Genomic DNA, 72,089 nt, shown 5'->3' on the forward strand with positions numbered 1-72,089 from the left:
GCATTCAAACCCAATTGTAAAACTGCCTAATTTAATATGTCATACATGTCATTAAAACTTTATTTTTCCCACTTCTCTTTTTTTTCCCCCCTCTCTCTACCCATCCCCCCCCCAAGTAAAATGTCAACAGATCTGGCTGGTAACGTGCAGCAGGGAGAGCCCGAGGTGGCTGCGCTGCTCCGGGGGCGAGCCCGGTGCTATGATGAAGAGGGTTTGCTTTCTTCCCATCTAGGTAATCGGAAGCATTTCTATCATATTAGAAGTATAGGGGGGAAAATAATAATAAAAATAGAGGGGGGTGGGAGGCAAGGGAGAGAGGAAAATGAAATCCTTCTCCTTCCTTCAGAATTGCCATCGCTCAATGAAGTTCTTTGAAAGAAACTTGTCTTATGATTAGCTAAGCAAACACATCTGCTTTCCTAGTTTGGGCTTAGCTAATTATCAAAACAAAGGGGCCGTTTCTTCTTCTACCTTGCTGGAAAGAAGATGTTATTTCAGGAGTCCTGTCCCTCCTCCCCCCCTCATCCACACACACACGCAGCCCCCGTCCCAGCCCTTCCCAGCGAAGCACCACGCTCCTTTTATTGGGATTACCGATGGGGAAATGAGTTTGCGCACTCCTCTTCCTAATGTTAAGCTTTATCATTACCTTCCTTGGAACAATATTTTTCCAACCAAATGTCCCTGCGGCAGGGCGGAGGGTGGAGGTGGGAAGGGGAAGGGAGGAGGGGGAAGATGGTTTTGAATTGCGGACCAACTTCGCAGCTATTTGAATCAAGGCTGCACTCGGTTGATTTTAGTTGACAGAGCGTGTGTTGAAGCTGAACTCTATAATTTGCACTTCTGTTCTTTTATTAGACTTGGACAACGAACTAATGAGCTTTCCCCCACCACAGTGTCACTTGTATTTATTTTCTTTCGGAAACTTTTAGATAGAAGGAGTGTTCTCGCAAAAGGGCAGAGGTGGAGGGAAGGTTTCGCGTGGTGGCTATTTATTTATTTATTTTCCTGGAGGTGCAGGGATCAACTCTGTGCTTGTGCGGATGTGTCTGTGTGTGTGTGTGTCCCTGTCCCCGGTGAAAGGCGACCCACGGGGTGTTAGAGGAGGAGAAGCTCTGAGCCACATGTGTTATCCGGGCGATGCTGCCCTTGGAGTGACTCGGATGATGGGAAGGTAACGCGGAGGCGATCCTTACAAGACACCCAAAAAAAAAAAAAAAATATATATATATATGTATACAAGTCATTGGTCCTGAGGCAGAGGCTCCGCTGTGCGGGCGCGCTGTGGAGCCGAGGGGAGTGGAGGGCAGTGAGCGGCGTGAACCCGAATTTGATCAGATCTCTGCAGGAGCGGGTTAACTTTATAAAAGCGAGTGGTGGCTTTAAACGTGTACCTGAGAGACGGTGGAAGGAAGGGTTTTTTAAGAAAATAGAAAGGTTTAAAATATATGTGTATATATATAAGAAAGGGAGAAAAAGCCCAAAGGAAGGGTTTCCATACACACAAAAAGGAGGGTGAAATGTTTGTCACTACATGCCCACCAACGCATAAAGCCGTATCCATCGCTCGGAGCCTGCTCCATCCGTGCGAGTCGTGAGATATTTTGAATTTTGATTCCAGCGTGTTTTCTTTGAACTGGGCCTTTCGGTTTATTAAGGCAGGAAGAGGAACTCAGCAATCCTCTTTGAAACACGCTTGGTTTAACTATTTTACACAAGTTTGCCCAGGTCCCTGGAGATTCTCCAGTTGAAGAAGATTGAAATTAGAGTTAAAAGCTGGCGGGGGGAGGGGTGGGGGGTGTAAGAGGGGTAAGGGGGTGGAGGGCGAGTGTGGAAGAGGGTGATGAATCTATTGTGAATGCTCTCCTGTATTCCTGTGTGTTGGGGAATGGAACAGAAATCTGCGTCGCCTTGTTTGATCCATACGCGTGCATCTGCGTGTGCGAGTGCCTGGCTCATACTCTGTATGTAGACATGCACACACATCTATAGGCCACGATTAATATTCCCAGAAATGCAGGAGAAAAAGCTGGTATTTAGCGGCCATACGGAGAGGCGCACGATGCCTGGTTCCCAGCAGCTTCACTCCCAAACTTTGCCTTTTCTTTTGTTTTCTTTTCTTTATTCCTTTTTTCCCTCCTTCTTGTAAATTGCTGTTAACGTGTGTCTTTATGTTCTGTCTATAACTAGGATGTAATCAGGCGCCCCATGTCTCTCTCTGAAAGCATTTAATAAATGTCTATTAAAGCGCTACAAATGTAAGATAAATTTAGTGGCGCTGCTGTCTCCCTGTATCCAAACGGTAATGATGGATTTATCAACAGGGATTCGCCTTCAGCGCGGTGAGAGAGATTTACTCAACAAATAAGTCGGAAAAGCACCCACCCAAATACAATCATTTATACGGAAACTGATTTCTTTACAGCACCACAGATTCGAGTGAACATACAGCTTATTGTTTTTTTTTTTTCCTTCGCTTTTTCTCTTTTTTTTCACCTGTCCTTCTTTTATTTCCCTCCTTTTTAACATAATCACTGGAGCTGGGAGCGTGTGTCTGTCTCTGTTTTGGGAGTGTTTGCCTGCTTATTGCTAGTGGAAGCTCCCAGACTCGATCAAACCCGGATCAATGCCTAATTTCTCGGCATCACCCTCTCCCTTCTCCCCCTTACTTTCACATATTTCTTTTCCTTTAGCCCCAAAATATCGACGATATGTGTATTCGGTATCAAAAGCCGTCGAGTTTCGAAGTCCAAGATGAATAATAAAAGGGGGGGAAATTGTCCCTGAATTATTTGCATGTCGCTCCCTAAATGCTTGCGAGCGGCTCTTAGGAGCCACACCACCTCGCAGAGATGCTGCCCACCTCTGCTGAAATTTCTCTCTCCTTTTTCTTAGCCTTTGCTTTGAACCCTACCCAATAGCCTGTACACGAATGAAAGGAATGAACTCAGAAAGAAGCACCATTCATTGTTGAATTCAAGCACTGTCAAAAAAAAAAAAAAAAACAAAAAAAAACCAAAAAAAACCCTGAAATGCAGCCACATAGCGCCCTTAAGATTATTTCCCTTTCCTAGAAAGTAGCTCCTAACCTCAGATTTCTCCCCCCTCCCCCTTCTTCCCGGGTTTTATTCCCCCCCACCCCCCCCCAAGCACACACACCCTTGACCACATCTTTCTCCGATTCGCCTTAGAAAAAAAAATTGCATGTGCTGATGTGATGGAGCCCTTTAAACAACGGGCATGCGAGAGCTGTATTCACTCTGAAACATTAACCCTATTTTCTGAATTTCCTTCCTTTCAAATAGCTGCTCGTATCTTACTATCCTGGATCCCTGATTTAAACATCCTCAGTTCTAGGAGCTTGTTAGATACATCTATATTTTAATTTAATTTAATTTCGGTATTGTACTTAAAGCAACAATAAATAAAGCCGAGAACTTGTGTTTTCCTTTGCAGAGAGTTTTTTATTCTTCTCTAGAAATTTCATTGAGATGTCTCTGTACTTTGTTTGTCAGTTATCTTTGTTCCTTTTAAATAAAGGGCTTTTAAATGGACTTATTGCTCCCAGCGTGGGTTCTTCTCTCTAAATGTTAGAAAATTGTGCCATCTACCCGCTATTCTAAGTACTGTCACACTCGGAGACCTCCAAGGACCTTCCAGCCCCAACTTCAATACAACTGTGTCAAAGGGTGCCTAGTAGCGAGAGGAGAAAGGTTTGCGTGGATTTTACAGATTTCCAGCCTGAATCGCTCTCTGAAGCGCCAAAATGATCTGCAAAGATGCAGTTGGCTGCCTTTGATGGCTGGCGCTCCGGCCCCAGCTCCAACCCAAGCCTTTGCAGGAACTAATGAAGCCTCCCTGCCTTTAGCTACATCGCACTTTCTCTCTAGTGCATAGTTTTCCTGCTAATTTTAGACACGAAAAGTGTGGGTGTGCAGGGAAAGGGGGGAGGGGGCAGTCAGTCTTCTGTCGTAATTTTTTTTTTTTAAGAGAAATAGTCAGATATTTATAGCCATGGCCTCTAATGCTGAAAATATAGTGTTGCTAATTGAAAAAAAGTTCGCTTGCTGAGGTTGGTTCTGGCTGATTAGCTGGGGATGCTGCTGGCTGTGTTTCCAAGGGAGGGATGAGGAAAACAGAAATGTATATAAACTTTACAGGCCTTTTTATCTCCACCCCAATACTTTGCACAGTAACCCAGTTCTACCTCATTAGTCCAACTGGAACATTAGTGCTCAGGTTTAAAATTAGATTTCAAAACCTTTCTTGTTTGTGGATAAGTAGAAATAGTTGGGAAGGTGTCTTAATTTTATTTTTTTTTTCTTTTCCCACTAAGACTTAAAATCAGAAGTGCCTTCTAAATCAATTAAAATGGATTACCAATTTCCAAGATTATGTAATGGTGTAGTTACATGTCTTCGAAATTATTTTTGCACCTCTTCGGAGTATCAGGAGAGAATGGAGGGTGTTGGACGAGTATTTATGTGTGGGGGAAAAAAACACTGATGCACTTTAGGACTTTTATGACTTGTTTCACACTGTTCGAGAAATGGAATTTTAAGCAATGTAAGATGAAAACTATATCGCTCTTGGGACAAATTCCAAGAAACTTCAGAATCAATTAGTTTAGGTCCTTGAGTACTTGTTGCTAATATAAATATATATATATGATATCAAACAGCAATAACGACTTGCCAAGGACAGCTCTGCTCCACATGTAATTTTTAAGTCCCTGCTGTACAGACCAGAGAAGCTGCACAGGCTCGCTTCTCCGATTTCTCATTTTTCATTTATTCCTGTCGGAATATCCAGGCATCACAGAACCATTTTTCTCTCCCTTTTTTTCCAACCCCCCCCTGTCCATTCCCCCTTCCGTGCCCTTTTGAGCTTTCCGGGCAGTTTCGCAATTTGTTTTTCATTTTGTTTGTTTGTTTTTCCGTTTGATACTTCCCAGTGTCTTTTCAACCATTCCCGTGATTTTTTCTATTTGTCAGGTACTAGGGTTAAAACTTTATCCTTCGCTACCCACAAACTACCGCCCCGCAGGCGAAGCCACATTCAGCCACTCTAAATTCCCAGGTTTAAAGATAATCCTAATTTTGAAAGCGGCTTCACCAGCCGCTCTCTTCCCTTGATCACAAACTGTTTAGTCACCTTAAGTGCGATTTTCCATCCTTCCCCACTTTTTTTTCCCCTTGCCCCAGAGCCTTTTCCAGACTACATTTCTCATGGCTGAGGTTGGCGGTGAGAGCGGGGCTGCTCCCCAGCCCCTCAGGGTTCTGGCGTTGGGGCCGCAGCGGCTGGGGCTCAGCTCCGGGCAATCCCAAATCGTCCCAGCGCTCTCCGTTTCTTCCTTGGAGATCATTGTCTGTCCCTATTCTTTGCAACGTTTATTTTTCTGGACAAGAAAGTCGTCCCCCGCTGCAGATGTAATGGATTCCACTCGCAGGTTTTCCTTCCTGCAGAACCTAATCTCAGCTAACAAGTTTCTGCCTTAACTACTGCATCGTTATTAGTGAACGACCCCTGGAAATTAACTGTACAGTGACCTCAAATTTCATCCTCCAGGCAGACAGTTTCACTTAGCCTTAAAAAGAAGCTAAAAAAAAATTTAAGCTCACTAAAATAAATGATAACAATAATAATAATAATAATAATAGAAACAACACTGACAGAAGCATATGCAAAATATCTTGAGGGTAAAGCCTTAAATGAGACATTTGACATCCAGACTAGTTTTTGCATTGACACTGCACGAGGAGAAGGGAGAGGAAGGGCTGCCATCCAGCAAAGTTTGCTGGACTTTATTCAGATAAAACTCGATCTTTCCCTCGCTGAAGCCAATGGCGAACTTGTACAATAGGAGGCAGGTCCGAGCACATCACACTGCCCATACTGTCTTCTGAAACATGGGAAGAACCCTTCCACCTTCCTCAGCTGCCTTAAAAATATATATTTTTATTATGTTCCACGCCTGATAGACACCCCCTCCCCGCTCGCGTTTTGTATTTCCTAGTCCCTTTATAGGAGGATGATTCATTTCGCACTGTCACTATTATCAATTTTGTGGGTTTACTGATGTCTTACTTTAAAAAAAAAAAAAAAAAAAAAAAAAAAGAAGTACACTTTTTCTACCCCAAAGGTCTCGTTAGCCTCCGCTGGCTGCTTTTTAGACAGCAGCTCACTCTCTCTCCTCCAGCTGAATTTGTCCAACCCCTTCATCTTCTCATGTTTTATTTCGAGGTCTCGCTGAAAAAAACCCCTTTAAATCCCAAAAAGGCCAGCCTCTCCCCGCTCTAGTATCCCCGCAAGCCTCCCGCAGCCCCGAGGTTCCGTCCCTGCTCCCGCTCCGATCCCGTTCCGGGGATGTGGCAGCCCCCGGGAGCGGCGGGGCCGGGGCGCCGGGCGGGTCGGGCTGCGGGGTCCGCACCGTCCCCCGGGACAGCACCGGCCGCAGCCCCAGCAGCGCACCAGCGCTGCTCTGAGCACCTTCCGCTCTCCATCTCCTCGCACGCTCTAGCGAGAGCTTAATGTTGTTGATGACATTATTACTATTATTATTATTATTATTATTATTATTATTTCTACTGATATTCAAATGGGTGCCTGTTTGTCCCCGCCACCAGTGTGTTTCGGAGCGATTATCTCATATCTTTCCTGCAGCAGTAAGCTATCCCTCAGCCCCGGGTCAGGCATTGATCTCTCTGCAATGTAACAAACGGCCGGGTTAATTTTCCCTCATTACCATTTCCATAGCTCAGGCTCCACACACAGGACGGAGCCCTCCAGCCCGCAGCCGCTGTGTGCGGCTCAGGGCGCGCACACGGACACACACACGGACAGACGGACACGGGGACATGTGTGGTGACAGCACCCCAAACCCTCACAGCCCGCTCCGAGCACCCCCGGCAGCGTGGGGCGCGCTCGCTGCCTTTCTCTCCCGTGTCACCTTGCCTGACCCCCCCTCTTTGTACGGATTTGGGGTTTTCTTTGGTGTTGTATTATTTTTTAAACGTTGTTCTGCTCGCTATAAATTAGAAGGAATTTTTTTTTCTTTTGCTCACCCCGTTTACTTCTTAATCTTTTTTTTTTTCTTCGAGTCTTTTCATTCACTGGTCGCAAAAGAAAAGGGGGTTGGTCAACACCGAAATGGCAAAGTTCAGCTTGGAGGAAAAAAAAAAAAAACCCTCCAGCTACCTACAAAGGGGCTCAGGGCTTTGTAATGGCAGAAAGAAACAAAAATGAAAAGAAAATTGCAGTTGAGGCTAAAGTGTGAGAGTGTGTTTGTGTGTATGTATATCTGTGTGTATTTTTAAAGGTTTCTTTGAACTGCCTTTGTGCTGACTAGGCAAAGCTCCTTGCCAATGCTAGTCACGGTTTAAGGAACTTTGAGTTAACCTCTTATATCGAATGAATCTTTTCATTTGGAAACCAATAAATCTCAATCTCTAGCCACCTTTTGTAGAACAGGCTGGGGCTTACCAAGGCGAGGCTGAAGCTTATAATAAAGAAGAGATAAAGTTTGCCAAAGTTTGGTTTGCTTTTTTTTTTTTTTTTTTTTTTTATCCTTCCCCTCCTTCTTCCTCTTCTTCTCTTGTAAATAAAAGTTTTGGAGATGGCAGCATTTGGAAGCAATCCGGAGAAGGACTTGGATCTATGCATTGTTTCACAGTAAGCCTATTTACTTAAATAGAGTCTTCAGGGATTGAAACACGAAAATGATTTATAGTTTTCCAACAAGTCATTATTTTGGTCAGTTGTTGAAGGTGGGGTTGTGGAAAAGGAGGGGGGTCCATACAGTCTAATAATCAATGTGTGTCTATGGAAAGTGAAAAGGGAGGGGTGGGGAGGGGAGGGTTCTGTAGATAAGTAGGGTTAACACTATAAACATTGCAGACAATTGAGTTTTCCCATCTGAGCGGGAGTTGGGGAGAAAAGGGGTCTTCACATTTATCAGGCATTAAAGAGGGGGAGCGTGGGTGAACGAGAGAGAAGCGGGAAAATACATTTCTCAAATCACTCTGGACTCACTCCTTTGGTTTCTGACTTGCACTTTTGCATATTGGGGATCATTTCTTTGAAGTACTTTGAAACCCAGCGTTTCATCTCATCTTTGGATGGGCGACGTGACCACAAGAATCAATGTTTTGATTTATTTTTTCAGTATTTATCTCCTGTCCAGTCTCCCTCGCTCGCTGGCCTGATTATGCCATATTTATACTCGTGTATACATTATATACGTATTATATATATAATGCCCCTGTAGACATCTTTTAAAAAATCATTTGCAATTTCTCTTCCACGGAGATGTAGTTCATTCTCAACCCCTCTCTTTATCCTGTTTTATTTCAAGACGCTGTCTTCTTGCCGTCTCCAAATTGTTCCCATCCAGGAGTTATTAATTACTCTTACAAGGCGGGAGATTCTTAACTAATAACAAAGTTGTAAATTACCACCTTCCCTCAAATATTTCTCATTTGTCAACCCTGATTGATTTGATTAATATTCCACCGGCTGAGATCATTTCAAGTTGCACTATATAATCAGCAGCACCAGGCTGCTCAGCAGAGCTTCTGCTTGCAGAGAAGGTTTTTCTCCAACCCTTAAGCTGAAGTGTATTTTGCATTTGCTCCAGAGGAGGTATAAACGTGGACCTATCGCTTAAAGGACTTTAAGGCGCAGAGGCTGAATACGGTGTCGGGAAATAAAATTAACAAAGCGTATCTGTTTGGGAAAAAAAAAAAAAAGAAAGAAAAGAGAAAAAAAAAGAGGAAAAATCAATAAAGGAAAAGAAACGAGTGATAAACCCTCATGTAAGCCTGGAAGAAAAAGAAGACACGGTTTTCAGCCCTGCTTGTGGGGCTGGTTCAGTCCTCGCCTGAACTCTCCCACAGTCCCTCCTTGCCTTGCATCCAGACTGTCACATCGCCTGGAATAAACACCCAGCACCTCGGTTTATGCTTTGCTTGTGGCCTCAGACGCAGAGAAATAACAGTAATAGCGCTTAAATTAACCCCCATTCCTTGAAGTGATAGACAATAAACTTGGCTTCAGCCCCTCTCGCTCCACCGCGAGTGGGACTGGGATTCTGGTTCGAAACCATCATATTGACTTAATTACGTGGCTGTAAATAACGGCGCGGAGATCATCTTTCTCTGCTTTTAAGAGGGGAAAAAAGGAAAAAGGTCATCTGCGTGAGCTTTCTGCCCAGTGCCAGAGCGGAACCTACGCGCACCGCCGCGCATATGTGCAGCCCGCACCTAAAGACCAGGATATAGGAAATAAGGTGGAAATCACTTAATAGAAGTGACCCCTGCGTGCCTGAGCCGGGGCAGCAGATCCCGCTGCTGTCCTTGCGACCCAGCGACACCCACTCCCTCCGCCACCACTTCAGTTTTAACCTCAATTATATTAAGTGAAGTAGCGGGCTGGCCGTGGGGTTGAACGTGATGCATGACGGCTGCCTGGTAAATCATCGATCGTGACTATGGCCTTTCTATCGCCGTTCACGATACACCTTATCTGCGGCCGGGGAGGGGGCGCTGGGTGCTGGGCTTTTTGCTTTTTGCTTTATTTTTTTTCCCTTTTGTTGTTGTTGTTGTCGTTGTTGTTTTCGTGTGAGTGTAAATGTAAAAATGAGAGACACGAGTGAAATAACATTCCGCCCAGTCACCTGCAATTCAATATGCACACAAGAGACGCCGATGTATATGAGACGATTTTAATTATGATTAGAAGACACACTCTGAGCAAGAAAATAGATTTGGAGGGAGGGGAGGGGGGAAGGGGGGGGGGGCTGGAGGAGCATTAATGAAATCTTTCCCCGCGATACTAAAAGAAACAAGTGGTTGATACAACGGAGGTGATTTGTCACCCAACTGCAAAGGGGGGTGGGCGATGGGATCTGAGCATCATTCCTTTCCTCTCCCCCCATCTTTTGAAGCACATGATATGCCATGATGCCTCGCAGGCAGAGCTCGCACCACGCCTTTGCCGGGCTCTCCCACCCCGGCGCTGCCGGAGCCCCCCACCCCGCCGCCCCCCCCCGCCCCCCCGCTCACCGGCACGGAGCGGCCGCCAGCCCCGGCTCCGAGCAGCGCCGTGCTCAGGCCTGAAGGAGACTGTGTTTGTGCACATGAAACCTTTTGTCTCGGCCCGCGGATCGCCGGCCTTTTCACAGACAGCCGGGAACAGTTCAGGGTCACCGGCAATTTCCAGCCTCGGTGGCGGCGGGCTGGGGAGGGAGACACAGGCAGAAGGTGACCCTGGCCAGTCGTGTCCCGGACAGTTGTCGCCTTGGGAGCCGGAGAGCAGGCGGTGGAGGTGCGGGGCGGCCCGGGGAGTGGACAGGACCTCTTGTCCCCCCGGCTGTGCCCTCCCAGCCTCGCCGCCCCGGCGCGCCCCCCGCCGCAGCCCCCGCCCGCCCCGCGACGCTGCTGTGCAAGAGCCGGCTATTTTTCTCAGGATGTGACTTCCAAGTGGCATAATCTGTGGGAGTGTGAATCTGTTCTCGTTATGTTTGTCCCCTTCGGTATTTCTACAGGCTCTTTTATTTTTTCCTTTCTTTCCTTTTTTTTTTTTTTCCCCATCTCTCCCTCTCTTTTTTTTTTTTCGGTATAAATTAACTCCGACTGAAACCACCAGATTGTTCCGAGGAGACTACCTCCCTAATGACTTCATCTCCAAAAGTTGACTGACACTCTAGCGAACTGCCAACACCTGTTTCCCAGCACCCAGACTCCAGAACCCACCAGACCTCGTAAATTTAGCTTCTCCCTTCTCCCCCCCACCCTCCCTTAATAGATGACGTGAATATCTGAAGGGAAGGGGGAGGGGGAGATGGAAGTAGGTCACATTTGAAACTTTTTATTTTTCATCTCTTCTGAGCGAAATCCGGAGATAAAAGGGCAGGACAGCTCCTGCCGCTGCCCGTCCCAGCGGGGTGCCCGGGGCTGGTGGCAGCCGCGGGGTCGGGGTCGAGCTCCAGGGCTGGGAGCTGCCCGCGGGTCCTGCTTAGGCGGGATTTAGGGGCAAAGCTAATGCCTGCCCGGCAGATCTCAGGGGCTGTAACCATGACCCGAGCCCTTTCCTCGCCTCTGCCTTTTCCCGAAGATGCTACAGGTCTCGGGCTCTTTGGTCCCACCTGGCCCCGCAGGTCCCTCCCAGCGCCCGCCGGGCCTGATCGGGCCTCTCTGCAAGGTTGACGACAAGCTGGGCGGAGGGGACAGGGATGGGACCGGGCAACTCCGAGGAGAGTGACAGAGCCGGAGGGGCTGCCCCTGTGGGGAAGAGGAGTAGGACGGAGGCCAGCATCGCACCCGGAGCCTGCGGGAAGGATGGAGCTGGCTTCAGCCCATGGTGGCCGGGGCAGGAGAGGTGGCAGTGGTTCCCCCGCCTGGTTCCCGGGCTGTCTGGGCACTGCCCGGCTCCTCGGAACGCTCGTCGTTCCCTGAACGGGTTTCAGAGGTTCATTGTCAGGAGAGAAAGAAAAAAGAAAAAAAAAAAAAGACAGAGAGAGAAACAAAAAAGAAAACTATCTTGTCAAATAGGGAAAATCTTTTCCAGCTGCAGCCTTGGTGGAGAGGCTGCGGGGAGCAGGGACCATGAGGCTGGGAGCGGGCACCCCGAGCCCGGCGGTTCCGTAGCCCCTGCTCCGGGCGGCCGACCCCACTTCTCCCTGCTCACCGTGCAGGAGGACTCTGCGCCCTGCTTTGAGCACCCCCCTCCTCCCAAACCTCCCACCCTGCCCGGGAGAGCCTTTGCGACCGGGCCTAGAGCCCAGCGCAGGAGGAGGGCGAGGAAAGCCCTGCAGCGCCGGGTGGCGTCTCCGCGGGATGTTCCTTAATCCCGACATCTCTCCTTCCCACCTCCCTCTTCATCTCCCCAGGGACCCTGCACACTCTGAGAGGAGCCAGTCCGCGCCCGGAGCAGCCAGGACAGATGTTTTGCACATCCTGGGCAGAGGGGAGAGGTTTTGGGGGGCAGCGGTAGGGTAACTTTGAAGCGGTCTTCACCCCGAGCGGAAATCCCCAGCTCCTGGAGCATCCCGCCCCCCACACAGATACAAAGTTGGAAGTTGTCTTCTCTTGAAAAGAGCCTCCTGAAATTAATAGGCTGCAAACATAATTAATAGGTGGAATATGCAAAACGTTTGCGGTGTTTAAAAGGCTCATGGCATGTCCGCGTGTCTGTGCGAGATACTGAGATGTCGCAAGGGCTGGGTATTAATGGGCAGGTTTTACGTAGCTTAAGAAAAAAAAAAAAGAAAAAGAAAAAAGAAACCAGGTTTTCTTTTTCTCACTTCTCGCTCTCCCTCTCTCTAATCCAGGAATCATTAGCAACCCCCTCTGGCTACATGTTTTGCATCAGTGAAACATTATGACATAGTTGTAATACAAACTCCGCTGACTTGCTCTGCATCTTGTGGTAGGAAGTGCAATAGCAATAAAAGCATTTTTTAAAAAAGACTCCGGGCATTAAGTTGTCTACCTGAAACACTCTTTTCCTCTTTTCTTAACAAAAAAAAAAAAAAAAAAAAAAAAAAGGTGGTGGTAGGACGGGCAACTTCTCAGCCTGGGGGATCCGCTGTCCGCACCGGACGGGGGGAATTTCTTCCCAATCTTTTCACCTTCCTGTTTTGTTGGGGTTTTTTTGCCTTCTCCATAATTCTGAATGTTTTTCATAATTTCTGGCTGTTGCTGCACCCGCCGCATTGCCCCTTCGCATCCCCGGGCTCTTAACAAACCCCGACCGGGGACATTATCTCCCCGCAATATTAATTGTCAAAAGCAGCCTTTGCTCAATTATCTCTCTTCCACCTGTCGCAGCTGTTGGGTTATATTGTTCCCGGTTGAAATTCTCGCTGGAATTAAAAAATAGACCGATTTTTCTCTTCTCTTCTGCTTTCTTTGAAAGAATCCAATTGTGCTGGGGCCGGCCGGGGGCCCGCCGCCCCGCACCTCTCTATTTTCTCCATTACTCATTAACTAATATTCGCTACTTTCTGGTAAAGTCAAATGGTTCTTAATAGCTCTTTACATTCTCGGAATAACATGTGGATGCTCTTAATCAATACTTAATAGCACGTTTCATGCTAAACAACTGCCATGTGTGCTGGTGGGAAGGAATTCTCTGTAAACGGGAGGGCGAAGAGGATCCGGGAGATGTCTGCCCTCCGTTGTCACCCAAAGCCACCAAAAGCTTGGGAGATGGGGACTTTCCTTTCCTCCGTGCCTGTGCCGCTGCTTCCTCTTCAGTAGGACCGAAATTGATCCCCCCAAATCCCCCTCCCCGCGCACCACCTGCCTGCGACCCAGCCCGCGGAGAGATCCGCGGGGTGCTTTGAAATGCGCATGTGACACTGTCCCTATTGTGAGCCTGCAGGGGCCTTCCTTTTTTTTTTTTTTTTTTTTTTTTTTTCCTTTTTTTTTTTAGTAATTTCCCAAATCAGTCCTCCAAGTGCTGGAACTATTTCGAGACTTTACGTTTTCACCATCTTCTTTACATTGCATTATTCACTGCTTCCTATTCCATTATTATTATGATTATTCCCTTAAGCGATGTGGGAATTCCGGACTGTATCAGCTAATGCTGGTGTTTGGGGGGTTTACCATTTAATTTTTTTTTTCCTGCGGAAAACAAACAGATTAAAAATTTTAAATTATCTTGAGAAATAGCAGCTGTACGTGGTCCATAAGGAAATGGCTCTGGCTTCTAAGTTTCATTTTGATCCAAACAAAGTAGTTAATAGTACTTAAGGCCTTTTTTTTTTTTTTTTTTTTTGGTGCAGAAATTGCGGCAGGCTCTGCCTGAGCGCCCGGGCCACAGCAGGCAGAAAGGGCTCCTTCGATTTTGCCCTTTTAAACTGCATGTCCAATCCTGTCGCAGTAGTTTGTGCTCCGGGACACTTCTGAGCTCAATCTCCCTGCAAGGTCAGGCCACCTCCAGCGTGGAGGGGGAAGAAAAAAATCTTGCAAAGAAAGCGAGAAAGCCCTTTCTGTTCTTTTTACGGCTGGCCCGAGGCCTGGCGGCGGGAGTTACGCGTGGGGCTGTGCCCTCGGCGCTGTGCCCCCGCTCCGCCTCCCCACGCGCGGCCCCGCAGGTGCGTGGGCTCTGCGCGGCTGCGCGGCTGCAGTAGCGCCCAGCGCAGCGAGGTGGCGCTCGGGAGCGCGGCGGGAGGCGGCGTGGGGGGACGCGGGCGCCCCGCGGGCGCGCAGCGGGGTGACCCCACCAAAACCCACCATCCTAGCCGATAACACATATTTTTGTTAGAACCCAGCCCGCCCGGTGGCGGCCCGCCGCCCTCTGACCCCCACGATCCCCCTCGCAGTGCTCTGCAGCACGCACCTTCCGCACCCGCGCTCTCCGCACGCCCCTGCGCAGCCCCCCTCCTGCGCGGCCGCGGAGCGGGGTCCGGCTCTCCCGGCACCTCTGCTCCGTTTTTAGGGTGGTCACTATTATTTTAGCTCTCTTGCACCCGGCGTTAAGAGAGAGCAAAGGTAGGGAGCAACCTGTCTGCTTTGTTTAAAATAATTCCCCCTCTCCCACAGCTCTGCCCCCTGGAAGCATCTCTGGTTCGGATTTATTAATAAACGCAGGTTATTGGCAACAGTTTTATAGAGCCAAACACGCTGCGGGAACCTGGACGCGCAGGGAGAAGAACTCCCACAAAGGTGAATTCCCAGCATGGGGAGCAAACACAGAGCCGCCGGTTTTTATGTGGACAGGGAAACTCCTGAGAGCTTTGACGCGTGCTGTCATTGAGGATTGCATTTCTCTGATTTAGATTTTTTTTTGTTTACTGTTTTACGGTCTCTAAAAAACTTGAAAAAAAAATCTTTTATGGTCTTTCCTTTCCCTACAATACCTGCAACCTGCTCGGAGATGATCACTAGTCGCTTTAAAATAAAAAGTCTTAGTAGTGTATGAAAATTACTCAGTGAGTTAAAAGGATCCGAGATACGTTTCCTTTCATGTTTTTTTTTTTAATTTATTATTATTATTATTATTGTTATTCCTCCACTCCCCCCCCTTCCCCCCCCATTTTAAACAGCCGCCATAGGAGTGTGAGGAAGAAACGGACACAGGAGAATTATTTACTGCTAACCCAGTGCTAACTTCCACATCTCCGTACGTGGGCACATGTGTGATCATACATGATGCTTCCTCCGTGCGAGTGCAGCATCTCGGTCCTGCTCTTCCTCTGTCCCCACTTCCTCGCCTTTTCTGTAACTTTTGGAGGCTGGTGGGTTGATGTTGATTTTCTTTTTATTATTGTTTTTAATCTCGGCGTTAGGCACGCAGGTTCCTCATGCAGGTCAGGTCATTAGGAATGTTAACGTCGAGACAAAGAATTATAAACACGATCTCCAAGTCTCTCCCAATTCATTTCTTCAACCGTTTATTCGGTTTAAGTGATGAAAAGTGACAGTTCTGAAATAGACAGCTTTTAAAAGTAATGAAGTCAGATGACGCTTTAACCTGTCGATTGCTATAAATCAACTTTGAAAAAGATGAATGAACAATATTATTTGCTGGCTTAACTAGGAGTTAATACAGTGTCGCAGTAGGAGCTGCAGGAGCACAGCGGCTTTGGGTGCTGTCGCCTTCCCCAAGCCTCACCCGCCGCCAAAAATAACAATGTTAAAGCAGCAAAACATTCCTCCTTGTGCGGAAACCAGTGTCATTTTCACCGCTTTTATTATGGACCCTCGAAGAGAAAAAGGGGAATTTAAACGATCCCCAACATCCAGCTGGGAAAGGGAGGCATCAGCTATTTTTTTTTTTTCTTTTCCTCCTCGTCAGTTTTAGAGGCCTTTCGAGCAAAAGTCTCGCCGCGTTACTGGTATTTAAGGCCAAACCGATCCTTGTACCGAACCCACAGGCCCCACCAGGAAGGTTTTCAAAATAAATATGGGCCATTTCCTCTCCTTTACCTGATTCATTTATTACCTGCATGCTTGTAGGCACAGTGTAGAAAAAAAAATAAAAAGGGAAAGAAATGGAAAAAAAAATTGGGAGGAATAACAGAAGAAGAAAAGGTCGATTCTTTTCGGAAAAAGACAATTTTCGTAAGCGAAGCAAGTGGAAGTGTGAGGAGGATATCGCCAGTTCCTCCCGTCCCTTCTCGGTCTCGCCTGCAACCCGAAAAGTATCGCAAAGGAAGGAATTGACGCTCCTTTCTCATGAATTACTAGGAACGAATCAATGACCGGTTGTATGTGCGGAGGGTTCGCTCCCGCAGGCTCTCCTTGCACCCTTCCCAAATCTCGCTCCGGGCTGCAGCCCCGGGACAGGGTGCGGAGGCTTTGCCTCTGCTCTTGGGAAATAAAAATACCTCCCGGGGGTTTATAAACGTCTTCTTTTTTTTTTAGTTTGTAAAATGGTTTTAAAATAAGTTGTAAATAGAAAAACAAACGACGAGGTCTCTGCCTGGGATTCAGGGCCGGGATGGGTTTTTTTAATTGCCTTTTTTTCCACCTTTTTCTTTCCTGAAGACAATGTAAATCAAAGCGCTGCTCTTCCTTTCCCTGCGCTGATAACTGTCCTTGGTTTTTCTAGTCCTTGTTTTTTTTCCCCTAAGGTGACGAGGGGCAGAGGTACGCGCCCGAGCGCCGCGCTCCGCGGGCGGTGGCAGCGGGTGCGTGGGGTGGTCGCGGCCACACCTCGGGACCGGCGGCCACAAACGCGGGCCATGGGCTGCGAATTGGGGTGGGGGAGTGTTTGAGATGTTATCCGGGCTTCTTTCTATAAAGTGTTATCGATTTTAGGCAAGTCTCGGCGCACTCACCCCCCCGAGAAATGTCAGAGCAGAGAACTTGGGAGAGAAGTTTCTCTGCTGCTTTAAAGGTGACCTTTGGGAAAGTTTCCGTACTTTCTCTTTCACCGCTCAAGGACTTTATTTGAAGTTCCTTGGCTGACTACACTCTCTCCGAAGCTGAAGCTGTCTCTTACAAGACTTCTCAAGTCTTTATCCTTGAAAAATATGGAGACGCAGATAAGTTTTTCTTCCTTATTTTTTTTTTACCTAAGAAAAAACAATAGATCCTCTGCTGGGACCTCTTCCTCCCGGGAAAAAAAAATTAAATAACCTCTCTCTTTAGAGAAAAGCTCGGGAGGAAGGTACAATACTTCTATACCTGTTGCAAGTGCAGATTGCCCCAGTGACTCCCCGTCCCCCCAGTTTAAAACAGCAGCTGGTGGCTGCGGGGGAGGCTGGGTCCGACAGGAGCGGTTCCGCGCTTGGCAGCGGAGATATGTGGGTGCCGGCCCGGGTCGTGCGGGGCTCAGTGGGGACCCTGCCTGTCCCACAGCACGACCGAGCCGTGCCCTGCCCCGCCGCGCTGGGGAGAAGCGCTTCCCTCCCCCGACACCCTGCGTGGACTTCCCAGGAACCTCGGGGAGTTTTCCCCGAGGTTTATTTGCACGGAGGATGCGGAGGCAGCGGCAGGCGAAGATTTATTTTTACGGTAGGAGTTTGTGGGGCGACTTGGGCCCAGTTTCTCTCACACCCTTCGAGCCACCGGCCCGGAGATGGCCTCGCCTCGGGCGAGCGAGTCCCCGGCCCGCCCAGCCCCGGGGTGCCGGCATCGGGAAAAAGGCCACGGAAAGAAACTTTCCCCTCTCTGATTGTGTTACCTTTGGCTGAACGTGTAATGAAAATCCTCGGAAAATGTTACACAACACGAGGATACCCTTTTGGAGCAAAGTTTCCAGAAAAGCCTGGCCGCTTCCCTGGGGGCGAGGGACGATGCTGGGGGCGACGTTATCTCTCGGGAAGCATAAGCGCATCCTCAGCGACCCCGCCGCGCTTCCCCCCTTCCCGGGCGACCGAAACCTGAGCCCGAAAATAATATAACCCGTCTGCGGCCGCAGACATGGCTCTCGCCCTTACAGTGTTACAAAAAGCATTTAAATTAATCAGGGCGCTCCCCACGGCTGCTAATTAGGCAGGGAGGGAAGGGAGGGCTGGCCGGGGCCGCCTGTGCCGCGCCGGGAGGAGCCCACGGGTGGCACCCCCGTCCCGGGGGCGAGCGCTGGGGAGAGACCGGGGGTCGCTGCTTCGCCCCCGGCGGGGCGGCTCGTTGTGCTGCCGATGCCGGCGGTCGCTGCGTGAGGCAGCAGAGGGATGGGGAGGACGGGGATGGGGCTTGGCGGTACACGGGGACACGCCACTTCCACCCAGCTGTCCCGGGGACCGTGGGATTAGCGAGGACATTGCAGCCAGGGAGCTGCATCCTCTTCCCTCCCCCACCTCCCTCCATACACCTCCACTAAGAACTGAAGGGTGGGTTTATTATATTTTTTAAAATTCATTTCATTTCATATTATTTTAATTGCCCAGATCTCGCGATAAGGCAAACCTGGCGAGAGCTGGCTTCCCCGCCCCCCCCCCCCATCCCCCCCCCCTCCACCAAAGTTATGATGAAAAAAGCAGAATAAATCAGTCTCTGCCACCTCATCTCCACCCGGTACTGGGGAGGCTTCTTGCCTAGCGCGGGGGCAAGTGGGGGGCTCATCCCTAATGCTGCAGTGAAATTCTCCTGCTCGGGGACAGGGGATGCTGGAGAGAGGCGAGAAGCCCCCAGGAGACCCCTTCTCCCAACGTCCCGAACTGGATCTTGCAATGTTTGCAATCCATCCCCCGCCTCTTTCACTGCTCCTCGCAGGAACCAGTTCTATTCCCGGCCAACCGGGCTCCACGCCACTCGCAAATCCAGCCCTGGGACGCACCTATTATTATTATTATTATTATTATTATTATTACTATTATTATTATTACTACTACTCCCCGCTGCTGCCAGGCGCCACAGGCGAAGGGCTGTGGGGTTTGGGTTGCTTGTTTTTTTTGCCCGTGGCAAAAGGAGTGGCTTCGGGGCGAGGCTTTAGGGGCTCAGGTGAAGCGCGGACCCGGGGCCGGGGCCGCAGCCCCGCTCCGCCCGCAGCTGCCGCCGCTCCCCCGCACCGCAGCGCCGGTGGCTCCGCGCTGCGCCGGGTGGGTGGGAAGCGGGGCAGGGGGGTGTAGGGAGGCAAGGAGGGAGGGAGGGCTTGGAAAACCGTCCAATTTTCTGTGAAAGAAAAGAAAATAATCAGGGGGGAGAGAGACTGTGGTGAATTGGTGTGAAGGAAGTGGGATTATTGCCTTAATTTTGGACATTGATAAGGGAATGAGGCAAAAACAAAACTCGCTTCATTATATACAACAAAATGTAATTTATACCCAGGGATGCCTGTCTACTGAGATTTACATCATTTGCTGATAGCGATCACACTTATTACTTTTCTTCAAAGACTTTTTTTTCCCCCCTTTAAAAAAAAAAAAAAAAAAAAAGAAGAGGGCATTTGTGCTAAATTGCCCAATGCTAGTGTGATAACTGTCAAAAGTTTGACATCAAAGGGAACTAATATTATTCAGTTACCAGAGGAGCTGTCTGTCCAAATAAGAATATCTTAATTACTGAATCACAACGGTAGAAAAGGGAACAGATCTGAAAAGGAGAGGGGCTGTCGGGGGGGCGGGCGGGGGGGGGGGAGCTTTCAGTCTGTTCCTTTTTGATGAACCATCTATATTAGGCCACTGTGCGATTCTTAATCATGTTTAGTGGTTTATACCCTTTCTCTCTCCCCACCGGTCCTCTGAACTTTATAACTATATGTAAACACGTTGTCAGTTTGAAAATAATCTTCTCTGGGTTCTTGTTAGAAGAAATTTCAATCTTCTTCAGTTCTAGATTAGGCAGTCTAGTTTTCTCTATCAGTGAATGGACTGGGTTTCTTGGACAATAATGTGCCAATTGTTGATGGTTTGTGACCCATAAAATGTGAGGGTGACTATTCTGGCTTTGGTATGTAATTATGCAAAACACTTTCTATAAAGGCTTGCCATCTGATCTAATGACAGTCCCTGCGGTCTATTTCAAAAAGGGAGGGTCTCTATATACAGCTCCTGAGAGAAAGAAAAGTAACATTTTGTTTTAATACAAGTTTTATAGGAAAAATGGATAAACACAGAAACAGCTGAACACGTAGGCAAAGCGTTTTCCGGGTAAATTAAACCACGGAGGAGATATTTTCTTAAGTTCAGCAGAGCAACACCACGGGTCTGCAGCATCGGGGTAGGGACAAATGATGTGAAATCCCCATAGAAAAAAAATTATCTTCAACTCCTAAGCACCTTGGAAGAGATGGGAGGTCGCCGGGGAGGAGGTGGACGCCGGGGATCCCGAACCAGCCTCCCACCTCTGCGGGCTTTTGCCATCCCACAAGAGTAATTTATTTCCCCCCTTTTTAAGCTGCAGAGCAAGGCGGGATCCTACCTTAGCCAGCCTGTGAAAATGAGCTGGGCATTTGGGATGACACCTACCATGCTGTTCAATGGACGGCTGTTCCACCTGAGAAATTAACGCCAACAATGTAAAATGTAATAAAAATAACCAGGGTCGGCATCAGCAGCTCCATCTCCCCCTCCAAAGAGCCTGGATAACAGAGGGTTTCTTTAAACAGGTGAACAGGAGGGTGGGAAGGAGGCATAAACGTTCCCTTAAAGAAAAGGGGGAAAGTTAGAGATGTTTGGGGTTTTTAAAATACATTATTTATATTTTTCCCATTCCCCCCCCCCACCCCCCCCCCCCCCTTTCTGCTGTCTTGAAAGGAGGGACGCTAAAGGGCTTCGGCTGCTTTGGTTGCTATCAAATGACATTGCTGCTACGTCACGGGACAAAACATAAACACTGCTGCCAATTTAAATTGATGTATAAAGATTAATGGGAGATGAAGCATACTAACAACCTGGATTATAATGGCAGGAATAGTTATTATTTCTCCAGAGCACATCCATATATACAGAGAGCCATAGGGAGCACACACTTATGGCTAGAATTTTATCTCGCCACATAGGCATGATGTGTGCCCACCGTGACACGTTTAATTCCCCCGTGGACTAAACTAATACGATTTGGAAAAGAAAAAAAAAAAAAAAAGAAAAAAAAAAAAAGAAAAAGAAGAAAGTAAGCTAGAAAGGCTGATTAAAAGGGAGAATCAACAAAATATCAACACGCCACAGAGAGGAAGGAGGAATAGGTAATTAGAAGCAAAAGAGGAGCAGGTAATTATGATCTGAAATTAAACATGATGTTTAAGACATCTCCTTTGTACTGCAGTGAAGATTTCAGATTCATACACATAATAAACACTCAGGTTGTCATCTGGAGGTGCAAATCTGAAAGATATTCCAACAAATGAAGTGCTGGCAGAGAGAGGTATAAAGAGATCTCCGCCTGTCAGGGGTCAGACAGCCTGAGATTGCTTCTAGAGATCTTTTGAAAATTTCACACGATTGAAGGCTTAGGGGCTTTGCTGTGTTCGCATTTCAAACTCAGATCAGCGGGATCACAATCAAAAATAGAGGTCTGTAAAATTTTGATGCAAAGATGGCCACAGGCTCCACTGGCTTTTTTTTTTTCCTTCTTCTTCTTCTTCTCCCAGACAGACACTCTGACATGACTATGATCCCGGGGATGACAGAGTTGTCAGAAAAGAAAGGGAAAATAGCATCTTGTCTTGTAACTTCCTATCAGTCAAAAGGAATTTAGGATCCTCTTTCCAATAAAAGAGAGGGAGAAGGAGCAAGAGGGGGAGCGGGGGAAGACGAGGCTTTCTTACTGAGCAAAGAAAAGTGAAGAGAGTTCTGTGTTTCATAATTAATACTCCACGCCTAAACGTTTCTGATCTCTTCCCTTTACAGTCCTCCCACCCCATCACCTTCTTCTTCTGTACAATTTCAATTTTAGATCAATCCATGTCCTCTGAAACAGTGTGCACAAGTGATAAAATACTGGCTACATGTATGTTCGTGTCTAATACTGTATCATTCATCCGATATGCTTCCCTGAGATATATTATATTTTTTACTCGAACTTGTTGTAACTACATGATTTTTGCTACAAATGTCTCGTACCGTTATTTTTTTATTAAAAACATTAAATCATTCTAATAAAATATGTTTAAAGTCTGAAAAATAAGTTGTAAAATCGGAAGGAAATAGAAAATTTAGAAGTGTCCTAAGAGCTGAAGAACAGCAAAAACAAGGATTAAAACAACGGGAATTGTGTTAAAACATATATTCAGTATATTCTATTTATAATTCTTTTGGCAAGGTCAGGTGCAATAGGAAGTGTTTTATCATCTCAGCTGTTTCAAATTAATTGCTATTGATTTCTTGACCAGGAGGAAGAGTAGTTAGCTCAGGTCTAATTATTGTGGTTTCTAAAAGAAATGATGCGGCTAACTTTCCAAAGGAAACGAGATGGGTTTGGAAATCGGGCCTTGCCGGGATGCTCTTTCCTAATTAGCTGCGAGGCGAGTGCTTGGGACCTCGAACCGCCCAAAAGTTTCCCTCTGCGTTTTACTCCTGGATGCTCTGCAAGCCAGGTCCTAAAAATTAGTAAAAATTCCCCGATACTGCACATCTACATGGATTTTTGTTGGATTGATTTTTTATACTAACTTCTGTGGCGCCGTGTGTGCTTCTTCAGGTAAAGAGAGGACACAGAAGGAGTGAAAATGTGGCTTTGGTAATTGATCGTATATATATTTACATAATTTTTCTGTATGAAAGAAAAAAAAAAAAAGAAAGATGAATATATTTTTCTCCTTGGAAAGGATGAAAAAGGATTCGGACTCCACTGACTAACCGAAGTTTCACAATCTCTTCAGAAATAAAACATAACCGCGCTTGCCACGCTGGGAGGTAGAAAATAACTTCCGCAAAATGCCTAAAATGATGAGATTTGCATCGCTAAAGTTATGATAAGAAAGTCTGTATTTGAAAATGCCAAAGTTTCCCGTTCCCCTGCTCCTTCCCGAATGTGACAGTGGCAACTCTGGCAAATGACATCTCAATAATGAACAAAACATTCTTTTTTTTTAACCTTGCCATCTGAAGCAATCAGCTAATTAACAAATAACCCCCACATTTTTCGTGGACCCCACTTTTTCTAAATGAAGGATGAGAATTTTAAGACGAAAAATTAACAGCGAACTTGAGGGTGTGAAGAAAAAAAAAAACTTTTGAGTGATGCGTTTGGGGTGTATTTTCCTCTGCTGGGAATATTTCAGGGTTATCTCACAAAAATAAACCTAAGCGGTAGTGGAAGCAATTTCCTGAAGATAATAAACAAGGCTAATGAATTTAAAATAACATAATTCGAACATGCAGAAATGGGTTGTTTTAAGGGATTATTAGAAATATCTTTTGCGGGGAGATTTTGGTTTTTCCTCCCCAGAAAAGATAAACCAGAATTAGGAGGATTCGGGTTTTTGTGCTCTTCTGCCTGTAGCTGGATGGTGACGTGTTTGCAATCCAGACTTTCGGGTACAACTTTAGAAATAAGGAAATAAAGACAGAAAATCGGAGAAACAGAATTACAAAGACGCAAGATTAAAGGCATTCTGCAGAGAGAGGGCAGAAACAGAAATAAGTCAATTTTTAAGAACTATTTCCCTCCTTGGGGAAAAAAAATCCGAGAATTTTTCCACATGTACAACATAAATGCCAGCTTCTGCCGAATTTCCCGCTTTCAGCTGAACAAACTGTATTCGCGGAGAAAAAAAAAAAAAAGCCGAAAAATTTATGCAAGTCCTAACTTTGCCATCGAGCTGCCCTGTAAACCGGCACGTTTGCGCTCGCATCGCGTGGATATTTTTTAATCTCTGGAAAGGTCCCGTCCCGCTGCGGGGAGTTCGTACCTGGTCAGAGGGGAGGGAGGGGAGGAAAAGCAGCAAACGAACTTGGCAGGAAGGAATCGTTACCTTTCTGGGCAAGGACGTGGGGCAGGAGTTTCACTCTCAAACTTTTACTTGGGAAGAGCAGAAAAACTGAAATATTAACGAGCCGGCTTGCGGGGAGGGCGGTGGGCACAGGATTGAAGTGGTGATGCCCCCTCCTGCGGGCTGAGGGAGAGGAGGGGGGGAATTTGTATTCCTTTCACCCTAGAGATGGACAAGATTGTCCTGACAACTGCAAAACGCGGGGGTTCGGACCTTTGTTCTGGGGCTGGCGATTGCAATTTGGAGGTGGCGACTTGTGTTTTCTCCCTTTTTAAAGAAAAAAGGGACGGTCCGCGGATGGAAATTTTTTTTCTGAATAAAGTTTTCACAGACCGAGAGTTAATTCCTGGGGGGTTGCTTTCGTTTTCTTTTCTTTCTTTTTTTTTTTTTTTTTTTTTTTTTCCTTTTTGTTTTGAAGCGTGGCCAATAGCTCGCTAAGAAACGTGGAAATTAGAGGGAACTCTCCCGGTGACTCCAGCCCGCTTGGTGAAAGCGTCCCTAAATCGGGGCAGGAGCAGGCGAACGGGCCCGAGCCTGTCTCCCTTCCTCAGGGAAATCCACCTGGCTCTCATCCTGGTCTCTGTAATTTTGGGAGGGAGCAGTAGGTGCGTTAGTTTCAATTCCCCAAACCGGGATGCCCCATCACATCTCTCTCCCCGCCCCGCCTCCACCATCCAAACTCCCCCTCCCGCTGCCCCACGACCACGCAGGACGAGCTCAGTGCAAGCAGTGGGATCAAGTCCCAGCTGGCTCCGGGTGCTGGCTGAGATTCCCGGGCCCTATCCCGGCCCCTCTCCAGGGGTACCGCTTGTTCCCCCCCACACGTGTCCCCCTCGCCGGGGTCAGCCCACTGCGGGCGGGAGCCGGGGCACGGCGAGGTGGAAACCACCCCACTCCCACGTGTCGGGCTGAAAACACCTCCCAAGGCACACACCACCTTTTCCTACGCCCCCGAGTCAATGAAATCTTCCTTAAATCTTCCCAACTGCAACTGAAGGCAGCAGCTAATATTGCTGTCAGTGGAAATGGGAGCTGAGCTTGGCTTTACGGGGACTTTCACTCGAGTTTTTTACATGGGGGATTTAGGGCTTCTCTCCGACCCCGTTTTCTGAGCCCACCTTGCAGCCCTGACGTGAGACGCTCATCGCCTCCTGCACGGGGTTAATCCCGGGCTGGCAGTGAGTGTTTAACCCAAGTCTATAGGTATGGCCTGTAACGTATATAATGCCCCGCACGTGTTTCTCATCGAAGCGGGGTTTGCTGAAGGTATGCGGGCGTGTCAGCGGGTGGCACACACAGCCCCAGCCGCGGGTGGATGTCCCACTGCGGGATGCCAGTGTGTGCCCAGAGATGTTTGCAGAGGGCTCGGTGCCTCCAGTGGGTTTGGTGGACGGGGAACGGAGGGGGCGGGCCGACGGGCACCGCCAGAATTATTCCCAGGCACCAAACACTGCTGTGGAGATTTCACATGATCTTCCTAATTCCACGTTTTATATTTTATGATTTCTTGCCAGCATCACAGTGTGTTTCTGTTTAGATATACTAAGCTCCTTGAAATTAATTAACCTGTGGTCAGCCACAAAAAAAAAAAAAAAAAAAAGTAATACTGGTTAAGCTATATTCCTTTACAACGTTTGGTCACAGTTAGTTACAGAATTTTCCAGCTGTGAGGATGATGTACACTATTTACTGTAATTGAATTGCTGTTATAACACCTTTCAAGAGGAAAAGTGATACATGACAAAAGTTGAGCTGAGGCAGGGGCCCCCTTTTATGCCCCCCCCTCTCCCCCACTTATCTGGGATAAAAACTTCACTGCGGAGAGCCCCCACTCGTGTCCGCCCCGGGGGTGGGTGAGGACCTCGGTCCCGCACAGCGGTGCGGATCCCCTCCGCACCCGCACTCCGCTGCCAGCCCGCAGCGAGAGGCGCTTCGGCCGCGCAAGCTGCGCATCCCGGGGGAATTCCCGGCTGGAACGGGCACCGGGCTCAGCCCCGCGCCTCGGCGCTGCCCGGGCGTATCACTGCGGCAGCCACAAACTGGCGGAGGAGGGGGAGAAGGTGCTCGTTCATAGCCCAAAGCGCCGAAAACAGCCGTTCTCGTGTTCGGGGAGGCAATTGGATTTATTTCCATCCTACCAGTAATAGATTCTCTAGAGCATCTGAGAGATTATTTTGAAAGCAAATTCAAACCGGGCTGTTCATTAGATCCCATTATTATGAAAAGGGAATGATCAGTTGGGAAAAAGTCTATCTAATTTGGAGGGAAAGGAGCACAGATTTTAAATAATTTCTGTAACTTTTGCTACCTTTGGCGGTTTTGGCAAGAGAACAAATAAAAACCCGGAGGAGTTAGAAGTGTTTTTTCCTCTCTCTCAATTTTTTTCCCTTCTCAGTGCCACACAGCAGCCTTTCCTCCTTCAACTTCAAAGAGGACTGAAAGGACAAACATTCTGATACAGCTAATAATACACGGAGAGAAAGAATTTGCATTCCTTAGCAAATATAAGTGCTCATTAATAGAATCATGTATTTGGCTAAGAACATCTTGCCAGTACAACTGGGAGACAGAAAGTGGTCGTGTGGGGAGGGTTTGAGGAAGAGTTTTGATTGACGCTGTAGGAGCCTCATCACCCCCCTTTACCCCAGTCGTCTATATCAGGTCAACGATTACTATTAAAAAAAAAAATAAAGTAATAATCATAAAGGAACAGATGGGGACAGAGTGCCCTGCGACTTCTGAAAGGCACAGCAAGGACTCGCTGCTTAGAAATTCATCAAGATAATGCTAATTGCACTCTCAGGCCGTGCCGCAACCGCCCTGCTGGGGGTCCCGCAGCCGCAGCGCATCCGCGCCCGCTCCGCGCCCGCTCCGCCCTCCCGCCCCCGGGACTGCCCCGGACGCCCCGATCCTCTCCGAGCCCGCAGGTCTGACGGGGAAGGACGGAGCTGTGGCTGCGAGGGCGGGCGCGGAGGGCAGCGATCCCTTCCTCCCTCCCCGCAGGGCTCGGGGCTCTCTCGCCCCCAGGCTCCGGCGGGCCCCTCACAGGGCATTCACCTGATTTACACCCGAGCTGGCTCTGGGTACAGCCCCGGCGGGGACACCTGCACAGGGAACACGCGGTTTTGGCGTCGCCGTGGGATGCAGCTTCTCTCAGAGCCATCACCAGGAGTTCTCTTCCCAGCACTTCCTTAGGCTCTGACTGAGATGACTCTACCAAATAGGTGTGGTGGGAGCTGATAAACAAAATTAAAGTTGCCTTCTGATTGAAACTTTGCTCGTTTGACTGAGCTGAAGATGATTCTTGTGACTATCCAAAGCTTATTTTACCCTAATGAGAACTCTAATTTAATTCTTATATTCCGTACTGTAAATCTGAACTTACTGTTCCCTGAAGAGAAGTCTTCTCCAAGAGGGAATAAATAAATATCAGCTTGACACAGACCCCAGGAAAGTTTACAGTTTACAGGTGGGCAAATCTTTCCTGTTCTCAGCACAATAAATTATATAAAAAAGGGAAAACCTTAGAGAAATTAAAAAAACAACTTAGCCTTTTGAGGTGGTTATCCAAACTTACATCTACATTTACTGATTCCCACCTTTCTACAAAGGAAAAACATAAAAACATCTGGCCAGCACAGACTGAGTAGGTGTGTCTGTGAAGACACTCACAGTGAGGAGATGCTGGATTGGAACTGCAGTTCAACATCGAGACTATAATTTGGTCTCTTGGGTTCCCAGTTTTAAAAGTGCCATAATTATCAGGATTTTAAAGGTGAACAATATGTTTCAAACCGTTATTTTGAAGGACCCCGTGAGTTTATTTTTCACTTCAGTGTTGAACATCAGGTTTGGATATCTTTGTAGAAGATAACCCTTAATTCAGATGCAAGGTTGAGAGCTCGGTGTAAACACAGAGTAAGGCTACAGCCCTCTGCTGAGAGTCTTACTCAATCAAATTTTGGTGCTAATAATTTCTTTCTAGGTTTTAACTCTTTGAAGCTTATTTATAGAATTTACCTTTACCTGTGAGTTTCTTTAGTTTTAGTTAATTTGGAAGCACTTTTTAAACATTACGTGAGTGTATTTTTATTACTCCAACACAGCTGAACATAGCTTGGCTTTGAATTTAGCAGACTTTATTTCATTGGAGATGCACATGAATGCCAGAGGAATGCACTGGGAATGCATCACATGTGGTTCTCCAGGATGGGTTGTGTATGGCAAGAACAGAAACGTGCGTTGGCTTCAAAGAAATCCTGTATTTTATCAACATAATCTGTAGAAGTTATCAGTCAGGGGCCTGCTGTTGGTTTAGGGCCAGTGGTCATCAGTCTAACAACCTTCTGACTGAGCTTGGGATTAAAAAGTCAAAAATCTGTGGTTCATTCAGCAAGTGGGACCCTCCATCTGAGCACACCGATGTCTGCAGTGACTCTTTGTTCTGTCCCAGTGGTCCCCAGCCCACGCTGGCCCTGAGATAATAACATCAAGCAAGGAATACACTGTCTTTTTTTCCCCTCACCTCTCCCCATCCTTTTTAACTCCTATGGCTGTGAGCAGCCTCAGAGGGTCCATAAGGTTAACAAATTGGGAATTTCAAACCCCTTTGTTTCAGCCTCCCCTGAAACACGCCTGTTGGCTTTGCTGCGGGGCCTTGAACCCAGGAATCCCTCCTGACCCACAGCCCCAAGGCCCCCCCAGCTCTCAGGGACAGCCTCAGCAGGGGACTGCCCCAGGGTGAGGAGCCCAGATCTTTGGGGATGAAACAAAATGTTTCAGATGTGATGAATTGGACATCTGTTTCATCAGAGGGAAAAAAAGGAAAAATTCATCAGCTCTAATGAGAGATGCAAAGATATTTTGGTATGTTGATAGGCTGCCTCCTGCTCCTCACAGCTGGAACAAACACGCTTCCTAATCTATTGGCCCCTAGGAACGATTTTTTTTCCCTGGGTAATATCTTCTCTTCGCATCAGATCACTGGAGTATCAGTAGCACACACTCAATGCTTTGCATTGTGCTCTTCAGCAGTTTTGGGTCACTGCCAGCCTCCAATTTACCTGCAAGTTCCCTTCTCTCTGGGATGTGGATCCATTCCATACTGGATGGCTTAAACATGATGTTGTCTTCCTGTGCAAGCTTTTATTTTTTATTCAGCAGCTGTACAAGGGCTAAAAGCATTTTGTTTCTCTGCTAACATGGTCAGGGGATCTGCTTTTACCTGGAGTTTATCCTGTAGGATTCACCTCCTCCAAATGCTTCCATACCCTCTAAATGTGGTGAACAGGCATGAGGGAAATGTTTTTTCTCACACTGAGAACATCTCAGGGTCACCCATCCACTGCAGTTGTCCGTAGCTCAGTGCTGATGGACACTCCTATGCGCTGGCTGTTCTATCAAGGGATTGATAAAACCCCCTTGAGATTTTTATTAGCAGCTTTGTGTGGACACTGAATGGTGCTGCAGCATGACCCTGGACCTGATCAGCTTTTCCCCTTTGGACATGTGTTGGTTTCATGCACAGATTCAGTTCTTGCAAACCGAGCTCTTCAATTCTTCGCGTAAAATTATTTTTCCTGTAAATACAATATTATTGATGAAGCCCTCTCTGGAAAGAATTTCCTCTCCAGCTCCTATTTACTCAATTCCCAGGTACAGTGTTATTCTAGGCTCAGATCTTTTGCTTTTATTTGTACTTTCCTCCTTGCAAGAGGTGGCAGGAGCCCAAGCTCTGCCTGAGCCATCTTGCGCACCACAGGCTGAAGGATGCTGTGAAAGATGTCTCTGCTTCTAACCCCAAGTGTGTGCTTTTCATCTGAAAGGCTGTGACCAGAGATGGTGCAAGCTCAGCTGGGATTTTAGCCAGGCACTTGCAGACCAACTTTTACAGCATTGCCTGAGAGGGGCCGAGTAGACATCTGCCTTTTCCTGGACATCCTTGTAGCTGCCCCAGCAGTGGCCTGTTTCCAAAGTGCTGTCACCCACGTTTATTCAATACTTGACATAGTAGAGGCTCTTCAGGAAGCTTCAGGATCCTGTCTGAAGCTTCTGATAAGAGCTTGTTGTGCTGTTGACACGGCTGCAGATCCTGTGACTCCCCATATTTCTTTTTTTAGAAGTAGCATTCCAGCTCTCTCTGGTTTTTTTTTTTTAAGCCTCCCTTTCATTAAATTGTGCTGATGACACAGAAAATCGTCAGCTGTCCATTCTTTCCCTAGACAGGGAATATATCTGTATGTATATATATGTACATATGTATGTATAATCAAGGCAAGGGGAGGAAAGGGTCAGGTGTTGCTATGAAAAGAGACTATTAATCTGTGACAGAACTGGTGCTATGGGACGTGAGAGCCTTCCCCTGCACAAAACAAGCCTTTAAAGGGAAGCTCACCAGCCCTTCTCCAGGGGACACCCGCTCCAAGTTTGTTGATTTGGTAATTTGTTCCCCTTATTTCTCAACTTTGATGATGGCTTTTCAACCAAATTTTCACTGATCTAAATGTAGCCCAGTCTCAACTAGTCTGGATTAAATTAGAAAGAAGATTTGTATGAAGTATTGCCTTGAATGCTTTACAAAGAGCTTGATGGCCAGGTCCTGGAAATTATCATAAATTTCTCAAAAATCCTGTGATGATTTATGCCAGCCAAGCACCTACCTATGTGCATCGAACATCTTTCACTCTTAATAGATGTATCCGAAAAGAAAGAAGTGGAAATTGAAGCAAGAGGAGAGATTAATCCCTTTCTCATCTGTTCTATTAAAATGATGTCCCTTGCAGACCCCACCTGGGTATCACTCTGGTCCATCCTGGGCATAGTTTCACCAGGGACCGTCAAGTCAACCAGCCTGCAGCAAATGAAACCAGCTCTGGTTTTATTCACTAACTTTCTCACTGACCAGGGGCATAGAGCTGAAGGAGTCCTCCTTTGGAGGTGCCTTTGGAGAACTGGTTTCTCTTTGCTCCATGCATGGACATCCAAGCACACACAAGTGGCTTCATCATCCCAAGGCTCCCACTGAGGAGGGGGTTGAAACAGCCACTCCTGACCCACAAATTGATCTTCATCTGTGGGCCCCACAAAGTATGAGAATGAGCAGAACAAGCCTCCCTTGGGTTCATTGGCCTGGTATGAGGCTCACACACACCAAGCAATGTGCAACAAGCAACATTTTATTTTTGTTCTGCCTGGCAGTCAGTTTCAACTCTTCAAAATTTTTCCTTTGCCACAGGAAGCATCGGAGGACTGTGCCTTGAGCACTATATACAATAAGAAAAGTTGGCTTAAATATTGAAGTATTAACATTTCCTTGGGTGTTCCTTATCTCTAGCATTTTTTAAGTTTTCTTCAGCAGTTATTTGATTGATTCTGAGATTTTTGTACTGCTTTGGACCTTTAAATCCTGCTAAGAAATCGCTGTGTCTGGTTTTTAAATCTTTGCAATCTGAACATTTCTCCTCACAGGCACAGGTGTGTGTGTACATACATGTGTGTACACAGAAAAATGGGGTTATGTGCCTCACTGGGAGTCAAACCTGGGAACAAGAGAGTAGCTCTTTCCTCTACAGCATTTAGAAATATTCCATGACCCCCTTCTGCCTTTTGCAGAGTGGATTTTGCTGCAAAACCAGCACTCAGAGAAGGGCTGTGGCCTCAGCATTGCCTTAGGGTCATTTCTCCTTTTCCACCCAGTTCAGCAGTTATGTTTTCAGTAAAGAATGGTGATGGACACAGGGTATCAATCACAGGAGCTCTGATGAACTTCCCAATAATAAAACAGGTAAAGTTCTGTGTTCCAACCAACATGGCTCAGGTAATTTGAGCATCAAGGCATACTGAGCTGATGATTAGCTGCTGCATGGTGCCACCAGGTCAAATAATGGGAGTATAAATTAGAAAAAACTCCACCTGGCCTGGTCAGAACTTTGTCATACAATTCAAGGTGCCGCCTGAGGTGGTAATCAGTGGTCACTGGTGACAAGGTGACTGGTGAGAAGAGGAAGGCAGCAAGAGCTCATGGTATGCCAGGGGCAGACTAAAGAAAAGTCAGGAATAAAAAAACCATACTTTCCAGATCAAAGAGATTACTGAGAGAGAAGGGCTGTTTTTTGCAGCAAAGAGTAGGTTTTCTTCATAAATGGGCCTGAATTGCACCATTATAGAGATGGAGGTGCATTTCTTCCCTTGGGAATCCATGGCTTGTTTGCTAGTGAGGGAAGAGAGATGCAATCTCCTTGGTCCTACCAGTAAATCTATCCCAGATAAAAGCAAATCTGAGTAAATTGGGTGAGGGTTTTGTTTGCTTTTGTGGGGTTGTTTTGTGTGGAAACATGTGCCTTGTTAGGTGGTGTCCATCCACATCACTGCAAGTGCTCCTGGAATCCAAAAGTGTTTACAGGGTAAATTTCAAACGAAGAAAAAATTCCAGTGTCCATTTTAAATTAAGAGACAACTTATGAGACAGATTTTCTGCTACATTTGACTTACCTGCTACAGTCTTGACAATTTTTTTTAAAAGCTGTCACCTCAGTACCGTTTCTTAAGTGATAGGAAAGAGGGACTATCCACTCATGTAGGAGTGCCACGAAGAGAGGATTGGGGCAATGGAGGAAAAGAGGCAATTGTACAAGTTATGGCTAAACAGATGATCCAAGCTGGCATCACTGGTGAAAAAGAAACTGAGATACAGCACGAAAGAATGAAATATGTAAAAGAAGAAAGGATAATGGCATCTGGAAAGTGAGGTTAAGAAGTATGACCTTGCTGAAAGATGGAAACAAAAGCAGTGTAAAGGTTATCTGGAGGGTTGGCACAGGACGGTGGGAAAAGTGATTTGTCACTTGGTTTTTGGGATGGGCAGACAGACGGGAGGCTGTGGTGAGGAAGGAGACACAGAAAGGGGCACACAGCAGACCAGGCTGGGCCTCAGAAGGGAGGTGGGGGGAAGGTGACAGGCGGTGCAGGTTGGGGGGAGGTGGGGATGGCTGCCAGCCCGCGTGGTGATGGGGTGGCAATGTCAGTGCTGGTACTGTCAGGGATGGCAGATGACAGGAGTAGGAAATGGGGAATATGGGAGAAGAAAGCACTCTCAGCCCCCACCACTGACACGGGAGGGGTGAGTTCAGCTTCCATCTCTCAGTGTAGTTCCTCAAAATCTGGGGCCATCTGGACACAGTCCTGTCCCTCCTACAAGCTGTCAGCAGCACCGAGGGATTGCTCTGGCAGCCAGGACTCCCTGGCACATCCAAGAGCCTCTGTGCTCATGGCCAGAAGGGCAGATGGCACCGGATCCACTACAGTGGCTTTGCACCACCTGGTGTCCCCTGTTCGGGGGAGTCCTGCAGAGCCAGGTGAGCCTGGCCCTGGGCACGCTCCTGTCACTCAGCCGGGTGCTGCAGAGCCACAGCGCCACGAAGGGACCCCTTAACACCTTGGAGGATGTGAGCCACGGTGTGAATGTTCGGGATGGCCACGTTTGGTGCTGGCTGGCTGTGTTGTGTCAGGCATCATGAGAGAAACAGCCTGAGATGGGTGACAAAGCAGGAGAGTGAGAACTCGGCTGACACAACGTCTGCAAAGGAACAGATACTTGCAGTGATCAGCGTCTTCAACTCATTTCCTCAGCACTTCCTCTGCCCATAAATTAAAATTTGGGCTGGTGTTTTGAGTTGCTCCTGCAATGGGTATGAGTAAGAGTTGCAGAAAGTATTGGCTGTTCCTGCTCATCCTCACCTGTACATCAGAGATTACTTTATTCAAGAAATGGAAAGCATTCTTCCTAAGAACAACACTGGTTTATTACAGCAAATCTGATAAGAGGGATCTTCAAAGTGAGTGCTTTGGGGTAAGAAAGGGATACGTGTTTTTTAACTTAGAGCTGCAGAAAATAATGCCAAGGATTGCAGCTCTTCATTCTACAAAAAACCAAGCCAAATCAAACCCGACAAACAAACACACAAAACTAAAAACTCATGCCAAAAATCAAGGCTCATAATAAGGACAGTATAAAATTTTGTATTGGAGGAGATGACATGGGAAGCAAGTGGTGACTGCGAATTGGTTAAAGGGTCAGCTCTCCCTGGCTGAGGAGGGCTGGCTGTTTCTCCTGTCACCCCAGGCATTGCCTCCTCATAGAGGTTGTTCCTGGGAGAGGGAAGAGGCTGTGGCTGACTTGTCCAACCCTCAGCTCTAACAAACTCTTCTGGAAGAGGATACCGTGAGACTTTTAGCTTGAATCCCATATGTGCATGTATTTCTTCTACTGGAAAATAAAAATGCTTAAAAATAAATGACATCTATTTCTGTTAAACTGTGAGACTTCTCCAATCTAGGTGTGACATTCTGGCCAAAACTTTTGAGGCAGAGATCCTCCCAGAAGAAAAACAAATTAACCCACAGTGAAGATATCCACAGAGTGAAACAGAAAGATAAATAGAAGGTTTGAACACAAGTTTTCTCTGCATGATAAATAGGTTCCTCAAGCATTGATTTATTAGTCATTCAGTAAAGTGGAGGAGAGAGAAAGAGAATAAAAAAGATTCTGGATTGATAAATTTGCAAATATTTTAAATTTATTTTATCACGCAACATGAAAACACATGCAATGAATTCATACATAAACAAATAATGAAATATCTATAAACACACAGATAAGTGTGGACACATAGTGCACTTGTAGAAAGCAGAGCCCAGTTTCCAAAATTGATCTCAGACCACTCTAGACTGCCCAGCTTTTCACTGGGACAGCAGGCACTGTATGATTACACACCCTTCTTTGGGGCTGCACTAACGTGACAATTTGGGAAGTACACGTAAAGGAGTGATCTGAAGTGTGTGACACCAGCCCCTGTGACGGCCTGCCCCAAACTCCCCTTTTAGACAGGGCGAGAAGATAAAACCCTGTAACACTGTAGCCTTGGCACCAGTGCTTTATAGAAAGCTCTCAGCGTGGTGGCTGTGGTTCAGGGGAGGGACACATTAGCTGCAAATGTCATTAAAGCAGCTACCAACTTAAAAATGCATAAAATGCAGAAGAAAGGGAGCCATATCAAAACCTGTTAGTGATGAAATTGGAAAGAGAAGCACTGTGTGCCCAGCTGGTTAAATCATGATGGAGGGCAAAATCAAGTGAAAAATAAACAGCAGATTTAGAAGCACACTTGATATATCTGTCAGACTGCAGGAGCTGGTGCCACTAAGGAAGAGATGTCTATAACCACGTCAAAGCTGCCCAGTTCTGTTCAGACCTATGCATAATATTTGTGCCTTGCAGGGTTTCAGCCACCCCCACTTGAGCAGTAAGCAAACAGTGACCCTGCTCTACCCTTGCTGTCCCTGCTGACAGAGAGGATTGGACTCAGATTCTCAGAAAGATTCATCTTCATAGAATCATGGTGCCGTAGAATCCTAGAATGGTTTGGGTTGGGAGGGACCATAAAGGTCATCTCTTTGCAACCCTCCTGCCACGGGTGGGGACACTTTGCACTATCCCAGGTTGCTCCAAGCCCCATCCAACCTGGTCTTGAACACTTCCAGGGAAGGGGCAGAAACAACTTCTCTATGCCAGGGCCTCACCACCCTGACGAGGAAGAATTTCTTTCTAATAGCTAATCTAAATCTACCCTCTTTCAGGTTAAAACCACTACCACTCATCCTATCACTACAATTCCTAATACCTTGAACATCTATATCCCCTCTAAGGATCTAGAGGCAGTTTTGCAATCAACAGAAAAAGTTTCAGGAGAATGGTATTTTTACCCATTAGGTGACTTCAGTGCTCAACATCCATTGATTTCAACACAGAAGAAGTTTTTAAACTTAAATAAAGTTTTATTTTCCTGATTAGCTCCTATGAACACAGCTTCTGGGTGCCCAGTCTCTCACAAAAAATCAAAGGAATCCTGCATGCAAAGCAAAAGCACAGTTGTCACTTTAGTTTACTCATGCTTGTCCCAGAAAATGAAAAGAGGCTCTTTCTCACTTTGTTTTTTTTTAATGCACTCGTGCAATACAGTTGTGTTTGGAGTTAAACTTCTTATTGTCATGTTGGAAACCCAAACTGTGAATGCAAATCTCCTGATGGCTTAGTACCAGACCTCTGAGTCTCATTGCAGAGACGTCTTTGAAAATTTGGCCTCATTTTGTAGTGACAAAGTGACAGATTCCTCTTGTAAGGAAATTCTAGTGAGCAGAGTGCCTGGAGGTTTGGCTAATTTGCTAGGATTACAATTTGGGTTTTAATGACAGTAGCTTAGTTTTCCCTCAAACCAGCCATCAAAATAGAGCCCTGCTTTTGGAGAAAACCAAATCCATAAAAATACAAAAGTATGGTTATCCCACCTGACTGATGTTCCAAATCTCCCAGCTAAGCCTGTGTTCCCCTTGTCACATTTCCTCTGCTAGAACCTGGGACTGGTTTTTAATGTTCTTGCATTGCTTTGAGCAGCCAGGATTCTTGGGAAACTCCCTTTCACCCTGTTTATTTCAGCAATTAATTGCGATTTCTCTCCCAGGCTGATCCCAAGCATATACCTTATCTTATCCTTTTAAGCTCTCCTTTAAGGACCTAGTGGGATGGGTGGGATGGTTCCCCTTCTCCCATCCTGAACTTGCGTTGCTCTGCCACAGGAAAGGGAAGCCTTGAGCCACAATCAAGTCCACCAATTCCTTCACTTGTTCAAAGACACCTTTTTGTGATAGAAATTCTCCTCAAGCCCTTGCCAATTAAGCTCAGTTTAATAACTCTGACCATTTATGTGACATATTTCACCTTGGAAGAGCTAATAAAACCACAAATTACTGTTCACAGTGCTCCCAAGAGGCAGATCATCATCATCACATTCTCACTCCTTTGATAGGGAAACTGAGGCAATTTGGTTTTTAGGACAAGAGAGTGGAGTCTTTGCCAAACTACCCAGGTGAGTTCAGTGCTGTGCAGTCTCCCATGTGGGACAAAAGTCTTCTTCTGCTGGGTATAATGGGAGAATCTCCTGTTTTTCAGGAAGATGCAAAGGTGAAAAGGGGGAGCCAGGCTGTGCAAATGATGTCTGTGTATCTTCCAATTCTCTGCTGGGCATTTGAACTTAAAATGCCAGCAACACTCTTCTCCCTTGTTCTCAAGAGGAAAGCTATATCTGGAGTAGGGCAGCATGCCTTAATTTGAGAAATTTAATGCCTTCGAAACACTACCAAAGCACTATTAGCAAATAAAAAAACCCCCAGAAGTCAAGGCAGGAGACCTGAGTATGTAGTTCAAACATCAAAGGAATATTACCTGTGCTTTCATCTCCCTTTCCTCTTGTGAGTCAAAGATACAACATATTACTGCATATTCTAAGCATTTTCTATTCTGAAAGCTTAAATGCCAGTGTAATTACCCCAATGGTAATTTCTGTTGTGCTCTTCCAGGCTGGTACTTCAGCAGAGTCGCCCAGTTTTCACTTGATTATCTCCATCTCTGCCTTTGATAGGTTTGTCTTCAATTCACTCTGGATTTGAACTGGTCCACATTCCCTGAAAATCTGCTTTGAATGCTGTCAAACGAGGTATGGTACTGTCTTTTGCGGGGCATTTTTGATGTCCTATTTTCACCTGGTTCCCCCATCCTCCTTCCCGAGTGCAGGATCACCTGGTTGCACCTAGACCCACATTTCAGAGCAATCTGTAGTGTAACTACCTGGAACAGAACATAACTTTTACCTTTTTCTTTTTTTTCCCATCTTTCTTTCTTTAGAATGAACTTTGCAGTTGAGGATTATTGACAAATCTGCTTGAAAAAGATGCGTGAAGAACATCCTTTATGGTCCATCTTGTGGTAAAACGTGGGTATTTCTTTGCTCATTTGAATGTCAGTGGATTATTTATGCTGGTGCAATGTTTTCAAGAGATAAAATACTCCCCACTGTGCTACATGCAAATCTCTGCAATGTAAACATAAATAGTTGTTGCACATGCATAACCAAAGACATTTTTTATAATTATTGTTGGATAGTTCAGTCCTCTAATAGCATCATCTGGTGTAAATCAGTGTAGCTCTACTGAAGCCTGCAAAGCCCCTACCAATTTGTACCAGATGGGGCTCAAACTCTTCACTCTAAGTTTAGTCCTTGAAAAAAAAAAGAGAGAGAAAAAACCTGGTAGTCCTTGAAAATGAAGTTCTTTGTTCTTTCATGGGAAGCTGGTAGGGCAAGAGTGGCAGGGAATTTTCTTGATCCATACTCAGCCGCTATCTAGGGAGAACATTTCTGCCATGAGGGAAAGCAGGAGGTTCTGTGCCAAGTGAGTTCTTGGCCTCTCTGCTCAAACTACTGCAAAGATTTGCCAGATAATGTCATTTATAATGTGAACTCATCTCTGCCAAGATTTGGACCAAGACCACCAGCTCTTTAGCACGGGCCAGCAGACACTGCCAGATGCTAAGAATTTTCAGTCGTTCACAACCTGTGCTGCATTTTTAGACACCTAAAGGTAAAGGACTGGAAATCTGGTTTTCTGTCCCCAGAGCGATCTTGTTTCACTGTCATTCAGCATTATCTTTTCTCCAACATTATTCACAGCACAAAGAACTTTGTAAAGCTACTTTGACACCTGATTTGACTCCAGCTGAAGAAAACAACCTCAATCTCATCCTTCTGGTGCTGTGTAGAAAACTGTGCTCTGAGTTAATATAAAACACAACAATCAGTAGCATCTATTTTCACATATTAATTTAGACTACATTACCCAAATAGGTACTAGTGGAAGCTGCCCATGCGGATTTTAATGCTATAAATACACATTTATTTCCAAATCATCAACAGTGTATTAACTGCTGTACACAGTGTTTTATCAACAGACACAAAGTTAACTTTGCTTGCATAAAAAGAGGTGGAAAATTAAGAGTTTGCTCCCCTTCCTTTGAATACTGATAGCAAAAATATCCACTAAATACTGAATATTACCTATTAATAATAGACTGGAGGAGAGAGTTTTGACAGAAGTGAAGAATACACACATACACACACTATATATGTACCCACCTTTCAAACAACTAAAAGTCTGCATTACTGTGATCAGCTCTTTCAGGTTTACCTGTCGGATTTTTTCCCCTGTGTTCTCCATTTTTCGACAAGATCCTCCAAAAGAGTTGCTGTTTTTCTTGTGTAGGCTTGACATGGACATAAACTTTTTTGCAAGAAGCCTGAGCTACTGCTAGCAGCTCCTGAAGAGCTCCAAGTCCGACGTGGGTTTAATTTGTGGTGAGTGCCATGGCAGAACTGTCTAACAATATAAGTCTGTTGGACATGTCGTCTGGGCTGTCACGTTCAATTTGCACATGACCTCCTGGCCAAAAAATGGGAAAGAAGTGGTAGAATGTGGGACTGAAAGCTTATATTATTGCTTTGACAGCTTCACTCATCTAGAAGTAATGCAAAATGCAATTTATATTTATACTCTCTGACCTTCTGTACAGAGAGTGAAACTATCTAATGATGGGCCATGGTAGCAGAGAAAGAAACAGATCTCAATACAGCTGGAATTTGTCTACATTTTTTGCTTTTCAACCATTCAATTACAGTCAAAAGATAAATGAAACATGAAGAGTGCCTTGGTTAGGTAGTGACACAATTATTTTATAGTGAGTAGGTTCTGGCTTTGAGCCTTGGCAAAGGTTGCCATGCACGCCTTGTTTCACTAGATACAGATAATCTGCCTGCTCCCACCGGACAAATCCCCTCTGCTTGGAGGTGTGTCCTTCTGCCCATCACAGGAGGAGAAGAAAGACACCAGCAACTCAGTACCACTCTTCCCCTGCATTTCAATATCCTCCAGAAAGGCTGATGCTCTAATCCTATTAACCACGATAAATCAAGTCAGGCCCAATTGTAAACGGGACGTGAAGCATTTCTGTGGAAAATAGGCAGAAAGGAAGAATGTGCCACGTTCTTCTCATCTGAGGAGCAGCACATGGGTTTGTGTCCTCCCAGGGAAAAGAAATAAATCCATCAGCCTTTGATTCTGACAGGATCCACCAGGTAACACCTGAAGATCCTTAACAACACATCTCAGAGCTGATATCGTACTGCCACAGCTCAGCATCCTTCAGAGGGGTTGACTGCAGCCACGACTGTTCAGAGCAGCACAATTTGGCTCAAAAATTCAGCCTCCAGCTGCACCTGTTTCTCCCTTCTCATTCAAACAAGACACAGGATTTTCAGGGAAAGTTACTTGCAGGAACGAGCATTAAGGGAAGATAGCAAACACAGAAAACAGAAGTGTGGGATTTATGCATCTCAGTGTATTTCGGACAGCTGCATCAGTTTGAACTCATCTCTTCACTCCATTGATCCATCCTGCTTTAAATAGGAGTCGATCCAAAGTCCACTGACCTTAGTAGTGAGAGTTTCATAAATGGTTGGCGGCTATGAAACAGGTTTAGAAATTAGGTGTTCATATAAACCAGTCACTCCTTTTCTGTTATAATTGTTTTGTTCTGGTTTGCCATGTTTTGCTCTTGTACAGTGAACTAATAAAAAAAAAAATCATTGGATGAAGATTTCAACTGATATCCAATTTTCTCTATGGAATTCTTTTTTAAAAAGATATATGTTGACAATAATAAACCGTGAAACTGATGGTCACTATACAGTTAATATGTCAGAAAAGAATAAAAATGTGGAAACAGAGACTATGAGAAGGTCATGTTTCATAAATAAATACGAAGAGATGAGATAACTAAGACAAAGTAGTTCAGTGATGAGAGACTGAGTGAAGATTAATATGTAATTCATCTTTCTTTTGGTTTGTTTCTCAGTGAGAAAGAGCAGTTTGTCCAAACTGTTAGTTATCCTACAGGTTAAAAAATTCTTGCTTCTGCACCTTTTGGAGCAGAATATGATTATTTTTATTAAATTATCAGTAAACTTGGTATCTAGCTGATTTTGTAGCTTCTTCCCCTGGTCCCTGCAGGCTGGTGCACACTCCTGGCTTTCCAGAGTGTAATATTTCAGCCCATAGGTTTAAGCCATGGGCCACACGTGAGGACTGGGACCCCTGGGGTGACTCCCTGGAGGCGAGGGGCAGCTCTGAGGGTGACCACAGCTGTGTGAGGGGCACTTTGCAGCATGAACCTCGCAGTTGGTGCTCATGGTTTAATGAATACCCACCTCCCCGGGGCTCCTCCAGCCACAGAGCACTGCAGCCTGACTGGGGGGATCTAACCAGGGGATCTGCTTCCCTTTTGTTCTTTTTTTCCCAAGTGGACAGCTAGAATAGAAAACATGAGTTAAAACTCCCCAGACAAAAAACTCCCCAGATCAAAAAACTTGTCTAGGTCTAACTTCTGGTAGCACTACAGGCTTTGTCCTTGGCAGAAGGAGGAAAGGGATGAGGCCTCTGATTTGGGTGGAAGGGAGAGGAACGCCCCCAGGTAATTGCAAGGTTGCTTTTGCAACCTCTTGCCCAGCAGCTGGTACAGCAAGCAGTGTGTCCTCTCACACACTCCACGGATCTTTTCCAGCTGAGTCACCAAATCAGGAAAAAATGGAGCAGTTGAGCTGGCATTTTAGAGGACTGATTTGGAGGGGGGTGGGAGGAAGAAATTCCCCTCCTTTGTCTGTACCTTTTTTTTTTTCACCAAGCTGCTGGAGTGAAGCAGTTAATAGTGATTTTTTTTCCCATCATTTTTAATCCACAACCCTGCCCTGTACCTGCCCTTATAATCCCCTAGCATGTGCTGGTGACATCACACGGCCATCAGCTCCCAGCTCCATCCCTGTGACTGTCATTAACTGTTGCAAGCAAATGAAAAATGACTGGGAGACTCGGTGGCTCCCACCAGTGACCTTGGGTATTATTAGAATGACCTCGCTTTGGCTGGACCATAAAAAAAAAAGAAAAACCTTTCTTGATATCATCGCTGGGGCTGACTGAGGCTGTTTGCAGCGAGGAGCGGGGAAAGGAGTGGAGAAAACCATTAAAGAGAGCAAAGTAAATGTTATGCAAAGATGCAGTGGCCATAAATACTTGATCAGAGGCTCAGCCCCAGCAGCAGCCCCACAGCCTGACCCCTTGCCAGGACATGCTGGGCAATGCTGGGGTTACAGAGCACCTTGCTGGGAGTGTTTTTTAACCAATCTCCTCTTTGTTATTTGTTTGCTTGGGCTTTAAAGGAAAATAAATCGTGTGTAACCACTTAAGGGCTTATTGGCCTCTCGCACCTTATATTCTGACATGCCTTTCTGGTCCTACACACAACCCTGTCAGCAGAGGAGGGAGCAGACTGGGCAGGATGAACATTTTTTTGTGCAGTACAACACAAGGAAAATGTGTGTTTATGTCTCCATGTACATACACCTCCTCTGTGTGCAAACACACGTGTACGTTATATGTTTATTAATGTACACATGTATAGAAGCATAAATACATACACAGCACTTATAGATGTTCATATTTATGGTCGTGCAATACTCTCAATGCACAAGAATGAGGACGTAAAAGGAACAAATATTCATTGCAGGTGTCTGATATTGCCTACTATATAATATATAATAGAATATATATCTGTATCATATTGTGGTCGTTTTTCTTCCAGTGTACTCTAGACATATTAGCAATAAAGATAAAGAACAAAAATAAGAGTCAGAATTAATAAGAATGAGAATTACAATGACAATGAGAATAAGAATAAAAAAGAATAATTCACGTATCCGTGCTGGGCCATGGATGTTCTGCTGTTTAGTGCCCTCCCTGGCAGGGACCTGCAGGCTCCCCCAGGGCAGGGGCTGCCCAGGACCCCCAGCTCTGCTCCCAGTGTGGTGCTGGGTGACCACGACATGCTGCAATGCCCTACCCGGGGGGCTGGGTGGGGACCGGCTGCCCTCGGGGTGCCTCGTTGTGAAGTAGTTAAAGCCCTGGAGGCGCACAAAAGCAATCCTCCCGCCGCTGTCTTGCCTGGCTTCTCCGCTGTCAGCTGGAAATGGATCTGATGCCCTCTGGACTTTAACTCCCAACGAAAAGGGCATTTTATTACAGGTTATGACAAGTTGCAGAGAGACTCGGAGAACTCAATAAGAAGAAACAGCAAGTGGAATCAAGGGGCAGGAGGGGGGATGCTGCAGATGTTTGGCAGGCAGAAGGAAGATGAGTTCAGACGGGAGGTGCGAGCAGGGACGCTGCTGCTGCCGGCGGGAGCGCAGCGCATCCTCCGCCGGGCAGGGACTCCGCGAAGCGGGGCGCGGGCTGCCCGGCAGAGCCCCGCTACCAGCGCCAGCTCCTCATCGGGGAACAAGGAGCAGGGAGCACCAAACCTCCTTTCCCTCCCCTATTAAATCGGTGCTTTCTGCGTGCCTAGAGAGCTTCTGTCCCTTTGCGCCGCGCAGGACATGCTGTGTGCGACTGAGGCGGGAGGGACCGGCTGCAGGTGGCTTCCCCACCCAAGCCCTCCGTCTCTCTCCTGTTTTGGGGCCAGGAGGGCATCTCTGCCGGGCTGCAGGGCGGTGGTATCGCCCCGCCGTGCCAGGCGGAGTGGGCAGGGAGCGGCGCTCCGCCGGGCCGCGCTCACCCCGCGGCTCTCGCATCCCGCTCCTTGGACCTGTCACGTATCTAGAAGGATGCCAAGGACTTTATGGAGTCTGTCAAGCACTCAGTACTTCTGTCTTTAGTGGCATCCTCATAGACAAACTTTGCAGGTGTTAAAAAAATATGCCGGAAAATACTAATACTAATACTAATAAAAAAACCTCAACAAGCTTAACAGCTGCTCAGGGACACTGCAAACCATCTGATTTTGCAGGATAGGGCTACCATCCTAATTCTCCCTGGCAGCTTTTCAAGTGCGTTTCATCGCTGGTTGCCAATGGAGAATGGCTCTGTCTCTCCCTTCGAGCCCTGCTCGGCGCCTGCCGGGTGTCTCTGGGAGCGGTTTGGCACCGGGAAAATCAGCTCCCATCTCGGGAGCTGGGAAAAAAAAAAAAAAAAAAAAAAAAAAAAAAAAAAAAAAAAAAAAAAAGAGTGCTGGTGTCTGGAAAAGAAATAATAATAATTTTTTAAAAAAACTTTTGAAGTGTCAGACTGCAAATTTAAGAGTTTCAGCCGGGATAATGTTGTGCCTTATGGCAGGTGAGCACTGCGCGGGGAGCCCCTCACCCTCCTCGAGGAAGGGAGAAACGCGACAATCGCAGACAGTTTGGGGACACTCGTGTGCTTTAAGAGCCCAAGGGTGACCTCTGTGCCAGCCTGTCACCCCTGTGCAAGCCATGAGGCACACAGGGTTTCATCGGGAGGGCTGAAGGCAGAAATCAAAGCACGAAGCACTTCTGCATCCCTTCCCAAAGGATGCTCCCCCAGCCCTCTCCAGCCGGCCGGGCGACTGTCAGCTTGTTATTTCTCTTTGGCTCATGGGTCTTGTTTCGGGTTTATATTTATTTTTGAAGTGTTGAAGCCCCAGTAACACAAGGGGTTTTCTCGGAAGGAAAAACAAACCCCAGCGAAATCCCAGAGCAATCTTCACCGCAAAGCAGAGCTGGCTGTTTCTGGAAATGATGCTTGCAGAAAGGGTGAAAGTCATGAGCCTCTAACCAAAAATGTAACAAACCCTGGCCAGTATCACAAGGGCAAACTTCCCATGGGCCTCAGGGTTTGCTGTTATTCTTACTCAGACTGATAAGTCCTTTTGCTAAATCCCTCAAAGTTGCTTGCTCTTCCCTTTCATGTATAAAGTTACCAAAATCTGACAGATAAGACAGATTTACTGTTTCTGGATAAGACTTACGGCCACACATAAGAGACCACACTGCAAAAGATCAGTTAAAATGTGTTGCTGCTTCAATGAAAGACTGTTGAAAAAAAAGTGGTTTTACTTTAAACGATAGCATGAGGAAAATAATAATAATATAGTAAGAGGGGAAAAGAGGCAGCTCCCAGAAGAATAAAGACACTTTCTGCTCTGCTGTCACTCGTGTGTTCACCTGTATCTGCACTTTCCAGAGCAGGCAGTGTGGCTCAGGGAACTGCTTTTCTTCTCCTTTTCTTCTATTTTATTTCAAAATGCAGCTGACACCTTCACAGGTACATGACATTATCCGCACTCACACTCGAAGATAGGGCTGGGGAATGTGGTGGAAGAATGTGTCAAGGATGAGGCAGGAAAGTGGAAATCTAGAAAATCTTGGAAGTTTTTCTAAAAGCCGTCTGAAAAGACAAATTAGTGAGGATTCCTGGGATTATAACATATAATTTTTGAACTCTTTTCGGAGACCTTTATCATTTAAGGAAGGGTGACTAATTTCCTAAGAGTCAACTACTTGTTTGTTCCCCTCCAGTGACAAGTTTTTGCCTACATTTGCAGTCGCTGGTGTTTTGTTGCGCCGCTGCTTTAGGGGAGGAGAGCCCAAACTCAACTTCCTCACCTCACTGCTAAATCTCAGCTTTGCTTTGGTTATCCAAAACTGTTTGAATTTCAGCCAGCGAGTCCTGAAACTTTTACAAATCTGAGCAGAGAAATATCCCGTGCAAAAATGTATTAGCACTCAGGGAGGCAAATCACAGCACGGTGAGTAAAATAAAAATTAAATAAAATAAAGTACGGGTTCTCGCTGAGGCTTATTTGCAATTTACCTGTTTTACATTTTGTTTTTAGTTTTTATACCAGTAAAAGAATCGAAAGGACGAGCAACAGCTTTTAAGGTAAATAGGAGAGGAGAATGAGGGATCCTAGGAAGAGGAAAGCCAGGCAGGAGTGCAGCTGCTGGAAACCAGGAGTTCCTTTGCTCAGTCTCTGAGACATGGGCGAGAAGACACAACTCTGGAGCCAGGCAGCAGGAATTGCCCCTCTGCCAAAGGCAGAGAGGGCATCGCCCTTCCCTGGGTCCTCCCAGCCCTTGGATAATAAACTCAAGTGTCTGCTTGTCTCAGCCCTGCCCATCTTCTTTAGCCAACTTGACAAAGTGAAAGAAATATGACATGTGAATTATTAAAGAGGAGGCAGTTGACTCCTAACCTCTGTTGCTTTTTCTCAGAACCCATTACCTGAGAATTTATCTTGCAGGAATTACAGTGTCTGAAAGCTTCGGGAGGAGCAGCGAGGAGGGAGGGGAGGGTTTGAATAAGAGTTTTGAAGAAATACCACTGAAAAGCACCAGGTTTCACCTTAGCATTTGCACCACTCAAGAGGTGGATAACGTGTTAGAGAAAACAAGCCATTCCTCCTTAGAAGTGGATCAGGTCGCCACAGGGAGCCAGGGAATAAAATCCGGACTGAATTTAAAACGGCTATCACCACTTAAATACCTTTAAAAAGTAGAAAGGGGGAAATGGAGAGGTTTAGCGTGCTTAAAGTTTGTCCTTTAGCCCCGTTCTTAAAGTTAACGAGGGCTCTTGGTAAATAATCTCCCCATCCGCCCTGGGTGAAGAGGGGCTCTGCAGTGTGTCCTGCTCATCCCCCGGCACCCAGAGACGGGATTTAGTTCCCTGCCAGGGATGCAGCGCCCGGAATCTCGGGGGGAAAAAGCACAAACTCTAGGTACAGGCTCCAAAGTTTAGAGGTTCTGCCATAACCTTCCCTACAAAAGTTTGACAGTGTGGTGGGACTGGCGGGTAACTCAGGCCGAGCAAATTATTGGCTGATTTTTCTCCAGGAATTCGTAGCAGAGGGACAGATTGAATGGCACGGATATTGATTTTCCTTTTTTTTTTCTTCCCCCGCCCCCCCCCCCGAAAAAAAAAAAAATATTGTATTTAGGAAGGGGAAAAACACTTTGGGAGAGAAGAAGACGGGGGTGATTTTTCCGGTCCTTTGGGCATAGATTTATATCTACCGCTGCCAAGCCTAAGGTAATAATTGAATCTCTCCCAAATCTTGGTGATAGAGCAGTCAGAAATGACTCCATCTGACAGCAGAGCCATGAGGCAAGTGATGGATACTATTGTCCAAGCCTGACCCTCCATTAACACCACCTATCAGCATCTGTATTCTGTCACCAATTCCCATGCCGGAGCCAAGAGGGGTGACTCTAATATTCTGAGCACATTGAAGGCTTCCATGCTGAGTTCAACCCTGCATCAACTAAATGGGTGGAGAGGATGACCTAAACCTTGCTCTCTCTATCTCCACTCGCCTTATTACCCCACTCCAAGCCCATTGTTTTGCAGGTGCCTGCAATTTGCTCCTTATCTCCTCACTGTTTATGAGGGCTCCTTTTTATTAATACAAAGGGAGAAATGTTATTAATATTAATTAACAAAATAAAAAATGAAGCAGTTTTGGGAATCCACCAAATGAATAATCTCATCCCCTAATTGGAGATGAAGTGGTGGTGGGGGGAAGGAGGTGTAAGAGAAACAGATGACCTACTGGGTGACAGGCACAGGTTGGAAGGGTGACATTTTATTGTAAGCCTCCCTATGAAAGGAAGAAAAGGAAAGGACCAGTCAATTTAATGCAGGGACCAAGAGTGCAAGAGTGTTGCTAAGAGACAGAGATGCTGCTAAAGTTCTGTGAGAAGCTGTACCCTGACCTTATGCAAATGGAGGCTTCCAACTCTTTGTGGAAAGGCTGCAAATTCCACCCACTGTGTCACCAATACCTGGCATCGAGCCTTTTATTCAAATGTTCTCTAAAAACACACACGCAGAGGATGTGACAAAGCATGACACATTTAGGGCTGGAAGGGGGGGACGCGAAGGGGGGCAGCAGGGAGGGGGAAGGACGGATCTCATGGTGGAAATGTCACCCATCCGTACCTCCCAGCGCCTGTCATCTTCCCGAGCTGAGAGACTAACCTAAGGGTTCCTAAATTACCTAAATCCAGATCTATTAGGAGTCATAAATAGCATCTATTCCTTGTGCGTGGGAGAAGCTTTGGGAAAACAGAGGAGCCACCACGATCTGCTGGCTAACAGATCTCTATACCTACATCTGCAGCACCTGTAGTCGGCCAGGGACTTCCTTCTGGATATGATTCCTTCCCATGGTCAAAATAAGACAGAGAAAACCCCTAGGTTATCCATTCGCCAGGGCCCAGAGCTATGGGAAAGCGGTAAATCTGGGGGAGCAGGGAGGTGGGAACACTCCCAGTTCAAACACAACCTTCACCAAGGATTCAAGGTGAAGAGAGCGACACTAGAGCTGTTTTTTCTCACTGCAATCAGCAGAGAGTAAATACCCGGGTAAATCAATACAGCTCCCCTCCTAACAGAAAACAAGGCTGGGGTTTTTTTAATGGAATCTAAGTTCCAGACGGGCATCAGAGTAATTGAAGAGTTATCCGGGAGAAAAAAAATCTAAAAACCCAGTTATGCCAACTTTCTTCCTAATATAATAAACACCTGTGGATGCTGCACGCGGGGCTCCCCAAAGCCCCCAGACTTTTCTCTCCCTGCACCTTCCTCACACACAAATGACAAGTTTATATTTTGCCACGAACGTGCAGATTTGCAATGCAGCGAAAGGAAGGGCTGGTTTTGCTCAGAATGATAAATAATAATAATAAAAAAGAGCAGAATGACCTGGGCATCTCCCTCGAAAGGGAGCGAGATAAAGTGCTCCAGGACAAGCTCATCCTGCTGGGCTGAGCTTGCGGTGGTTAAATTCGATACCTCTCTGTTTTCCACGCGATCTGGAAATTATCGGTTTACTTTCATTTCAGTTGATCGTCGGGGCACTTTTGGGACGCCGGAGGCCAATTTTCCTTTCACAAGAGATAGGGTTTCTCTATCCGCCCCGAGCAGGAACTGAAAAGTGACTCAGCTGCGGTCTGCAAAGTAAGGGGATGCCAGATTACTCATCTTTGAGACACTCAGGGTTTGCTTGGACTTTAAACCGTCTCAGAAAGTCGATCTGGGAGAAGCAGTCAAAAAACTTTAAACCCCTCTGTCACCATCGGACCCACCTGATTCTCCTCGGCCCCATCCCTCACTGCTTTGGGCATTTCCTGCCCTCAGGATGCCCCAGACCAGATGGAAAACGTGACCCTTCACAAGTAAATGACTCAGCCCCGTGGGTGGAGGTGGCACTGAGAGGGCCACACTGCTTCCTGCAGTGACACAAGGGCTCCGGGGCTGCTCCCCGCGCAGCCCTACTCCGCCCCGCGTGCCCCGCGCATCCCCCCGCACCCCCGCGGGGCCAGGGCTGCAGGTCCCCTCTGCGCCAGGTGGACACAGCAAATGAAGTTACCCGTGCAAATTGCCCGGTATATATATATTTTTTTTAATAATAAGAATTTTCATAATGTGTACAATACTATTAATATTTCATATTAGCAGTGCGTGTATGGTGAACTTTGTAATGGGAAATTCAATCGCCGCTGTAAATATTAATAGAATATGAAATGAAGCCACAGCTTCCATGTAGCACTGACAGTAAAACGGAGTGAACATGTGGTGGCCCTGGGGCAAGATAGGCCTTTCCTCTTGTCTCTCTTGCTTTATTACATTAGCCAGAGACTCTCTTTACAGTCCTGGGCTCAGAAGCTGAAGTTCACAGGTCAGCCATGACAAATGTCCCCACGTCTCGCCAAACAAGACCCCCTGGCCTTGCCATTACATCTGCCCAACAAGCCCCTGGAGAGTGCTTAAGGGTGGCTGGTGCAGGTAAAGAGCTTTTTAGCGCAACTTTCCGAACACATCCGAGGCGCGGAGACGCCCGCAGCTCCTCCAGGGCTGGCTGCGGGGACCCTGCCGTCCCCCCGGCTCTGGGCAGAGCCTCCCCCCGTGACCGCGCCCACCGTGGGTGCCCTGTCCCCACGAGCTGTGATTTCCCGGCCATTTCCTTCCCCTCCGAGGTTCCCCGGCGGCACCCGCAAGGGTCGGGGCATCCCCGGGACGCCCACCCGCGACAGGGCGGCCTCACGGCGGGCGTGGGGTTCTCCAGAGGCGAAGGAGAGCACCGGGAGTCAAACGCCTTTTTGGTTCCTCAGCTCCGTATTTTTTGGCTGACATAGCCCCGGACCGACAGCCTCCCAGGCTACTGGGGTTTTTCCAGTCTTTCCCCTATTTCCAGGATTTTTCTTGTATAAACATCACTTCCAACCGCTTCCTTTTTACAGCGGGCATTAATCTCCATTTGTTAGGGGAAACCTTGTCAGAATTTCCTCCCGCTTTTCCCCACGGAGGTTTGGGCTGCCCAGTGATTTATGCCGTGTCTCCCCGGGGCTCGGTGCTGACTTTTCCCGTGCTTTGAGGAGCTTCAGGTGGGAGGAGAGGGCGCTGAACCCCGCACTGCTGCCGCCAGCCCCGCAAACGTGCCGGGGGCTTTGCAGCCCGCAGGGAGAGCCCGCAGAATCGGGGTCTGTCGGAAAGGGGGGTAGAGGTAGGGAAGTGGGACAAGGCACCGCGAAGACAATTCAAAAGGGACCCTTAAGTGAGCGGAAAGCGGGAAGTTAACAAACGGGCGATAATCCCAAAGCCTACTCGGGCGACAGCTCTTTTTATCTCAGTAGGCAAAACTTCTCACCTGAGAGGGGAAAAACACATTGCACCCCTAGAACCCCATCCCTTCCTACATTAAAAATAAAAAAATCCAACCAAAAGTCCTGTGATCAGCCCCTACCAACAACTTTTATTTCAACAAATACCCGGGAGAACTGATTTCTATTAAAAAAATTTAATATTTTGGTATTTCTCTGACAACCTCTCTTTAAAAAAATCTAAGCACGCGTGTCTGCTGCTTCTCCAGCCGCTCCAGCTGTCCGGCAGCTGTGAGAGATGCCGAGCTGGGAAGGAAGAACCCCCGGTCGCTTCCTCCTTGGCGGGGCTCGTCCCTAATTGCATGCCAAGAAGAAACAGTTCTCGGGAGCCTTTTAGCCACCCGGGTTGTGAAATCATGAATGAAAAGGATTTATTTCCTAATGCGCAGCCAGGAACCAACTCCGGCCACTTCTACATTGACTTGTTCTTTTAACAGCTTCTGTATTTTTCCAGCATCGTGGCTCACGTACTTTGCACAGTGTCGGTGGCTTCATTAAAAGCTTTCTATTATATCCCCCAGGAAAATGCAACTGTCACCTCTCCGTGCCTTTTAAGAAGAGTTGCACTTTCAAAGAATATTTTTCTCCCGTTTTACTAAAAGAAACAGCACTGAATTCGGGTTTTGTAAGTGTTAAATAACTTTCCCAGCGTGTATTAAAGGAAGACTGTATTTTATCAACAGCTGATTGATGCGGCCATGTGATCCTCTCGGTTTGTCTATAGTATCATATTTATTTAACCTGCTGGGGGACTGTGTTCAGGGGCCGCTTGCTCCCGCTGGCAAGAGCACACACATTACACACTACCCCAGGTATTCTGATTGATTGTTCCCACCCCACAGCCTTTGGATCATAATTTAACACAGCAGGTCCTACAGCACAGAGGAGGTTTTCGTGAAATGCAGTGAGGGGTTTCTCTGAGCCAGTACCGCACAGCTACCAGGCTTTTCTGAACTAAAAATTTGATGTACGGGGAGAGGTGGAGGAGCGCCTGCAGAATCGTGATGCGAACGGTGGCACACGCAAATGCCTTTAGCCTCTGCACTTAATCCAAGCCCTTCATTTTTAACAAGTTCTTCCTGCAAATGAGCATTTCCCGGGACTTTCGGAGCAGCCGGGTGCAGCACCATCAAGCACGTCAAACGCTCCATAGCAGCAGTCGGTCAATTATATTCAAGCATATTTAAAATGCGGAGAGAGTCAGACGCCAGTTTTCCCCTCACTTTCCTCAAATGAAACAGTTCAGAAAGTCTTTTGGCTGCCAGCTGCTGTTTGGCCCCAGAGAGGAGATAAAAACAAAACACTCATTCCCCCCCCCCCCCCCCCAAAACCCCCCAAACTCCTCAACCCTCACAGTCCACATCATGCCCGCCCTGCAAATTGTTTAACAAGCTCTGTGAGGAATTAATTTGCGCGGGGAGGTCTGGATCCCGGCGGCTGCTCCCCGCAGCGGGGCTGCTGGTCCCTGCCCGGGCAGCGGCGGGGCCGGAGCAGAGCGACCCAGGGAGAGGTGCGGGGTGCGGGTCCGCCCTGCCGTCCCTCTCAGCCCCGCTGCGGGGTATCTAGGGCAGGTTTAACTAAGGCATTACTTTTTTTCATGTTTATCCTGTGTGCAGCCACGTTTTGCTACGGAAAGCAATGTTTTCCAACTTTTTTTTTTTTTTTTTTAAAGAATTATTATTTCTATTTTTAACCCCTTCTTCCAGCCGGGTCAGGGATACGCTCATGGGCAGGTCTTCGCCCCCCAGCCGTCTCTCTGTGTCCGTGAGGGACTTTTCCCCCCTCTCTGGCTCGTCTGTGCCCCTTGGAGAAGTGGGGAGCTCCCTCATTTACTCTCTGAAGGCTGCACCCCTGTCCCGCTGGAGGCCCCAAACCCAGCCTGACCCCCCGCGCTGGGTGCGGGCCGGGAGCAGCCTGGCACCCGGCGGTGTTTACCCATGACTCAGGGCCAGGCGAGGGATGCAGGGGCTCGGCAAGGTGAGGGAGATGGCAAAGGAGGTGCCAGGTAATGGATCGGCTCCAGCCCCGCAGTGCCGCGGGGCAGAGGCGTATTGACAGATCACGTTAATCAGTAATTTTTTTATTTTTTTTCCTCTGGTGGGTGCTGGTGACAAATAGCTCCACTCTCCGGGCTCGTAACCCTTTTGTGGCCGGGGCCCTTCTCCCTGTCCACCTTCCCGCTACCGATGTGATCTTGTCCCGCTCACCCCTCGGGAAACTCCCCTGGGGGAGGCCGGATGGATTTCTCAGCGCACTTCTCCTTCCCAGCTTATTTTTGCTCTGGGGAAATCCTGTCACTTAGGACCACCTGTGCTGGCACTTCTTCAGGAAAGGTGGTTTTATGGTCCAAATGTGTCTTTCGGAGGAAGGCACGGGGAGCGCTTTTACTCTACAGCGGAGACTTTCCGTATTACCCATTCTGTTGACAAAGTAAAGTAAATCCCACTTAAAAACATGGTTCCTAGTCTCTGTGAGAATGAAGCATATATGTTTTTAGGGCTTGTTAGTGCCAGGTCATATTGACTGATTCCTGAATAGTTGCCATTGTGCCGCGCTTGCTAAAGGAACCCGAGCAAACACCGCCCGAGAAAGGCTTGTGGTTCCCTTCCACCGCCGGCTGCAGGCTCGCAGCCAGCCTCTCCCTCCCCTGTCTAATCTCTTCCTCCTAAATTTGTTTAGGGAAAAAAAAAAAAGAAGATAATTCCTGGGAAGGTGGGGAGGCAGAACGGATCAAACAGCACGGGGAGGGTCATGCACCTCCGAGGCAGTCCCGGGGCGAGCATCAGCCAGGGGAGATGGAGCGCGGCCGGGGGTTCCCATCGCTTTTCTCGCGAAGGGGCCGATTCTCCCTGCCCAGGAAAGGGCTGAAGCACTCTCCGCGGACTGCGGGGCAGAGTAGGGCTGTCGCCTTTGGCAGGGTGCGGAGCAGGCGACGGCTGCTGCCTCTGGCAGAGTGCGGGGCAGGACCGCGCCCTGCCCGCCCCGCGCTGCGGGAGCGCCGGGGCCGGACCCGCCCCGACCCCCCGTTCCCCCTCCCCGAGGAGCTGTGGGAGGAAAACAACAACGTTTGTTCATTCCAAGCCTCGGCAAACAGCTAAACTAGTTTACACAGTTGGTTTTGACGAACGAATAAATTGTTTTCTTTAAGTACACCGTCCTAAGCAAGCACACACTTTAACTAGTTTTCCTAGGAGAGAGCTTTTTACTAGATTGCTTTTTCATTGCGTGGCTATCGGAATGAGATAATGACCAAAGAGGTGGAACCTAATCAGCCTTTTAGTTGAGTTTAAAGAGTCTAGAAGTAGCTTTAAGGTAGCTTTGGTCATGTTTGCTGGGCAGCTGCGATGTTTGCACTACCACGTTATGATGGGGAGAGTAATGTGTTCGATAGATAAGGGAAAGAGGCTAGCCAAAAAGCAAGGTCAGGTGTGATAAGACTTGACACTTTTACTCATTTTTCACACACATAAAAGGAAACTTTAAAATATGAAGCAAAAAGAAGGAAAGACTCAACATGTTAACATTTATCATAAAAACTGTACATTAACAGACCTTACTTCTTATTTAATTAGCTCAAAACCTTATCATAGTTTGGAACATGTCATGCCATTAAAAAGAAAAATAATTCTTCTATTTTGTTAGCACCTAGGTATGCTCTAAAAATAAAACCTGCCTGTTCATGGGATAACCACACAATTCCCTTTCTCCTCCGTCATGTTTTATCTTCACTTTCTAAAGTAGTTAATAAAATAAGTTATAAGCTGAAGATAAGAGTCTGAGTGCAATCAATAGGGAAGGGAGGGCACAAGGTTCTAATAGAGAAAAAAATCCTGAAGGAAAAGGAAAAAAAAATTGTCTCTCTGGATGTAAAATCTGTGCAAAATAAAACCACCAGGTACTGATGAAGAAATACAAAGTGCAGTGTAACCAAACAATCAATGGCAAAACTTACTCCCTAAATAAGACCTGCTGTGACTCGAACGGTATTTTAGAAATACTGGTGTCCAGGAGTACAGGTACATATTATTGGTCCTTCATTCTATGAAAATGAAGTGATTTTTGCTATATATGCAAGAATTCTAAACCAGAACTTTCTACATTTCTTCTTACAGGAAACTTTTCTGCCATCTTCAGTTGAAATCTAAGCTACATTTTGAAGATCAATCTCTCCTCAACACACACATTCTATAAGAAAATTATTTCAGTCCCCATTCAACAAAAAAGTAGTAAGATAATATTTGCAGAGCCATCTAAAACTAATTTTCAAAGGCAACTCAGTCTAGTGTACAGAGGCACTTACACAGCCATATCTAAAATGCAGCTTCTCAAAATGCCTGTGCAGCTGCTGGTGAAAATAAACACAGAATTTGTAGGCACTGCAGCTTTTTTCCTTGAAACTTGGCAAGTGCCTAGAATCTGCCTTTGGACAGGTCTAGGGCTCTCTATCCGTTGGCAGGGCTGAACAGCTTGGTGTTTTCTGCTTTTCCTCTGAGCCCTTCACAAATGACGTTGCTGTGCTTGCCCAGCGGGTCTTTAAAAGAGAAAATGAGCTGGGCAAAGAAGGAGGAGTGACCTGCTGGCTTTTCCCTCCTGGAAGGTGTGATTTCCCTGCCCTTCCATAAGTCCTTCAGGGGATAGACTAGACCCAGAGAGATGGTGGTCTGTGCTCAAGGTCCTCCTCTGTTGGAGAGGACATAAACTCCTGCTCCATCTCTGTAGGCAAATGAAGAGAAATGGGTCATATTTTCATCAGTTCCTCCTGAAATGGCAGCATTCTGCGGAAAAACAGGGCCAGAGAGAATGCAAACATGAGCATGGCTCCGTGTCTCAGTGGTTAGAGCCAGCACCAGGGAAAGAGAGGAGGAAATGTAGCTCTTGGGTGAAGCTGGTAAGTCTGGAATCCCCTGTGCTTTCAGGCACCTAAAGCATTGCTGCTTCAAATCCCAGCCCTCTAACTCCCCAGTTTCTGATATCATTCCAGCTCATAAGGGAATGGGACTGAATGTTGAATGGTCCCTTGATTCCCACCACGTGTTAGGACAGATCCCTGAGGACAGACTGAAAATTCACCCAGAGCAGCCTGGTTTGGCACAGCTTTCCCGTGGAGCTTAGTGCAGTGCTGGGTTTAGAGGTCCCCGAGCAAACAAGAACTCCTGTCCACGGCTGGCACTGTCACTGTGCCAGCAAACAGCTCCTAATCAGGTGGGGCTCAAATACCTGCAATGTTCCCAGCCTGGGCATTTCATGTGCACTCACACATCCAAGCACAGGATACGCTTGAACACACATGTAAGGCTTAGGAGATTTAGGTGCCTGAACACCTACTATACTTTGGCAGATCAGTCTGACACATCTGAGTCACTCAGGTATTTTTTATGATACTGCTCTTAAGCAGTTGCTTAACTGATGCCACATGAAGGATCTCACAGACTTCACTGAGGCACCTCATGCCCAAAAGAAAATGTTTGGGCTTTGCTTAGCAGGGATGAGCTCACACCCACTCGGGTGCCGTGTCCTAACACGCTGCTGGATCACGGCCAGGGCAGCAAAGTACAAAGAACACACATGGGATAAACAAGGTGAACAGCAGTTTCTCAGGCTTAGCAGTAGTCCTGAAAATAACCCAGCTCAGTGTCTGCCAAACCCAGCAGTGCACTTCCAGCAAGGACTAGTGGAAGGATGACAGAGGGTTTTCCACATCAGTCCTGCATTGGACAGATGTTTGTCTCCAGCATGTTTCTTTCTCTGTCCCCGAGTCCCACAGGAAAATATGACTGGTGGCTGCAAACTTTCCTGGTAGTAATGGACAGGCAACCAGATTATAATTTTCCAAAAGAAGAAAAAAAAAAAAAAGAAAAGGAGCCCTGGGTCTTCAGGAATTATTTTCTTCCTATAGAGGCTACCTCATACACTTTTTTTTTGTTTCATTTTAATAATCTATATCGGTGTTGTTTTTTAGCTGATTTTAATGTCAACTGGGGATTAATGTGCATTAATTAAATTGACTGTATTTCCTTTAATGAGCACAAAAGGATTTTATGTTAATACTGGTGATCCTAATAAGGATTCTGTCTACTTATCTGTGTTTTCGCAACATCCTGAAATATTTTATTAGGAAACAAATTAATTTAGTTACTATCACAGGGTGAAAACAAAAGCTATCAGGTGACTACTGACTGGGTCTGATGGTTAAGCTGTGAGTACTGCACTTACTGTAGGACTGTTCACTGCAATGCACTATTTTAAACTTAATTTATGCCCTTTTTATGGCATTGACCAACTTTTCTGGATGGAAAGACACTATTAAATGAGTATCTGAGTAGCCTTAAAAGAGATGCAGGAATGAAATCCGGGTAAGGGCCCATTCCCCTTGCCTCGGAGTGAGTTACTAACAAGTAGGAAACGGAATTAGCTGGGACCAGATGCTACAGAGTGATTACAGACAGGTAGACAGGTATTCATGTATAACCCCCTTTCAGCTGCTCAGATTGATAATGCAAATTAGTTTTTAACTTGTTAAAACCCTATAATATAATAACAATCATTCACAACAAACGAAAGAAATACATTTATTTGCATGCATGAATATATCTGTGTCAATATATTTTTATACATTCACAGCTGTTCGGAGCTTGAAAGACACTTGACTTGCTGAGCAAGCATTTAATAAAAAGCCCATGGAAATGTTAATTAATGGTATTTGGTACTAAATGCTCACTTTGATGCTAAAATGTTATGCTGTGCAGATTTAAAATTCATTCGGCATTTTTTGCCCTTGTTACCATCTGCAAATTTCCACCCCACACCCCATTCTCACATCAGGTTGCTGAAATAATTTGATAGTATTTTAGCATATGCCAGTAATGAACACTAGGGATGGCTTCTGATCCCACTACACCTGTTTAACATCGTGACTCTCAATTGCCTGATTCTTGTCAGTTGTTTGCCTCTTTTCCTTCACTATCCCAACCCAAACCACCCTTTGTTTTGCACAAACATGTAGGAAGAGGGAACATCCCTCAAAGAACTCCCAAGAACTTCAGCAGCTGCCATGTTTTAAACAAATAAGAGCAATTCCAGTGAGTTCAGAAAAAATATTCTGCTGAGCTAAGTTATTCAGGCATAAAACAGTCTGAGAGATCCAGCAGCAAGTAGAGATGTAAGAAACCTGGCACTGGCCCTAAGATACCTTGGGAAAAGGGGATCTGAAGGCTTTCAGGGCTAAAAGCCCACCTGGAGCATGGAAAGGAGCTCTGGGAATGATCTCTGAATATTACTGAAAATATTTCTGGTTATTACAGAAAATAATTCTGGTTTCCCAAGACCTGTGGCATTGGAAATTCAGCCAAGAAAATGGTAAATATATTTTTTTAGGGCTGATAATAAGGTAAATTGCCAACTCATTGAATATATCTATTTGATAGAGAGAAAAAAATGCTTACAGTTCAAAGACTTTAAAATTAAACCTTTTTACAAAAATGTGACTGATCTGATTACAGAGCTCCCTATCTTTTCATTTACATTTGTCCTAAATAAGAACAGTTTTCCATGTAAATGAAAGCACAATAATACCTTTAACATATTTAAAAAGAATTCCTTTGGCTAAAATGTTGGGAAAAGGAATGATTTCTTCAAAGGTACAAGAAAATTTTTTTTTTAAAAATCAAAATTCCCACTGGAAAAAGATATACTGATTTTTCATTTCAAAGGAGAGAAAAACCCCTATAAAAATTCAACTATTCTATGAAATTCCAGTGGCTAGATGGCTGTGTATATGTAGATGTTTAAGCATTTATTTCTTTATGCTATTGCTTTTAGTTTAGTTCAAGTTTTCAATTGAATGTTTATACAGGGTTTTAATAACATTTCTGTTTACCTTGTGTCTTTCTTGACAAATTAACCTTTTTCAACAGTAACTATAAATTACATAATCACATTACAGCATTAATTAATTAAAGATATTAGTAGATGACCTATAATTAATATAAAATAATTACAGAAATTATTGTTAGTTTCGACAATCTGGAGCTGAAACCCGCTTTGAAACGTCTCATGCCAGTATTCCTCAGAGTGATTACAGTCTCTGTTACAGCAAAATATCCCACTGCCACTTTTACAGTGTGTACAGGAGAATTAATTTTTATGCCAGCTATCCCAGCAAGTCCAGGCTTTGACTTTTACAAAATGGACTGGGGACATAATTATGATCAACACATTTTGCACAGGTCACCCAAGAGCTCCAAACTATAAAAATATAATTGACATCTTCCACCACTTTGTTTTTATTGCTGTTGTCTGTGCAGGCTGCTGCTCTTTGAATACTCTGTGATTTGTGCTGGCATCTGGTTGCTGTCCTCTAAGGCTGCATTTTTCCATCCTACCTGGCAGCCTCTGCCACATCTGTCTTGGTCCTTTTGGAGCATGTCAAACACAGTAGAACCGAGGGCCCAACTTTGCCTAAGGAAATTCAACTGTAACTTGACAAATTGCCAAAAAAAATGTCATGGGGGTAAATTCTGATTTTAAAAAGTGTTTTGTGAGACAGTTAATGACCTATCCTAACTTATTTGACAGCTGGGCATGGAAAGCAAGAATGCACCAGATGCAGACTTGAGGGACCCTCTTTAGGTCTTCACTCTGGACGCTTTCTATATGTGAAAACTAGACCATAAATTGATTAAAGTTCATCTTACTTTAATTATTTTTGTAATGGTTTTCTAAGTCTTCCTTTCCTATACATCCTTCCTCCCTGAACAAAATGCATAACTCCAAATGCAGAATCACAAACTTGCCCTGTCTCCAGAGGCTGGCTCTGAAGTCTCACTTCTAGAAACATGCTGAAATCTTCCTACCAAAGAGTAAAACAGACTTCCAGCTCCAGACTGTGGTCTTCCTTCCTTAATGAGCATTTACCCTGCAGTTTGAAGGCAAAACTTTCCATATTAGACTTTCACAAGGGGTAGACTAATTTGCCAATATTTAGCAGGGCTCTGCAGCCCTCCCCAGGGGCAGCTTGGGCAGAAATGTCAGCCTGAGAACTGTAGCACTTTCAAGAGAGTAAAACCACAAAGCTCTGATCTGGCTATAAATGTTACATTGCATTTCATTATTGGCTTGGCACACGTTATGCAAGAGGAACACAGACGTCTTTATCTGTGTGTTTGAATCTCTGTACACACATCTGTCATGAGTGATATTTTTAAGGTTGCTGCCTTGGTTAGATGAAGACAATAACATTTATTTGTGCAGGGATTGCACTAAATATTGGCATCTGTATAAATGGTGGCTGTAGTCAGAAAACACAATCCATAAAGATTTAGGGGATGTCATTCAAAGCACACAAATCTATGTCTTGTTCATGTGCATCTATAAAGAGCTGTGTAAGAAACTCGAGGCATCAGTGTCCAGTCCAGATCATGGCCTTATAAAAGCAGCTCCTGTGCAAGAGCCCACTTTACAATTTCCTCTGCTCTAACAACCTCCTTTCATTGCAAACTTAATGAGTGCTTTCAAGTGCACGACAAAAACGAGATGAGAGAGTTTGGGGAAACCTCCTTGTCAGGGAAAACCAACACCTTGAATTAAAGGCATCAACTACTTGAGCCTCTGCAGTCAAAGCTGTGTTTTCAGAATGCAAAACTAATAACATTCATTGAACTACTGAAATACTATAAAATAAAGGAGAAAAGTCCAGTAAACACAGCCCCTAAAACTGCAAAGAGATGCTTGCTTTTGATCTGCTGGAGCCTCTGCTTCTCTTCTTCTGCGCAGGAAGGATCACTCAGCTTAACCTGTGGGTGCTCCCTACAGCAATATTTTAACCATTTGATATTGTCTAAAAACACCCTTGCAATTTATTTGGACTCCTACAATTCATTTTCCCCTTTATTATTTTTTTGTGTGTGTTATTAAGCTAAAGAACAATGGGATTTTCCCCCCCCTCTTATTTTGTCCATAAATTGATTTATGTTACAGTGAATAGTTGAATTACACACCCTTGTGTAAAACATGCTGAACACTAAAGAATAACTGACTATCTACCACTTGAAGATTAATCTTCTCTTTGTTTGAATATCTGAGACTACAGGGCACCCACAGCTGGAAAAGAGCATTCTAGCTACAGGTTTGTGGTTTTAGTTGCATATGAAAGCTGTTGTCAGGTTTTTTTTTCTGCAGTTATTTATTTATCATCATCATCACCAGAATAATTCATTGTAATTCTACTGTACATTTCATCCCAAAACCTCAGAGTGCTTTGCAGGCATTAATTATCCCAACCAAATAATGCAACATGTAAATGATACATAGGGATAATTTAACAACTACTAAGAGGAGCTAACTGTGAGGTAGCTCCAGAGAGGTTGTAAATTAGCTGTATGGGCTATCTGAATGAGTTGGGTGTAGCCTGGGAGAGCTGAAAAGTACATTACCCAGCCAAAGCAGCAACATGTCATTAGCAGGCAGAGCATAATTATGATTTGGCCGAGTTATAGGATCAAATTATAACACTAAAGTGAGACTCACATTGAGGTGAATAAAAGTCCTCCTCCAGTGCCATGTGTGTGCTGGCATCTTTGTGTTCCCCGTTCACCAGGGATGATGGGCATTGATGCAGTCTACAGAAGCTAAGTAATTTTTACCTAGGCAGACCAAACTGGTGACTTTTGACCCCAAAAAATCAAGGAATAGAGAGAAGTTATGTGTATTTTATTTTATTTTTTAAAGAGAATGAAACAATTCCTCACAAACCACATTTACAAGGCTTCTCTCAGTCACATCCCAAAGACATTTCCAACAGCACAGGGAATGGCACCGCTCTGCTGGAATATGGGTCACTTAACTCAGGCTGGAAATGCCAGTACTGAGCTATTATCTGGTGATCTCTGATGGGATCACACATGAGGCAGAAAGGCTGAATGCTTATAGAAATACAAATATTTCTATTGCACCTATCCAGGAGCCAGAGGAGATGTTTCCAACATGATTAAGCTCTGGGTGTGCTCCTCACCTCCAAGTGGAAGGAACTCAAAACTTGTCATTTGAATGCTTTATAGAAGCTTTAATTAAGCAGCAGGGCTCATTTTACTCTTGAAGGGAATGTTGATATTTAAAAATTTTACTGAAGCTGAGGTTGATGAAATATTAATAGTTTAAAAACATATTTGCAATAACAACGGTAATTTTCCTCCTTTTCCCAGGATTTATTAAAAGGTAATTGCCATACTTCCCATCAGCTGCTCACCTCAAAACGTGGCTGTCTCTGACATCAGTCAGGTGTTGCCATGGGAAAAAGCAAGTTGTCTTAATTGTACATGTTGTCAGTTAAAAATATCAGAGGAAAAAAAAAGACAACTCACAGGCAAAAGCAAAGACCAGAGAATATCTAGATGTGCTTCTAACAAAGGCTGGAATAAATATACAAGTAAAGGAAACGATTTCCTGTCTTAAGACCAGCAACTTCAATTTTCAAACAATCCTGCCAAGGTGAGGTTTGGGGATGCATCTCCTCATCCCAGCTACAGCAACTCACTCCTGCATATTTCAGGGATACGACAGAGGCTTTCACCAGCTGAGGATATGACCCCAATATCACTCAGATGCCACGTGAGTGCTCCATCCCCTGGGCTTTGAAGAGATGTGGAGTGGTAACCTGTACACATGTGTGGGTTTCATAGCAAAGGGTTTGTCAACAGGATTCAAGGTCAATATATATCAAAACATGAGACCTGGCTAATTTACTTTCATTCATGCACTTGGAGTTAAGCAGCAAAGAAGGGGTTAACCATAAAGTATTTCACCTTGAACCTTGCACTCTCTTTATCTAGCACACCATAATAAAAGATCAAGAGTTCCTGCTTATTATCTTATTTTTCCTCCTTGTTCCACTAGGCTAGGGCCCAGACTAGTTATGGATTAACACTGTGATCAATAGTAAGCTTGCTGTCTCGCTCTCAGCAGGGGAAAATGAACTCAAAATGCAGTCAAACTCTTATTGATCAAGGATATAGGTCTCACTTTCATTACCTCTGTCTCCTGATAACCCGCATATAATGTGATGAGTTGCTAATCTCTCTGATTTTCAATGGACCCTTCACCCCTCCTGTCTGCACAGTAGAGCTTTTATTTTTGCCTCTTCTGTGTAATGCTTGTAGCATTAACTCTCACTCTATTACCACCATGCCTGGTCAATCAAGACTCATAAAAGGACTTTTAAATAGAATTGGGCCAACTGTGTTATGATTTTATTTGAGTATCTCCAAGCAAATGAGTTACCCTTCAATAACAAGCCCTGACAAGAGTGGGTAGTCTGGACTACTTGAATCCATCTCAGAAGATGTTTATGTGGATGCTTGCATTAAAAACATTAAAAACGTAGGCTCTGCCATAAAGACTCTATAGCTTTAATTTCATTCTTCTGTCCATTGTGGATAAAGACTTATTTCATGTCCATCTATCTCATCTATCATTTTGGATACTCACCAAGAAACATTTATTAGTTCCTTTGAATAAACTTGGTTAAGTGTACAGAGGTGAGGGCAATTTGTATGGAAAGGTAACATTTCCTCATATCCCCTGGAACAAATAGCTCAGCACCAAAGGAAAGGCAGAAAAGCAGTTTATTGCCTGGTGCATGCAGAGCATTTGGTCACCTTCTGCGAAGTTTTAGTGAGCTCAGAAACCACCTTCCGCTTACAATTTTCAAATGAAGAAATATCCTTCTTGAATACAATGATTTGCTGACTAAAAAAAAAGGTTTGTATTGATTTCTTCATTGAATTTGTAACCCCAAATTATGAAAATATTTCCTCTCTAAATTTTCTTTATTTTCCATTGATCATAACAATTGTAATGATAAAAGTGATTAAAAAATAAATTCTAATCAGAAGATAGAAAAAAAAAAAGAAAAGGTTCATAAAATAATGGAATTTGAAGAGATTTTGTTCTGATTTGAGGAAAAGAATGTTTGAAATACCAGAATTCCCTGCAAGATGAGATTCCCAGAGTCAGCTAACTGCGCTATCTTGAAAATAGATAATTTGCTGGTAAGCAAAGTCACTGGATTAAAGTAATCAGAACTGTGTTAGAATGTGTTAATCAGTTCCCCAAGCAGTGCTTTCCCCAGTTGGTCTCAAACAAGAAGCCTACGTACTTCTATCAGGAAATTGAACCAGGTCCCCTCGCATGCAGTGTCACAGGAATTCAAATGACAGTTCTGTAGATCCAGCCCTTGTAGATCCTACAAAGTCAGTCATTACTAGCATAATTATTTGTGTGATCTCCAATCAAGGATGTCATCACATTTTCTTAAACATAATATAGATTAAAAATAAGACGTTATTGATTGGTTCTGAAAGAGAAAGGTCTCAAGTTTCACGTGCACTGTTTGCCTTCAGTGGTAGTTTTCTTTATACATTAGATAACACTCCTAACCTTGTAGCCATTGTGAACATCGAGTTTCCTTTTGAAGCTTACATCAATCATATAATTAAGACATCTTAGTAGTACTTTCACAATCTAGCCAGATTGCGATCTGTGCTCCCTGGGCCTGTTTCTGAAACTTCAATTCATGTTCTTGCTTTTTTGTGTGTGTGCATGTGTCACGTAATTATCGCTCTTCTTTCTTTATGCTCCTTCCAGGTACTCTTTGCGGTTGGTCCAAATATCTTTAGATTAGTCTTCCTGTTAGCTCTAAGTCTTTCCATTTTATTACAAAGAAAAATTAATTGGGTTCTAATAATGAGGTAGGCATGCGGGGCACTTACCAATGAAATACAATTGTTTGTGCATAATAGAATCTCTATGGTGGCATCTGCTTGAACAGCTAAATCAAAGACCAACCAAAATCACTGGTTGGAGATAATTATCTTTGCTGTAAAACATGTTCAGATCTATATGATAAGATAAAAGCTCACCCATGATATCACTAACTAATACCTTTTTGAGGGGGAGAGGCACTAATGCATTAGTTAAAAAAGCAAAACCACAGACGTCATCTCAGATCAAAATATTCACATGCTCCACTGTTAAGCAGCTGATCTTTCATTTCATCATCTTAATAAAAAGGGGTCTGGGCTTCAAAGGGGTTGTTGACACTTCATGCTACCCTGACTGCCATGTCTCTTTTTTGTTTCTTCTCAGACACATCCTCTGACACCAAAAACATTCTCTGCTAAACGCAACATATCATCAATTTGTGTATGAGAGTTGAGGTTTCTTAAAAATTGCTCATTTAAAGGCGTTGGACCTCCCCATATGATTTTCCTTACTGCTTCTGTTCTGCATTGAATAGACACAAACAGAGAATGAAGAAGGCAGATGTGAGGAGGAAAAGATATTTTGTAGTGGAAAATATTTTTGTGGAAATGATGAAGGTGTCCATCATGGGGAAGAAAAGTGAGCTGAATTTTTGATGTATAAACCTGAGATACAGTCCTGCATGTGTCAAATGGATATGTCAGAAAAAGTGACAGTGGTATTTTTTCATTTTATGACCCAATCTGATTCTTATCAAAGTCAAATCCGGCCCATAAAGATCATGGACATCAACTACTCGATAGACCTAATAAGGCAGCTTTAATCTCACAGTCTCAAATGCATTTTATCATTGAAAACCTAAAGCACACTTAAAAATGTTGCATATAAAGCAATGTAAGCCCAGGGTGTATAATTTAAGACATGCTAATGCTGGCAAGATCCCCACTTTGCAGACAATTTATTTGTAACAGATAATTTCACAACACAGAGGTTTGGTGGAAGAGCTGCAGTGCTAGACCAAAACCATTTAACCTTTAAATACAGAGAATGCTTGAGTTTGGTACCATATTCGTGCTACTTTTCCACTCAACTCAAGGCCCAAGTTTTACATTTAGTTATTATTCCCTTTCTCCAGAGAGACAAACAGGGACAGGCCATCACTATGTGAATTAATGAACCACTGGCAATAATTACGATTATAGTTGACAGTCACACTGTGGTGTTATACCTACTCATTGTGACACTATGAACAATACCTGAGAGGAAGAATTAAATTCTCCAGAAAGGAAAGAATGAGTTAAAAAGCCATATGGAAATTTACACTAGGGATAATTTAAAGCAACTGCTAAGATTAAAAAAAAAAAAAGTATAATCACAAAATGTCCACCAATTAAGCCTCAAGAAAATATCCTTTTTTTTTTACTTTTGTGTTTCGAGATGCAGAGTTCACCCTAGAGCGCTGCATTTCCATTCATGAGCATAGTACATACATAATTAATGCAATCTGCTGTCTGTTATGACTAGAGATGACAGAAATTTATGTGACAGCTACCAAATATGTATATATTTGGTTGTTGTGTATATGGCTGTTAATAGGTTTGACTGTATCTAGCATTGATAATATGCCACCAATGTGGTGAAGTTAAACCCATCCCACGTCTTCCAGGCCTGGTATGTGGTAGGGCTATCCAATTTGAATAGCTCCTTTATGTTCTTTTTCAAACCAAACGTTTTTATTTTTGTCAATAAACTGTGTCATTTATTATAGTTAAGAAAACTCATGTTGTTTGAGGTCTTTATCAGAGTTCCTACAAATCAGGTTAATTGGTGATCAACAGAGCTTTTCTGCCTTTAATGAGCCCTGGTAGCCCAAGGCAAGGCCCAGCTCTTGATAAGGGACTTTCCCTTTCCTTATTCAGGACTCTTTGATCACTTTTTTTTAACTGGGAGAACAACCGCCGGGAATGTCATTGTTTTTTAATTGCCTGATTACCAAATGTTGGAGATAAAAGATAGATGTTCTCAATTAATAACATTTACATAGATTAGCATCACTAACAAGCCTCATTAGTAGCTGCTGACTTTTGTTTAGACTTCGTCCCATGTCAGTTGTGCTCTGATAGTGCACTGGTAACTACGTTCTCCATATTAAAATATATTTCTTTCTAACCTCCTTCCATTAATCAGGCTATATATATGACATTTTAAAGCACAAACAGGGTTTCATTAAAGTTAACTCTTATTTCCCAGAGCATTCAGTGCAAAATTGGATATATTGGGAGGCTTTGCATCAGAAAAGCCTTGCCTTCAGGAACAGGAGTCAGGCCTGAGGTACGTTAATGTATTTAGAATAATAAACAAACCACTGCAGCCAGTTGCTTGTGTTCCTCTGCAACTTGTTTTGGTTATTTAGTTATTAATTTTGAACTGTCAGATCATTAGCTTTTGCTGTGCCTCAGTCTACTCATCCACAAACTGTTTACAGTGATACACATTCTTCTTAAAAGTGCTCTGAATGCAAGGGCAGAAAATATACTGGTGGCACTCGCAACATATTGAATAAATATCTGTAGTGAGAAAATAAATCTCTTTTACACCATTCTGTAGGTGCAAGTGTTATCCTTGAAATCTGACCTCCTCCTGAGGCTGTACCTCAGCAAAGCACCTTGTCCTAGTGGTTGAATCATAGACGTCAAGGTCCTTCAGGTTTTCACTCCTTGGTCCTCACCCTCAGACTGACTTTTCCATTGGCTGACACACAACACGAAGGCTGTTGGGGTAGCAGGAGAAACCTCCCTCTGCCCTTCAAGCACACCCTCATCTATGCACTTTAAACACACTTGATTTTTTGGCAACAAAAATCTATTTGAGAACTTGTGCTTTTCTGCTTCAAGAGCAAAACTAAACACATATCAAGCAAAAGAAAGAAAACAACATGAGGGCTCTGTTAAAAAAATAAAAGGCTTAACATGTATAGTTTTCCAAAAGGGAAGGGAAAATGATATTCTGACTGAACTGTCAATGAAGTCAAGCTAAAAGCTGAAATATATATAGAATGCCAAATACTTTGAGAGTTAGAGACACACTTCTGCATGTCTTAGTGTGTGTGTGTAGAATTGGAGATACAAACATGTATGGACTTGTGCAGATTAAAAAATGCTTCTATCTATTATTTTGATCAATGGTCCTCTTTTTTTATATTTTCAACACCTATTGCACTGATACACACAAACCCAATATTTTTTACTCCATCAACTTGAAAATCTCTAATGTCATGACCTTTGCTTCAACGTTGAAGCTGATTTCAGGGTTGCATAAAAAAAGTAAGCTCTATAGTTCAGTCAAGCAGCAGCAGTGAAGTGCTAAAGCAGAAGCTTCTGTGCTATAGGTGAATGGATTAAATAAATAAATCAATCAATAAATGATGTAAACTGGTTTTTAAATCTCTCTTTTCAGTAAAAAAACAAGTCACAAACTCCTCTACCCTTAATCTTTAAGAGAGAAATAGCTTTGACTTCTGCTGTGGTGTAAGATAATTCTCCCTTGTCAGCAAAGGATATAGAGACGTAAAAATCAAACAGAACTCAGGGAGGATAACATGTTTTGATTTGTCACATTTTCAGCCTTTTGGTCATGTATGTTTAATTTTAATATTTTTTAATGTGGGAGAAAATAGCCCTGATCTTTGTTTTATTAATGCACTTGTTTCAAAGGGCAATACAAAGATTGGAGCAGAAAACAAAGACAAGAAAGATATGAGAACAAGATATTCCATTTGTGGCTTTGCAGCATAAGATGTCAGAACTGTGACTGCAGGTATGTACATGTACTTATTTTTAAATTAAGTATCTGTTTTAGAGGAGAAAAGGCAGTGCTAACATCTCTCGTGTGCACAGTACCACGACTGCTAAGCACCATCATGCAAAGTGTCAGAGCCCTAACATGACAGATGTGTTCAGAGAGTGAAATTCATCTTTGTTTGTACGGCCAATGCAGAGCCTGTGAACCACTGAAACCCCGACATGGGGAGGGACACAGCCCACGGACCCACCACCCCTGGGCTCTTCAACAGCCTGCGATGGCCATCGCTCCCGGCTCTGGCTGGGTTCAAGCTGTTTTCCCCAGGGAACTGCTTTTGTGCCATTATCTGTCTCCTGGACTATCTAGTTCACAAATACAAATTATCATTATTTATATTTTAGCTCTTCCCTGCTTTTCCTTTTCAAAGTTTCACCCTTTCTTTTTGACCAAGAGAAAAGGAAAATAAGTCGAGAGGAAGATAAGTCTAAATAAGAAAACCTGGCCCTTTTCTATCTCTACTTTTTGAGACCAGGTAATTCCGGCATTCTGGTCCTCCAAATTCTTTGATTCATGTTCAGCCAACCAGAATATTTTCCCTCTTGACAAGGTATAATTTCAATGGAGCTGTGTTTTGTCTCTGTATGATGCACTTTGTATTTTTCATGATTTTGCATCCCTCACACAAGACTGTCAATTAAAATGATAGCTACTTATGTGGGACAATAAGTGACTATGAGGGAAGGGATTTGTGGAGGCAATTTACAACCTCTAATTCAGCTCCAGGGATGTGCTCCAGCACAGCTACCCTGCGATGGCTGTGCCAGGTAATTTGCTGGAACACTCTACTGAGGCATCAGCCTGTTGGTTGCCTGATGTGTAAGAGGCCTCAGACTGGGTCATATTCCACAATTAGTTTCAGTAAAAAAATCGGGAATCTTTCTTTCAATGTTTGTTTCAAGCTATATTAAATGCTTCCACATTGCAAGGGTTAAAATATGCAGAAAGAGGGAAGCTTAAATAGAACACTAAATAAATTAAATCACTGCTTTGGTTGAAACAAAACATTGGAGATTTACCTAAGATCATGTTGTTTTGTCACATGGCAATAAACCTTTACATCTGTCATTAAGTACTGACGCAAATCCTATTTAGATCTTGACCTTCAGATGCAGAAGAAAGAAACCCCAAACAACTATTTATTACCTAGATCTAATCTTGTCCACATTTTCTCCTTAGCTAGTAGAATATTCTAAAAAGAAACAGATGGTTTTAACCATCTTTCCAGTACCAAAATATAAAACTGGTTTAATTAGTGTGCAAGCAGTCATGGCCATGCGCTGCATGTGCAGCTCCCCGCAGTATCTCCTCTCCTCCGTCAGCGAAGTGCTGCTGAAATCCTCCCATTCCCATTACTCCTATAAACCTTTAGCCCAGATCTTCGATTGACATAAATCAGAGAAGCTCCACTGAGCTGGATGGAGTTGTGCCAATTTGTGGAAGTTGAGGTTCCGTGCTCGTGTCTTAATTTTTGTTTATTCACACCGCCGCCCGCCCCCCGAGATTGAGAAAATAGGGGAATATAGAAGAAATTGCGAGCGTGGTAGCATTCATTCATGGTTTGGCCCTTTCCACAAATGCAAATACACCAGAATGTTTTTTCTTTTCCCCTGAATACTGTTCTCATTTATATATGGGCTTTTAAATAAAACAGGAGATTTGCTAATGAAATGATGCAATTAGAAGCACATTCTTAGAGAATCTACAGCAAGAGGAACAGCAAAGATGATAAATTAAAACAAAATAGCTTTTGTAATTGCATTTTTCTCACAGTATTTTATCCTTTTCTGGTTTTTATGGAAATTATGATTTTTTTTCACCAAAACAAACAATTCCTATTTAAACCTCACACTGATTCAGGGCAGCTTAGTAGATAAGGCAGCCAGAGCTCACTGACAGGACCTGGGCTTGAACCATCTCCAGGTTATAACCTAATTGGCTTCCTTGTCTGAGCTCAGTGTCTCCAGGTTGGGCCAGGGAGCGCTGCCAAGGCATTAGGGAAACTTGCAGCAGAGTTGTGTGGCCTGGAGATAGACAACTTCACTTACAAGCTGTGCCTGGCCTGACCCTGATCCTTCCCTTGCACGAATATCCTCTGCCTGGTTAAAAGAAGAAAGAAAATCCATGCTCTCCCCAGATCAAAGCTGTCGTTTCTCTTTGCTTTGCAAGGCATGCAGACAAGGGAAAGGAATAAAAAGATTGTTTTGGTTTGTTTGGTTTGTTTTAATTTGAATAAGGAGCAGAACTCTGGGAAAAAGTAATAGAACTTAAATCAAATAGTTGGAAAAACGATGTTTATGTGTGGCTTTGAGGCAATTGGACCCACGTTATCAAGGATTTATGATTTCTAGGAAAGAAGTAAAAGAATAAGTCTAAGAAGTGTGACAAATCCAGAGCCATCCATTATCTCAGCAGGAGGAGTTTATTCTTATTATTAAATTCAAAAAAACAAGCAAAAAGGGAAATAATAGAATCATTAAGATTGGAAAAGACCTCTAAGATATCCAACAATTAACCTAAAATAATCCATTAATTCTTCTTAAATTTTGCTATAATTAGACGACGTCCATGATGGAACTGGTTTCAATGGAGCATAAAACTTGAAACTCAACAGCAGGAGATTGACACCAAAAAGGTGTCAGCAGGGAAGGATCTACACTAGACAATGTTTTTTTAAGAAATCAGATTTTTAAATGAAGTCCCCTGAAATATCTCTCTTGGTATATTCATGGTTTCTCCTGAATGAATAACTATCCAATGAGGTCTTTCCATGTTTCTTAATGGAAAGGCTCTCTTTAAAAAAATCTATTGATTTTTGGCTCTGTACATTAAAAAAGTGGATTCATCTCTTCAGCAAATTGATATAGAATTCAAGACTGATTATACTTTGGATTTTTTAGACACATTCGTTGCTGTTTTTTTTCCCTCAAAATACCTTTTGAGGACTATTTTTAATGAAGGCTATGTATTTATGAGTCAATAGGTTAGCAGTCAAAAATATTTTCTACAGAACTGTAGAATAAAACTACAAAACCATCACTTGAAGTTGAAATTTTAAAATTCTATTCCCAAAGTATGATTTTAAAAAATATTCTGGAGTTTCATATTTGCATGGGGAAAAAAATACAAAAGCATGTTAGTGATTTATTTTTCCTTATTTTAAACTTTTTTTTCCAAATCTCCTTTTTCTCCTACAGAATTTTAAAGTGTTTTCTGGCTCTTGAAAAGTGACCAGAGGAAAGACAAAGATATCTTTTAGTCAGAATATAATTTTTTCCAAACTGAGTGAATATATTGAAGTTTCTAGAGTGGAAAAATAGAGGTGAAAAAAAAGTAACAAAGAGTAGCCACCTCTGTCCTTTCAAATAAACAACACCAAACCCACCAAATAAAAACAAAACAAAAAAGCCAAACCACAAATCATGTTGTTTCAAATGCTTTAAGAAGCAAAGAAATGCCAAAAAGGGGAGGAGACTTTTTTTTTTGGTATTTTTACAGTAATAAGTTGCAGGACTTGAACTATGGTGAGAAATATCTTGGAAGAAAACATCAAATTAAGCTATGAATAGGGCTCCCATTTTGCATTTCTTGTAAATACTCTTTTCCTTCCCTCCAGCATTCTTTCCTTGAACCTCTTTTGCTTTGTATTGCTTCTAATGACAGTGATGTTCATTTTTATGGGGTCAGACATGCCTTGATTTAACCAGTTTATACTGAGACATGGAGCAAGACTCCACCATTTCATGCCCTCCACCATTTCAGCCCACGTCCTGTGAGAGCATCGGGACAGGTGACATGGAGAAGGAGCTCCTGGTAGTTCATCCAATTGTCATCCCAAAGATTGGCATAGCTGGAAACCAATGTCAGTAACAGTTTCTGGCAGCCTCAGCACCATGTGGAAGTCATATCTGCTAGATCTCAGCCCTGAACTCTGCACCAGCTGAGGGGTGAGTTAGACTCCATAAATCCCTGTTTTTCCCAGAAACTGAAAATGAGGAAAATTCCCAGTGAGTGAGGAATGCCTGTCATGACTCTGTTCTGTACAAATCCTCATGGAAGACACCAACAGGGCAATTCAAGTCAAAACCTGACTAACAGGTAGTGGGTGCCTCTTACACTCCTTAATCCCATTATCGGCCAGGTTTGGCATGTCAGCCCTGTGCCCTTGGCACAGGCACATTGTGAGAGCACTGCCAGGTGCACGTG

At 44.8% G+C, this 72,089-nt stretch overlaps 2 long non-coding RNA genes across 3 annotated transcripts; one reads left to right on the forward strand and one right to left on the reverse strand.

Annotated features, from left to right (window-relative positions):
* The first annotated feature begins 7,542 nt into the window (after positions 1 to 7,542).
* Positions 7,543 to 40,493, forward strand: LOC121669876. 2 transcript variants are annotated; one of them, XR_006017919.1, is made up of 4 exons: positions 7,543 to 7,671; positions 37,299 to 37,373; positions 37,562 to 37,649; positions 38,884 to 40,493. It is a non-coding gene; the product is annotated as an uncharacterized LOC121669876 (long non-coding RNA). The 2 variants fall into 2 exon arrangements; XR_006017918.1 differs by lacking the exon at positions 7,543 to 7,671 and having other exon boundaries at positions 32,830 to 37,373.
* Positions 37,181 to 38,930, reverse strand: LOC121669877. Its single transcript, XR_006017920.1, has 2 exons — positions 38,847 to 38,930; positions 37,181 to 37,748 (listed from the first exon to the last, which is right to left on the reverse strand). It is a non-coding gene; the product is annotated as an uncharacterized LOC121669877 (long non-coding RNA).
* Positions 40,494 to 72,089: the final 31,596 nt, after the last annotated feature.

This window comes from Corvus kubaryi, unplaced genomic scaffold, assembly GCF_017639235.1.
Source record: "Corvus kubaryi isolate FWS band 111438036 unplaced genomic scaffold, C.kubaryi_AGA036_p1.0 37394, whole genome shotgun sequence".
NCBI lineage: Eukaryota > Metazoa > Chordata > Aves > Passeriformes > Corvidae > Corvus > Corvus kubaryi.